General features: G+C 46.9%; 3 protein-coding genes across 4 annotated transcripts; 1 reads left to right on the plus strand and 2 right to left on the minus strand.

Moving 5' to 3' along the window:
• Window positions 1–1235: 1235 nt before the first annotated feature.
• On the minus strand, window positions 1236–10982 carry LOC129331430 (cocaine- and amphetamine-regulated transcript protein-like). The gene is made up of 3 exons (XM_054981980.1): window positions 10851–10982; window positions 3184–3267; window positions 1236–1343 (listed from the first exon to the last, which is right to left on the minus strand). The coding sequence occupies exons 1-3, from the start codon at window positions 10980–10982 to the stop codon at window positions 1236–1238; spliced, it is 324 nt and encodes a 107-aa protein (XP_054837955.1).
• A 4820-nt stretch (window positions 10983–15802) lies between these two features.
• LOC129330830 (survival motor neuron protein 1-like) lies at window positions 15803–27050 on the minus strand. Of its 2 annotated transcripts, none has more exons than XM_054981042.1 (9): window positions 26913–27050; window positions 25723–25794; window positions 24009–24146; window positions 23158–23349; window positions 22062–22232; window positions 20623–20724; window positions 19656–19754; window positions 19411–19479; window positions 15803–16053 (listed from the first exon to the last, which is right to left on the minus strand). In XM_054981042.1, the coding sequence occupies exons 1-9, from the start codon at window positions 26958–26960 to the stop codon at window positions 15934–15936; spliced, it is 1011 nt and encodes a 336-aa protein (XP_054837017.1). In that variant the 5' UTR covers window positions 26961–27050; the 3' UTR covers window positions 15803–15933. The 2 variants fall into 2 exon arrangements, with proteins under 2 accessions (XP_054837017.1, XP_054837018.1); XM_054981043.1 differs by having other exon boundaries at window positions 15912–16053; window positions 19385–19479.
• Window positions 27051–40416: 13366 nt separating this feature from the next.
• GADD45B (growth arrest and DNA damage inducible beta) lies at window positions 40417–42856 on the plus strand. Its single transcript, XM_054980567.1, has 4 exons — window positions 40417–40696; window positions 40843–40944; window positions 41219–41435; window positions 42010–42856. Exons 1-4 carry the CDS (start codon window positions 40653–40655, stop codon window positions 42121–42123), a joined length of 477 nt encoding a protein of 158 aa, XP_054836542.1. The 5' UTR covers window positions 40417–40652; the 3' UTR covers window positions 42124–42856.
• The last annotated feature ends 8097 nt before the right edge of the window (window positions 42857–50953 follow it).

Raw genomic sequence — 50953 nt, forward strand, 5'->3', positions numbered from 1 at the left:
CCACCTGGAGAAAATGGCTACTTTGGAAGGTGAACTCTATGGCGTTATACCCCACTGAGGCACCTTCTCGCCTCAAACTCCACCCTCTCCAGCTCCAAATTCTCCAGGAATTTCCCTACCCAGAGCTCGCAACCCTTAGTCACCCTCTCTTTCCCTACACTAAAGTTTTGGCTGCTTTGGGTTACCGCAGACTCTGCGTCCCTAGCAAATCAGGTGTTCATACTGTTGGCAAGAGTGCCTATGCAGCAATCAGGAGGACACTGGACTGATTAAGAGTAACTTTATTTATGGAACAAACTGGATATCCTAACCTGGCCAGCTAACCCCAGTCTCATCAGACCTTGGAAACTAAGGAGGATCAGCCTCGGTTAGTAATTTGATAGGAGATCTTCAAGGAAGTCAGGGGTTACTATGCAGTCAACTATGACTTGACCGCACTCTCTAACAGCAACAAGCTGGATAGGAAAGAGAAGAAATAAATCTAGCTGCCTTGCTAGTTGATAGCATTCTAGAGAGTTCTGAGGAAAAAAGGAGATTATCCTGAAAGTAGCATTGTGAAGACAGACAAGAAGAAAAAGCTCTTATTAGAAAGTGCTTCCCCCTCTATTCCTGTCTTACTAGAGCTTGCTGCCCTCTGCAGGATTGTCTCTGTACACAGTTTAGTGTCATGGTTAAGAACGGCAGGACTCTAATCTGGAGAGCCAGGTTTGAGTCCCACTCCTCCACTTGAGGCCAGCTGGGTGACCTTGGATCAGTAACAGATCTCTCAGAGCTCTCTCATCCCCACCCACCTCCCAGGGTGATTGTCATGAGGATCATAATAACACACTTTGTAAACCATTCTTGAGTGGGCGTTAAGTTGTCCTGAAGGGTGTATATAAGTTGAATTTTATTAAAATTATATATTACCCATACGGGGCTCTTGGAACTTTCCATTTGGCGGCAGGACATTCTCTAAGGCCTTGAGGCTGAACCAGCTACAGATTAGAAGTTCTGGTTTTTTAACAACCAGGTTTTTTGGGGGGGAGGGGTTCCATGTGCATGAGAATGATCTTAAAAAGCTGCGCGCTTTAGCCATAGAACTCCCAGCATGTAGCTAGTCTGGAGCAGAGGAACTGGTCTGGGGCTGTGTGGATTGGAGGCAGTTTCAGCCTGAAGTTTCTTCTTACCTGGGGCTGAGCAGAGAGGTTCTGTCCAGGATCTGTCCCCTCCTCACCCACCCCTTGCTGGCATCCTCACAAGCACTTCAAGATGTACATGTTGCAGGAAGTTCGGCGGGGACAGTTGCAAAGTCTACCGATGCGAGACCCTTTTCGTACCGCACATCGTTCACCTGCATCACACTGTAAAGGAAAGGAACCCAAATGAGAGGCTCATACAGGGGCAAGGCTTTCTTTTTTCTCACAGGCGCCTTGGATAGGCGATCCGTCCCCAGAGGAGAGGTTTCTTCCTCGATTCTCATGATTTATGTCTAGTAGAAGCAGCAGGGCTCATTTTGAGGGGGAACATGCAGGAATGCAGTTCCAGCAGTTTCCCAATGAGGTCACATGTCAGGTGGCCCCGCCCACCTGACTTTCGGCCATTTTGGGCCCGTTTCAGCCTGGATTGGAGCCAAAACAGCCTGGATCGGGCCTTTGATGGGTGGCAGATCACTCTCCCACTCAGCAGTGGCCCAATCCTGACCATTTTGGGCCCCTTTTCGGCCATTTTCAGCCCTTTGGGGCCCAATTTCAGCCCTGAATGTCCAGGATTGGGTCCAAAACAGCCAGGATAGGTGATGTCAGGGGGTGTGGCATATGCAAATCAGTTATGCTAATGACACACTTCTGGTGATGTCAAGGGGTGTGGCATATGCTAATGAGTTATGCTAATGAGTTCCTCCAGCTCTTTTTCTGTGAAATGACCCCTGAGAAGCAGGCTTGTGAATGGATTGTGAGCATCTCAAAGCAGGCTCCAAAAGGGCCGTGCACTTCTCTGGCCTGGTGGTAACTCTAGTAAACTTGTAATCTTTAAGGTGAGGTTCTAGTCCAAGGGACCCGAACATGGCACCATGACACCCACTGACACCTGTCCTGGCACCTGCCAAGTGTTTGAAAACAGGCAAGGTTGGGGTGGGACTCTCGCCTAGCCAGGCTCCTCATTGCAGCATCAAAAAAAATGATATTGCCTTGTCAGCAGCTGCCACTACAGCCCCCCGTGACCGAAGGTAAGCTGTGTGTAAGCAAGAAAATGTTTTTAAACAATGTGTTCGTTTTATAAGGCGTCTTTGTTAAGCAGAGCTGCTTGGCTGAACTGTAGAAGAGTTAGTATTAGAGTGATGCCAGGCTTCACTCCCTGATATTTTGTCATTGGCTCCGCCTCTCCTGGCAGCTGTGGTCGCCCCCACCATGCCGTGTCACAATTCCAAAGATGCTCACAGGCTCAAAAAGCGTGGCGTCGTCTGTTCTTGCCTATCTAGGAAATCCTTGGTAGTGGCTGGTAAAAGATGAACTGAACTCTGGCAGGGACACAGGTGCATTGACTGCTTGTTCCCCCTCATTTTACAAAGGTATGAAGGGAAATAGAGTGAGTGACTTTGTGTAAGGGAGACAGATCTAACCGCTCCATGCCAGAGGCGTTCCCACCACCATCGCCTTTCCCCTGGAAATTCTAGGAGGGGACACGGATTACCTGTTCTGGCTGTCTGATACCTTTGCCTTAGGAATTGCTGTCCCTTTTGGAGCTGACTTGCTAAATATATTTCCTCCCACCCCATCATTGCCTGTCCAGATAGTGTGGCTCAGTGTATTTTAAATTACAACCCTGTGTTTGCATGGGGTGGTGAAGAGTGCCCTCAAGCCACAGCTGACTTATGGTGACCCCTAGCGGGGTTTTAATGGCAAGAGACTTACAGGTGGTTTGACATTGCCTGCCTCTGCAACCCTGGTCTTCCTTGGAGGTCCTTAGAGGGGGGAAAAAACCTAAACTAGGTGAGAATTCTGAGTAAACATGCATTGGGTTTTGCTGTTTATTTAATAAAATCAATAATTCTATTGATTTTTTTTTTTTTTAAATGACTCCTCTGGATTTAATAGGTTGTGAGGTGCGGTCGTCAAGACTCCAAGGCCTGGAGTGGTCAGAGAGTAGATACAAATGCTTCACTGAAAGTTAAAGTGGGTCCCTGTCCCTCCACAAGCTGCTTACCGAAGGCACCCACCCTAACTTCTTCTCGATGGGTGGCAGCTGGCCGCTCCTCAGCTTCTCCAAGATCTCTTGCAACTCTTCGATCTGCAACTCAAATGGGAGCACACTTAGAGACAGCAAACTATTGGTGTCTGTCAAGCACACAGAGAATAGGCTGGAAGGCAGACACAAGACGATGGGATGTGCCCCGATGTGGTGACCACAGGTATGGCAAGAACAGCAGCAGGGACCCGCTCTTATTTTAGGTAATTATGAATTTGGGCCGTTAAGTATAGAAACGGGCCCTGCTCCTAACAGTTGCCTGCATTATGAATCGAGCATCATTTCCCCTGCAAAGTTCTTCTCGGACTCAGAATGACCAACAAGATACTGCCCATGCTCAGTTAGGCATTCCGTCTGCTCTGCATGTGCATGCCCGAATCGCCTTCATGTTTCTTCATGTCAGTTTCCTAATCTCAATTATTGCTATCAAATTGTGACCGAACCCTTCTGCCTAAGCAGCCTTCCGTTTGGCAATGTGTCTTTTCTGTGCAATCAATCATCTTAGTCAGGGCTTTTTTTCTGGGAAAAGAGGTGGTGGAACTCAGTGGTGGAACTCAGGACCGCACAATGACGTCACTTTGGGTCAGCTGGAACAAGGGGGGAGCTTTTTATAGTTTAAATCACCCTCGGCGAAAATGGTCACATGGCCAGTGGCCCCGCTCCCTGATCGCCAGACAGAGGGGAGTTTAGATTGCCCTCCACGCCACTCAGCAGCGCAGAGGGCAATCTAAACTCCCCTCTGTCTGAAGACCAGGGGGTGGGGCCACTGGCCATGTGACCATTTTTAAGAGGTTCTGGAACTCTGTTCCACCACGTCCCATCTGAAAAAAAGCCCTGATCTTAGTGTTTATTGCAAAAGTTTCATAGGGTTATCCTCTATCACAGGCCTTTTCCATACACTGCTTTTAATTCCAAGGTGGGTGCCATCTTTTTTTGTCTGCACTGATATGATATAAAGATTATGTGGCAAGAGGCAGACGTCATTGTTGGTGTCACTGCTGGTGTCACCAGTGCCATTGTATCACCTCCACCTTTTTGTTTTATTTTCACGTATGCCCAGTTGCATCATGACAACCAGAGGCATACAGCACTAAGGCGTTAACAGTGGGGGCAAAAACAAAAGATAAGTGAATGCAAAAGGAAAACCCAACATGGCATGTGTGTTGTGTTGGTACAGAGTAATGCCAAACACAGAACTTCTGACCCAAAAAGCAGAGAGAGAAAAGAGATCCATGTAACCACAACACAAAGTAACCCTGCCGTTATATGATTATGACATCACTAAGCTTGGCTTTAAACAAATGTCCCCGATACACAACAGCCATCTTTGTTTGTAGACATCTTTGTTTATGATTTAGAGTCCGGTACCTGTGGGGCAAACTAACACAATGCAGTAACAACCAGGTCTTTTTTTCCGCTGGAACGTGGTGGAATGGAGTTCCGGAACCTCTTGAAAATGGTCACATGGCTGGTGGCCCCGCCCCCTGATCTCCAGACAGAGGGGAGTATAGATTGCCTTCCGCACTGCCAGCAGCACAGAGGGCAATCTAAACTCCCCTCTGTCTGGAGATTATGGGGCGGGGCCACCAGCCATGTGACCATTTTCTCTGAGGGCAGCCCACTGAGTTCCACTGCCTCTTTTCCCTGAAAAAAAGCCCTGGTAACAACAACATTACAATATTATCATTCAGTTTTCTTCAAAAAAAGAGTATGTCTTGGGAAGGAAGGGGGATAAGGGGAAGGGAGTGAGGAGCTGAAAGAAGAATGGAGAGACCCATTGGGGAGAAGCTTCCTTGGGAGGGAGGCAGGAGGGCAAAACAGAGAGTGGAGGGGAAAACCCAAATGAAAAATTCTGCATAGTTGAAAAAGCTGACCCAAAACTGCACTGAGAAAAACATTGGGGAATAAGTCCAGACAGCAAATTCAGAGAGAACCCTTGAAAACATGGCATTGAAATCTGAAGGGGGAGTTAAGTGTGTGGAGTTCGGAAGAAAACCCGAAGTGGTATGGGGCCAGAGCTGGCAAAAATTGCCCATGTTGGAAAGGCTGGGCTCTAAAAGGCCCCCGTGAACGGTTCATAAAACGTTCAAAAGCCTGACGTTTTTGCAGGGTGGTGGTAGTGAGAATCTAATCAAAGTCCAATAAATAACAGCTTTGTCATCTCTAAACGAGCAAAGTAATCTTTTTTAAAGACAGATATTATGCACAATTGAGAAGGATCAAACATTTTACAGAAGAAAAACCTAGGTACTATAAAGGAAATTAGATTCTCCAATTAGAAATTGGCTTTTGTATGAGAACACGTTGGTGAATTGTGCCCTCAAGTCTTAGTGACAAAAGAACAATATAGCCGAGGTTTCTGCACACTGATTTATTTCTTCAGTTTTTCCACTGAATGTACCTAGTTCAGTGTTGAAGAATTGTAATTTAAAATTGTCTACTGTGCAGCAGTTTGTTTGCAGCACACAACAGTGTTCGGCTGCATTTAACTCAACAGTTGCGTACACTTGGTAAATGTACAGGAGTTGTGATTATAGCTCAACTGTCTGACCCTTTGGTGCTGAAATATGGTCTTATAGTAGCAAGGCAGGGAACAGCACCTACTATTACAAATTTATTTAGAATATTTTGATGCCACCTCTTCAGAGTCCTGCTTGAGGCAGCTTATAATTAAAACCACGATATAAAACACAAGCCACTAAAAAAACTACAAGCGGCATAAAGCTACAGAGCAGAACAAAGATGAAGTGAGAACTGGTGCAGAAGAAAAAGAATCTAATAATTGTACAACTCCTACATGTTTCGCATGCAGCTTTGTCAGGGGGAATCTTCCAAATTCTTTTTTAGTTTTTAGGAACTAAAAAGAATTTGATGGGTAGCCATATTAGTCTGTAGCAATAGAAAAGAGCAAGAGTCCAGCAGCACCTGTAAGACTAACAAAATTTGTGGTAGGGTAGGATCTTTTGTGAGACACAGCTCACTTCTTTGATCTGAAGCAGTGAGCTGTGACTCACGAAAGCTCATACCCTACCTTAACTTTTGTTAGTCTTATAGATGTTGCTGGACTCTTGCTTTTTTCTACTGTAGAAAGAATTTGAAAGATGCCCCCTGACAAAGCTGCACATGAAGTGCGTAGGGGTGGTACAATTATTAAAGATTCTTTTTCTTCTGCACCAATTCTCTCTTCATCTTCATTTTGCCTTGGTGTGGCCCCCCTTTCTTCTACATAAAACAGAGCAGACCATTAAAAAGCTGGTAAGATAAACTTCTAATTAAAAGCCTGGATAAAAACAAGTTTGAGCCTGGCACCTAAAAGAAAGTAAAGTAGGTGGCAGGCGAGGCTCAAAGCATAGGGTGTTCCAAAGACAAGGTGCCACCACAGAAAATACCCTGTCTCCAGTCACCACCTGCATCACCGCTGAAGGCCGTGTCACAGAGAGTAGGGCTTGAAAGGGCAAATCTTAACTGGTGGACTGGATAGTATGGGAGGAGACAGTCCTTCGGGTACCTGGCCCCAAGCCATTTAGGGGGCCTAAAGGTAAGAACCAGCACTTTGAACTGTGCCTGGAAACAGATGAGTAACCAGTGCAGATTGTTCAGCAGAAAAGGGGAAGGCAGAAGAGCCTCAAGCCACAGTCAAGTAATAAATTATTGGCCAAGAACTTAAACTGGCCTGGCTGTGATGTAGCCAAAGAAAACCCCTGTTTACGTAGAAATGAAAATGAGCCACAGGTTAATATTTCTTCCATTGAAACAGACGTGATTTAAAGTAGCTAGACTGTGGTGGTGGAGAGTTCTGTCAAGTCATAGCTGACTTATGGCAACCCCTGGTGAAGTTTTCATGGCAAAAGACTAACAGAGGTGGCTTGCCGTTGCCTGACTCTGCGACCCTAGTCTTTGTTGGAGGTCTCCCATCCAATTCTTAACCAAGGTTGACCCTGCTTAGCTTCCAAGATCTGATAAGATCTGGCTTTTCTGGGCTATTCCAGTCAGAGTAGCTAAATAGTACACGGAGCATTTTGTCAAGCAATTTTTTCCAAGGCAATTACTGTTTTTAAGCTTTCAAAGTTTAAAAACAGCCAAAAAAATCAGGCAAAAATTAGAGAAAACTGCCAAGCTACAAATCAACTGATAACATTTACCATTTAAATAGTATTCCAGTGTTTAGCATGTTACCATTACATTATCTTGTTATAATAATTTACATCAGCCCTGCATAACAGGCTGGTGCTATTATCCCCATTTCGAAGATGGGGGAAAGGGCTGAGAGAAAGTAGCTTACCCAAGCTCTTCTACCTAGTTTGGGGGGCAGCAGCCTGGCTTGTTCTGAGGCCTTCTTGAATTCTCCTATTTGCGCTTATATTCTCCCTGTTTTCCTAAATAATCTGCACTGGGAGAATAAGATGGCTTGAACAGGATGCTGAAATGAAAGCCACATAAAGCCTTATGGCCCATCTTCCCCAAGAATGCCTATGATGCAGTGCCATGGTCGGATCACTTTGTTCTGAAGGCTCGTCTGAGCATGCCACTCCTTTCCCGGGTGGGCGGTGAGCGGATTTACGCTCGCCCGCGGAGACTTATGGATCCAATTGGTTTCCAGGCGGCTCTGCGGGATCCGATGCCCCCTGGCAATACGTTAGATGAGGTGGTGGATGATTGGCATGGCCGACTTTCCGAAGCCATCGACGTTATTGCCCCCTGCCGTCCTCTCCAAGCCTGCAAACGGGTAGCTCCTTGGTTCACCGAGGAGTTTCGCCAGATGAAGCAGTCTCTGAGACGACTAGAGCGAGTGTGGAGGCGGGGGCACGATGAAGAGGCAAGAACATCTTATAGGACGTTTATGAAAGCCTATGAGGTGGCAGTGAGAGCAGCAAAGAGGGATTTCTTTGCTACTTCCATTGCGTCCGCTAGCTCACGCCCAGCTCAATTATTTCGAACAGTTCGGTCCTTGGTCTCCCTCTCTCAGGGAGACCACCAAATTCTTAATTCAACTATTGGCTGCGAGGCTTTTGCGAGCTATTTTGCGGGCAAAATCCTGTCCCTTCGCCATGGCCTGCCGCCCACTGTTGATACAGTAAGGAAACTGGAGACCCCTTGGCCATCTTCTGGGTCCGTATTAGATCATTTCAGGCTGCTCTCCCGGGACGATGTTGACAGGATCCTGCAGGGGATGAGGCCAACCACCTGTCCTCTGGACCTCTGCCCATCCTGGCTGGTGAAGGCCAGCTCGGAGGGGCTACGGGACCATTTGGAGGCCATTGTTAACATCTCACTGAGCTCTGGGGTTTTTCCAGGAGCGTTAAAGGAGGCGGTAGTGCGGCCCCTCCTGAAAAAACCATCTTTGGATCCCACCGACCCATCCAGTTACCGCCCAGTGTCGAACCTCCCATTCCTGGGCAAGGTGATTGAGCGGGCGGTGGCAGTACAACTGCAGGAATTCCTGAATGATGCTCTAGTCCTGGATCCATTCCAGTCTGGCTCCCGTCCTGGCCATGGGATGGAGACGGCCTTGGTTGCCCTAACAGATGACCTTCACAGGCATCTGGATCGAGGCGGGTCAGCGCTGCTTGTGTCGATCTCACAGCAGTGTTTGACACGGTTGACTATGATTTGTTGGCCAGCCACCTTGCCGATGTGGGGATTAGGGGGACAGCCTTACAGTGGCTGGTCTCCTTTCTCCAGGGTCGGGGACAGACGGTGGCGCTCGGGGGAGATCTATCGCCCCGTCACCCTTTGGTGTGTGGGGTTCTCCAAGGGGCGATACTCTCCCCAATGTTATTTAACATCTACATGCACCCCCTCACCCAGTTGGTGCGGAGGTTTGGGCTGGGCTGTCATCAATACGCAGATGACACCCAGCTTTTTCTGTTGATGGACGGCTAGCCAGACACGGCCCCAGACAATCTGGCCAGAGCTCTGGAGGCTGTGATGGCATGTTTGAAACAGAGCAGGCTGAAATTTAACCCAGTGAAGACGGAGGTCCTGCAGCTGGGACGGGGGCTGCCAGATGTTGGGATCCAGCTCCCTGCCCTGGATGGGACACCACTGGCAACTTTGCCAGTGGTGAAGAGTCTGGGTGTGCTCCTGGATGCCTCCCTATCAACGGAGGCCCAGGTCACAGCAGTTGCCAAGTCTGCATTTTTCCATCTTTGTCAGATCAGGCAACTTGCCCCCTACCTGACGCCCCAGGACCTGGCTACAGTGACCCATGCAAGGGTCACCTCCAGGCTAGAGTACTGTAACTCACTCTACTCTGGGCTACCCTTGGGCCTGATCTGGAAACTACAATTGGTCCAGAATGCGGCAGTGCGGGTCCTGACTGGTATATCTTACCAGTCACATATCACACCTGTCCTGCGCCAGCTGCACTGGCTTCTGGTTTAATTCCAAATCAGGTTCAAGGTGTTGGTTCTTACCTTTAAAGCCCTGAGCGGGTTGGGACTGGCATATCTTCAGGACCGCCTCTCCCTGTACGTTCCCTGGAGACCGCTTCGATCAGCGGATAAATGTTTACTGGTGGTCCCCGGCCCTAAGGAAGCCCGCCTCGCTTCAACCAGGGCCAGGGCCTTTTCAGTCCTGACCCCAGCCTGGTGGAACGCTCTGTCAATGGAGACCCAGGCCCAGCAGGACATATTATCGTTCTGCTGGGCCTGTAAGACAGAACTGTTCCGCCAGGTGTTCAGTGGTTGAAGGGAGCAGTGCCATGTCGGCCTCCCACCTTTGGGGTGGGGGAGGGTTCTCCCCACCATTGCACTTGGTTAATTTATTTTATTATTGTTTAGTATATTGATTTTAGTATTGTTGTTTTTTGTTTTTATCGATTTTAAACTGTTCACCGCCCAGAGCCCCTGGGATGGGCGGTATATAAATTGAAATATAAATAAGAAGCTAAAAGTACCAGATAGGAGTTCTCTATCTTTTTCCTCACAACAACATTTTCAAGTCATTTAAACTGAGGGGAACCCTGCCCTGAATAGCCCAGGTGAGCCTGATCTTGTCAAATCTCAGAAGCTAAGCAGGGTCGGCCTTGGTTAGTAATTGGATGGGAGGCCTCCAACGAAGACCAGGGTTGCAGAGGCAGGCAATGGCAAACCACCTCTGTTAGTCTCTTGCCATGGAAACCCTGCCAGGGGTCACCATAAGTCAGCTATGATTTGAGGGCACCCTCTATCACCAAGCTGAGAGGAAACGACCTGACGTGACCATTGCTTATGAGATCTGATCCAGAGTCTCCACAACGTCTAGTTCACCATGATTCTACACAGTCTCCTATTTCCCCTCAGCAAAAAAAATGGCATTGCACAGTCCCGCATCTCAGTTGAGAGGTTGGTCCTCCAGCACAGGACGCCTTAGAGATGGTGGCTAACATTCCAGAATAGAGTAGAACCAAAATGTTCTGCATTCAGCTTTATTATAGATATATTATTAGATATTTATTGTAGGTATTAGGAAAGAAAATCACTATGCACTGCAAAAAAAACCCCAAACCAGGCCTTGTATACAGGTTTCTAAACAAAAATTTAAAACAGATACACTCAAAGATATCTTGCAAAACAAGCATCGAATGGCAACACAGGAATTTTGGCACAAGAAGCTTCCCTTCTGTTCCTCCCCTCCCCGTTTACCATTTCTTTTTCCTCCTGGCTTTCATCAGCTGCATCGCCCACACCTCGGATCTCTGTGGATTCCTCGCAAGCCCCCAAGAGTAAGAGGATGGAGCACCCAATGCAGAGAATAGAAAGCCTGGAGCTAGCCATGGTGCTGAACTTCAAGTCAGAGAGGAGAGCAAACTTGGTCCCGCAGCTCAGGATTCCTGTGAAGGGCGAGGGTGTCAGGGACTTTATATCAGTTTGCCCTTAGTGCTTTGCACCTCTTTGGCAACCTGATTGGTGGAAAAAACTGTGCCCCTGTGTGTGCAGTCACAATTTTAGTTATGCCAGTTGGCGTGAAGGGTGGGCGATTGGGAGAAAGGGGAGGGGGTCCTCGTTGTAGTCCCAGAAGATCATCCGGTCATTATTTATGTCACCTTGCTTCTGCCTCGTGGGATAACCCTCCCCTTAGATTTGTAATGAATTTTTCAAAGTCTGTATTGACAAGGAGCAAAACAGGCAAATATCTATTTCCCACAGTGAGAATTTATGATTCTTGGCTCCCACTTTCCTCCTCCCCAAGGACATTTTGAAAATAGCCTTAATTGGATTGCATCTGTTTCTGGCGTCACTGCTGGAGAAGTCGGGTGACCCAATATTCTAAAGCAAATATCCTTCGGCAGAAATTAAAGCTAAAAGTCCACAGACAAATAGGATGGGGGGTATTGAGGTTAATCTACCACCCACCACCCTGATCTCCAATTTGTATCTCATTACAGAGGGGGTAGCCCGGTTATGTCTGCTACCAGAAAAAAAATCAAGGAAGGATCTCATGGTACTGTAAAAAAAAAAAAACTAACAGTTTTTTTGTGGCAAAAACTTTTGTACAATGGAGCCCACTGTATCCGGTGCGTAAAGCATGTCCTTGATGGGCAGACATATAGGAGCAGAGTGGAAAGTAAGCTGTCCAGCCCACAAAATCACACCACAGTTATTAAGCGTGCACAAAATAAATGCAGTCACCACTACAGCACAGACTGACTGACATTCTTTACAAAACTTCGACGGGAGATTTCAGTATAAAACTTCTCAATTCGATGTCCTCAGGAAAGCTTGAGTCCAGTAGCACTTTAAAGACCAAGATTTCTATTATGTAAGCTTTTGTAAGCCAAAGCTCTCTTCGTCAGATACCATATCTGCCAAAGGGAGTTTTGATTATCAAAAGTTCATATCCTGGAAATCTCCTTGGTCTTTAAGATGTGACCGGACTCAAATCTTGCTCTTCAACTGCTGACCAGCACAGCTACCTACTTGAAAGGTCTTCAAGGAAATGTGACTGTATCTCATTAGGCTTCAACAGTGGATTTCAGTTGCATTAGAGGGATTAAATTAGCATAGCATAGTGTCATTCCCCTATTACTGATGGTTATTGTATAGGATCCCATTTATCTGCTCCACTAGCAATGGTACTTCTCTGTATTATTTATTTATTTATTTCAATTTCTATTCTGCCCTCCCTACACTGGCAGGCTCAGGGCAGATTACATTTATGCACATTTAAATTTGCAGTTAAAACTCAATAAGTACAATATACATATTTAAAATACAAAGCAGCACAAAAATAATTCTTCGTAGAGCAAAGATGGGCTTCTTAAGCTCTTGTATTTCAGTGGAACAACTAGGGGTTGGTCTAGAGCCTTCCGTATACAAAGCAGAGTTTCTAGTCAACAGGATGATGAGAAAGAAGCATTTCTCACCTCGGCTCACAAATATAAGTATTTGTAATATTTATAATTTTACAAATATTATAAATATTTCCATTTATACCCTGCCTTTTCCTTGTGGATCAAAGCAACTTACAATTTCAATAACAACTAAAACAAGGCAACCAGAAAACTGTAACTAGTGTGTGTTATGTGCTGTTAAGTCATCTCTGACCTATGGCGACCCTATGAATGAAAGGCCTCCAAAACATCCTATCTTTAACAGACTTGCTCAGATCCTGCAAACTGGAAGACATGGCTTCTTTTATTGAGTCAAGCCATCTCGTTTTAGGTCTTAAGTAACTAGTGCACAGGGACATATGAAGGTTCCTCAGTTATGTGGATCCTTGACTATGAAGGGCTTTAAGGTATGGGTATGGTACCGATCAACATTCCATGGCTGTCAAGGCATATCCAGACTTAGAAAGTACAGAGGAAAGTTTCTGTCTTTTATTCCTCACTAGGAAAAAAAAGTATGCTGAGTGGTTCTTGGATCGTTACAGGAAGAAAAAGAAAAGCCATCCATTTGTTTTGAATCAAAGGAGATATGACACGATGGATTAATACTAGAAAAATAGTGATCTGGCCAGCCACAATATCTCAGAGCCCTACGGAGAAAAGCACCAGCTCTTAGCACAGTAAAGCTCAACGGGGTAGCCGAGCAGGTGACGAGTGGGTCTGAGTCATAAAAAGGCTACAGGACAAGGGTCGATATGCTTTAGGGATTCTCCAGGCTGAACGAAGGCAGCTCCCTGAGTCCCCAGGGGCCCCTGGGGAACTTAGTTTCCCGAGCTGCAACACACAACCAAGCACACCCAGATAAGCATAGATCAGGAACCTTGTTTCAGAGGATTTCTCCCACTCTGAAGGCTTCATCCTGGCCAAGACAGATGGGGACAGCACCAAAAGTTACGGCCGCCCAATCTTAGAAGTACTGCTTCCGTATTCAAAGGGCAACACATGGCAGAGGGACAGCAGTCAGTGATGAGATGGAAATTCTCTGGCACAGTTACCCTGCGCAAAGGAAGCTCAAAATTCACCCAAATGCAGTGTGCAAATTAGCACCGCCCAGCTTTTCGGGACCAATTTTTCCACTTTCAATAAATTTGGTTTTTCAAAGAATTCAGAGTGGTTTGGGCAAGGAGATGAGGAAAGATCCATTCACTTACCTCCTGATCTCAGATCCATTCTAGCTATTTAACCTTGCAAATATTTATGCATACTTCCCCTTCCTACCTAAAAAATTCACAGCAGCAACTCAGCAAGTCCTGTTTGTTGGTCCTCCCAGGCAACCAGCTGGACTCTGTGCAAAACAGGGTGCTAGACTAGATGGCCCACTGGTCTGATCCAGCAGGGCTCTTCTTAGAGCCAAGCTACAAGTGATGCCTTACACAGGTTGGACACTTGTCAGCTTCCCTCAAGTTTTGATGGGAAATGTAGGCGTCCTGGTTTTACAGCTTGGCTCTCCATTACAGCTGCAAGGCCAGGATGCCTACATTTCCCATCAAAACTTGAGGGAAGCTGACAAGTGTCCAACCTGTGTCAGGCGTCACTTGTAGCTTGGCTCTCAGGTTCACTGAGAGGATACAACAGCGGCAATGCAGTAAACCAACCTTTGCCATTCATTATTCCCTCCCAAATACTTGACCAGATAAAATTATTTTGACTTCCTAAAGGGACAAGGGTTTTGGGCAATTAGCCCTGAAGGTGGGGATTCCACAGCTGGGGTGCCAAGGAGGCCTTGTCCATGGACAGCCTGCCTCTTAGCATCCAGTGGAGGGGGCACCCAGAACAGGCCTCTGATTTGGATCTTGGCGCACAGGAAAATTTTGTGTTGGAGAAGGTGGTTCTTTTTATTAAAAAAATTAGTGTAATTCCAGTCTGCCATTCTCTTAGAAATCTATTTGCATAAAATTAAAGCTTGCAATTGCTAGCACAGGCTGGAAATCCACACCTGACTGTTTTCTCTAATGGAATGTGGAAAGGAGGCCATCTGTGAGAGAGGGAAGTTTAAAGCAATGAAGAAGCCAAGGGTCTCCAATCACATATTAATAGCATCCAAACTGAATTTATGAAAAATGAAAGGGGGAAGGTACCGGTCAGCTAAAGCACTTTGGTGTAGTGGTTAAGAGCAGCAGGACTCCAATCTGGAGAGCCAGGTTTGATTCCCCCGCTTGAAGCCATCTGGGTGACCTTGGGTCAGTCACAGCTTCTTGGAGCTTTCTCAGCCCCACCCACCTCACAGAGTGCTTGTTGTGAGGATAATAATAACGTATGTTGTTACCCACTGCTCTGAGTGGGTATTAAGTTGTCCTGAAGGGACGATGTTGTTGAATGTTATTTCCCCTGCACCCTTTGAGTATTGCCAGCTAAATCATTATTTTGGTGTTCACCGCAAAACTATAGTTGGTACTTTGTTGCATGCAGCAGGATTCTAGACAGCAGTTTAATTCCTCCCCGGTTGCAGATGACGACTTTAAAGAGAACCCAGGAACATGAATGAAAAACTGCAAGTTGACAGGAAACGTGAGACCCAGTGTGGATTAGTGGTAAGAATATCAAATTTGGATCTGGGAAAACCAAGTCTGAATTCCCGCTCTGCCAGAGTAGCTTGCTGGGTAAGCTTGGGCCAGCCACACTCTCTCAGGGTTGTTGTGAGAATAAACTGGAGGAAGGGGGAACAAGGTTAGCTGCTTTGGGTCCCCCATTGAAGAGAAAGGTGGAGTATAAATGAAGCAAATAAATAAGGAAGCAGAGCAGCCGCATCCCCCAAGCCAAGAACGCTGCTGGCATGTCCATGACAAGAAGCTTGTCTTTTTCAGAAACATAATCGGATCTTCTCAGGAAGACTGCTTTCCCTCAAGGATCTCACTCCCCAATCGCAGCCCTCTGATGGCCCACAAAGCTTTGCTTCTGCAGGTGCTTATAACCAGCCATCACCTTGCAAGGCATCTCTAATTTTGGAATTGTCATTGCTGGGTTTGAAAGAAAACGGGAAACTAGCAGGATGCGGCTTCTTCAGAAGCAACCAGATGCTTTCCTTTCTCTGTTCAGGGGCTGCGGCAAGCCAAGCCGCAGCTGTCTCTAGAGGGTCTGACTCACTGCAGATACTTTGTGGATTCAGGAGATTAAAAAGAAATAGGATCATGGACGGAGGGGAAGGGAAGAGACCCGAGCCGCTCCCCAGCGGAGACACCACACAGACAAGACCACAGAAGCAGCAAAATCAGACAAGAGTTTTTATTTGGGGGGTAAAAGTAAGAGTTACAAAAAAATCCACCTCTGGATGGAGAAAAAAGTGACAAGCATCCGGTACAGACGGGGACCGCAACGGGGATCCTTCACTGGTCTCACGTTCAAGTTTCAAGGCTAACTTTCACCATGTCCCAAGTGCAGATGCTCCAAACAGAGGCTAGGTTTCTGTCATGGCTGGAATTCACACCAGGAGAGGAGATTGAAACAGAAAGGAGAAAGGTCTGGAGAGGAAAAAGAGACGGTGAAGGCTGTTATCGCGGCGCATGCGCCCCAAAGGGATAGTATTATAAAGGATAATACCTTATACTTGTGGGACCACCTCTCGCCATATGTTCCCCCAAGAGGGCTTACATCAGCTGATCAACAACTACTGGTGGTCCCTGGCCCCAGGGAGGCTTGACTGGTCTCAATCAGAGCCACAGGGCCTTCTTGGTCCTGGCTCCAACCTGGTGGAACTCTCTGTCTTGTAGATACTTTTATCCTTTTGGTGGGCTGGTAAGACAAAGATGTTCCGCCAGGCATATGACTGAGGCCGGTCTTGTGTCCATCTGGTGAGCCTCCCTACCAGTCTCCTGTTGCGGGGAGGCTGTATAGTCATCTTGGCCCTCCCCCACAAGTCAACCTGACCAGAATGGTTGTTCCCGCCTTCCCTCCTCATCCCCCACCCCCCTGTGCACAATTGGCAGGAGTGGATGATATGGACCGCCATATTGGAAACTATTTTATTGTTTTTTATGATTGTTATGATTTCATTCTGTATGGCTAAATGTGGTGCCTTCCATGGATATAGATCAAGATGGGTAGCCGTGTGAGTCTGTCTGCAGCAGCAGAAAAAAGCAAGAGTCCAGGAGCACCAATAAGACTAACAAAATCTTAATCTTATAGGTGCTTCTGGACTCTGGCTCTTTTCTACTGCTACAGACAGACAAACACGGCTACCCAGCATGATTTTATTATACTTTTAAATGTATTTATACTTGGTTGTAACCCACCCTGAGCCCATTTGCAGGGAGGGCGGGCTAGAAATCAAATTGATGATGATGATGATGAAGTCTATGCTTACTGTACACATATCTGCTCCCTTCTTAGTACAATGCCCTCTGCTGCAGCCAGTCCCTCTTTTCTTCATTATGGTACGTCATGCCTCAGTGGCCTTAGATAGTTTATTTGTTTTTGCTGTTCTAATGAATCCTCGTCCTACTGCACTGTTTATTGGAGGGTCTTTGCTGTCTGAATTGCTCTCCGTGTTTTGTAATCTGCCTGGAGTCTCAGTGAGAAAGGCAGGCTATAATGAAATTGTTCACATTATTATTATTTAAGATAATAATAACATGGGAAGAGGCAAAGATAACCCTGGGCAAGAACAACACGAGGCCAGAGGGCCCCCATAGAGGCATCCTTGACAAATGATGACTTCTTTGGAGGGACCAAAAGACCAGTACAGCAACACTGATCACCTGGCCAGTTGCAGGCCTGAGGAAGCAGAGTGTAGCTTTCAGGGGTGTGATAATCTGTGATCCTCCAAGTGTTGTGTTCATCTGCAATTTTTCAGGGCACCTCCTTTTATCAAAGCACAACTGACCTCTCTGAATGCTCACAAAAAGGGAGAATACATCATTCCTCCCTCATTTTTTTTAATAGGTGAGCAAGTGGCCAACTCTAGATAAGCCAAAGTTGCAAGATTTGTTGTGTATTATCTGAACATGACTGGCGTTTCATTTGTTTTTAGACAGGTATGGGGGTTTGCATTTTTAAGCAATCATTGTCTTGACATCTTCATGGGAGAAAGGCCAACTACATCTTAAATTAAGACAAAATCAATCCAGCACCCCTCTGGGCCTTCCCGTCACTAGCTCGCTGTTCAAAACATAAGAGCTCGCCAGCTGGACCAAGCTCAAGGGCCCAATCCATGCAACAGCCCATTCCCCACTGTGGCCAGCCATTTGTCATGATGGGAAGCCCACAAACTGCCGTCCCTCCCCTCTTCTTGGCCTCCCTCCAGCCGCTTCTATTCAGAGGTAGCTGCGCCTTGGAGCTTCCATTTGGCCATTACCACTCCTGCTTTTAAAGGCTTCTAACTTTCAACTGCCTAAAGAAAAGTTTTTCTTCAACCCCAAACATTATACTATACCTCCCCACCCCACCCCCCAAAAAATATTGGGAGTAGAGATGGGCACAAAACAAAAAAAACGAACCCCGAGTTTCATGGTTCGCACATTCCACGAACCACAAACTTTCACGAACTTGTCCCGTTTCACGAAATGATTCGTTAGGTTCGTGATTCGTCAGATCCCAGGGCCCTACAATGGCCCCGTTCATACCCAGAGATGCCAAACTTGCAGGGAGACTTCAAAGGCACTCTCACCCAACAACCTTCCCAGCAAGGACAAGAGCAGAAAATAAGAAAAAAGTCTTTCCACTTTCTTTTGAAGCAGCAGCAAATCCAGCCAAAAGCTCCCAAATCTACTCTCTCTCTCTCCAAATCCCAGCAACAGCTCCTCCCTCTCCCTCTGTCTACTAGAACTGAAAGCAGGAGGCACAGAGCTGTGCCTTATATAAGAAACACTCACATAGAGCAGAACAGGAACTCTCTGGTTGGCAGACAGATGGAGGGATGAGGTGTTCCCATGGCTACAGAAGGCCCATCTCCCCCCTGCTCGTTGCTCTCATAGAACAGAAAAGGATATCGGAATTCCATGCAGGCAAGATTGGTATGGACAGGAGAGAAGAGGTGGTTGCCTATATTGCTTTGCACACAGAATTCCCAGCATTGCCCATTAAAAAACCCAAAGTGTTAGAAAAGTCATTTTTCTGGCTGAGATCCTGAAAAGCTTTTGTCCATCAGAGCAGGCAATCCTGGCTAGCTGGACTAGTCCAGGATTGGCTAGTCCAGGTAGTCCAGTATAAGGCAACTTTACACATCCATGAGCAGCAAACCCCAAAACTCTGGTCTTCTGCTTTTCCTACAGAGGCCCACAGCTCTGTGGTACAACACTTGGTCCGTAGCTTGAGAACCTGGGTTCAGATCCTGGTCACCTCCAGAGAAATGACTTCGGATTGCAGGGAAAGGCCTTAGAAAGCCACTGCTAATCAGAGCAGAGTTCCAACCTGAAATTATTTATTTTATTTACTTCATTTATACCCTCACCTTTCTAACCGGTGGGGACCCCCAAAGCTGCTTCCATCGTTCTCCTCCATTGTATCCTACAAAAGGCCACTTCAGAAATCCATCTCACATTCATTAAATATTTGCAAAATAGTAAAGAGTCCAGTAGCACCTTGAAGACTAACCAACTTATTTATACCATAAACTTGCGAAAACCACAGCTCTTTGTCAGATGCATCTGATGAAGAGAGTTGTGGTTCTCGAAAGCTTATGCTATATATAAGTTGGTTAGTCTTCAAGGTGCTACTGGACTCTTTACTATTTTGCAACTACAGACTAACATGGCTAACTCCTCTGATTAAATATTTGCACTCATTTCTTATGTTCTCGGAGCTAGCCTTTGCCTGCAACGAAAAAACAGACTCTTCTGCCCCTCAAAGACCCACCTGTGTTCCTACCGGTGCTCAGATACCTGTGGGTGCTGAGGAGGTCTCTTCTTCGGAGCAGAAATGGCCACCTCCTTCCGCCCTTGTCTAAGGCCCTGAATGGCCGGACAGGAAAAAAAAACCCACACGTCAGAACAAATTGGCAGAGAAAATCCCCCCCTTCCTCCCTGTGAAACAGAAGAGAGCCAATCAGCTCACAAAACAGTCAGGGATGTGCCAGCCTGTCTTCAAGGAAAGGACCCCCACACACTCTACAAGAGCCAGGCCTCACCATGTAGTAGCCGGTATGGTAGCCACTCAAATGCCAAGCCAGGAGCATACAGATAAGAGAGTCTTTGTCATCATGGCCGTGCGGAGGAGGCACCAAGGGCTGGACAAGGCAGAAGAGAGAGGACCTGGATCAGTCCTGACACCCCCCCAAGGGTTACCCTTTTCCCAATTCCTGCGCATTTTCTCCAAAATGATAGCTTGTGGAACTCACTGCCACTAGATGCCAAGATGGCTTCAATGGAGGGTGAGACATTTAAGATACAGCAGTCTTTATTAAAGGTTATTGGCCGCAATTACTAATATCATTCTGCAGAAGTAAAATAGAACTGTTCGAGAAGGCATTTTTTTTAAGGGAATGGAAGTGCATTTTCCTAAAGAGTTGTAGTTTATGGCTCTGTTTATTGCATATATGAACTCATTTGTACAGCACAAATTTTTCTAATCCAGTTGCTAACTTCTTTATATCTTACACTGTTTCCTTTATTCCATTCTCTTTCTAACTTTGCCATCCGCTTTGAGTCTCAGTGAAGCAGGCAGTCTAGAAGGACACTAAAGAAACGGAGCCATCAGAGAGAGGGCAGGGAGCAGCCAGGCAGGAACACAAACCCCGATGCTGCCTGGATCCGGCTCGGACGACAAGCAGCATCTTCGTTTGCTCTTCCATGCAATGGCAAAAGACCCCCAAAGTCTGGGAAGAAGATATCGAAACAACATCGGCCCACTAGTGGAGAGTGAGACAACCTGCTGCTAATTTATTGTGTTCTTAGAAACAGATCTCGTAAGCTGCCTTGAAAGCTATATAAGGTGGAGGGGAAAGAACAAAACGCACCTCCAAGTTCAGAGGCATTTTACCTCTCAATACAATTTGCTGGAGACAAACAACCAAGGCAGGGCATGCCTTGCTCGTGGGCTTCTGGCTGCCCATTAAGGGGAGTCAAGGAGATCTCTAGCAAGGCAAAGAAACTCACGGGTTTTTCATCTTTTGGTGGCTGGGGGGTGCTAGAGTTTGCCCGGCCGTTTTCCTCACTGCTTCTCCTCTCTTGAAATCGCAACGTGGCAGTCGATTCCTCCTGCACAGAAAACCAGAGGATAAAGCTTGCCCAAGCAGCCTGGGAGAGCAAAGTGAGGGAGAGGGCAAGGAATGATGATCAAACTGGGAGCAATCTTCCCCCAGACTGGAGAAAATTTTCTGTATGACTTGTATGCACCTTGGCTCAATCACCTGGAGTTACCTACTACAGCAGAACAAAATTCACTTTTCCATTTGCAGCATACCCAATGCAGGCTGAATGGCCAGAGAAGGGCAAGCAGGAGCCAGGAGACCCTGGGAACCTTCTGATCCCAAACAGCCTGGGCCTCTTGGCCAGCCATTTTCATTCTGTGCTTGCTCTATTTTTTCCAGTTGGTTTCAGGACCTTTCACAGTTTAAAATTTAAGATGGGAAACACGTGCTAAAGAGCTGCTGAAAACCAAGGGATACCTTTTGCAAATGAACAAAATAAAAATCTCATGGTCCTACGTGCGTACATATACACAAAGGAGGAGCAGTTTGCTCATATATAAAACCAAAGGGGCCATGTGCATGCATAGGCACCCATAATATTTTATTTAAAAGATTTGCATTTTGCCTTGCGGCAGTTGTTTCCGAGACAACTGAAACAACACAATTAAAACAGTACATGCATTAAACCTGAGGCCGACAGAATAAGCATCAAACCAAAGTGAATCAGCAGCAGAGACGGGAAGGGAACTCCCCCTTCTGACCCCCCTCAAGATTATTATAATAAAAATAGGAATCAAAATTATTTAATACTATTATAAAGTAACACGTACACATGCACGCACATCCCTACATTGTATGCCTCCTGGAACCGAATGCACATTTTTGGAGCTCAGCCACGGCTGAGCTCTTTTTGCAAGTTCAGGACTTGGCCACACCCTGGCATCTATGGGAGCCCATGTGGGCCCCCTTTAGCTCCTCAGCTGCCCACATGTCTTCCCACAAGCAGGATTCTCAGCCATGCCAGATGTCGCCCGTGGGCTGCCTCCAGCATCTGCTTCTGCGGTCTTTTGGCCTTCTTTGTCCCTGTTTTGAGTCTTGCAACCATAGATCAGCACTGTGGCCAAGCTGGGGCTCCAGATATGATGTCTCAACCAGGCAGAAGGGTGCCAGGGCACGCCTGGCCTGGTCAACCCATCTGGGTGGGCTGTGAAAGTCATTGACATGGCTTTGAACTCGGAAATGCAACCCATTGGCCTGATCAGCCCAGGCATTCCCACCTCTCTATCGGGTTGGCATCTCTGCTCAGTCTCTTGCAGGCACCTTCCTTTCCTCCATCCCGCTCAGCCTGCACTCCGGGGCCTGACAGGCACCCTCCACAAACACAGACTTACACAGGTTGCTCACCCTGCATTCCTCTGGGAGCAGAAGGTCGGCCAACTCCTGCTGCTCCTGGTTGCCATAGTGATCAAACTCCACACAGCAAGTGCCAGCCTCAGCGTCCACCTCCCGAATGGTGGCCGGATATAGCAGGCCGTCTCCTGACCAGACAGCTCGGCAGGCATCCCCAACAGCCCACTAGGAAAAAAAGGAGGAGCGTTTAAGGGGGGTTAGGATGGATATTCCCCACTCGCGAGATACTTATACCGCACTTTTCTCCACAGTGGCGACTCAAAATGGCTTATATCGTCCTCTTCTCCATTTAATCATCTCAACAACAGCTATGGGAGGTAAATTAGGCAAAAAGAGTGATTTTCTCTACAACCCAGCAAATGGGGATTTGAACCTCTGCCTCCCAGGTCTAATTCCTTCACCACGCTATACAACATGGGCTGGTGAGCAGGGGACAAAATTCATGGAGGAGGAGAAAGGCCACAATAGCTAAACAGAACCTCCCAGTTCAGGGACGGTCTTCCTCAGAAAACCAGTCGCTGGAGGTCAGCCGCAAGGGAGGGCTACTGTCTTCGTGCCCTGGGAACAGCTCTCTTTAGTCCTCTGGCTGACCACCATTGGGAACAGGATGCTGGGCCCACTTTGGCCTGATGTAACAGGGCTCCTTCTTTGTAAAAGGCTAGATAAATGTTTCACAATTAACAGCTGGTAAATGATTCTGGCAGGCCTTCTGACCCTCAGCAGGTGCTGCCACTTTTTATGTGTGAGGAATCAGTATTTTTTTTCCTCCTTACAAACACCACTCCTAGAAGGCTAGCATGTCAAGGGGGAAAAAAATCAGACCTCCCCAACTCCTAACATACAACTTTTCTGTGTTCACGGAATGTGATGGCTCCTCTGTACAAATAAAATTTTCCCCCATGCAGAAATCTAGGGTGTCAAGGAGAAGGTTAGGACCAGTTCCATTGATATACTGGATTTCTATGTGCAGGGAACTTGGATGCTCCTTCATACGAGGAAAAGAAAACCCAGTGAAGGCTCTGGAAACTGAAGATCTCAGCCCAAGCCCTACAGGGGGGTGGGTTGGAGCCTTCTGCCTACCAGTTCTCACCTCCTTTGTTGCCTCCTCGGCTTTGGGGGGTCTCCAGCCAGGGGGCAGCAGTGCAGCCAGTGGTTGCTCCTCCTCATTTCCATAGCCATCAAAATGTACCATACAGCACCCATGGTCCACGCTGGTGATGCGAGCTGGGTACAGAAGCCCATCCCCTGACCACACCGCAAGGCAGGCGTCTCCAATCTGCCACTGGATGCAGGGAAGAGATAAGAAAAACAATTCAGAGATAGAGGAAAATAGCAGACAGAACGTGCACAGCCATTCCTTTGATCCCAAAACTCAAAGCAAAAACGATACCAAATAGGTCTCATCTCAAAACACGTCTGATGTGACGGGAAGGGGGCCAACCTCACATTCACTCAAGACAGAGGCCTATTTCTGATCAAGGTGGTCAACTTATGTCCACGATGTAGACTGCAAATCACATGACTGAATATACCCCCAAACAATTTTTTAAATTCTTCTTGCACATAGAAACTTAGCTTGTCAAGGAAGCTAGCAGGGAATGCCTTTCTGTAGCAGGCTAGTTGAGTATAAGAGGGGAATTTTCACTCAGTTGAGCCCTTCAATCCAAGATCTAAACTGGGAAATCCCAACTCAAGCTGAGCCACTCAAGGCCCAAGTATTGATTCTGATGCACAAAAACATACCTAGAGAACTGCTCGACCTGTGTTTGTTTGATACAAGAGCCACATACTAGGGAATGAAAGTCATGCCAACCTAGTTGCAAATTACCTGTTAAGGATGGTAAACTTGGATCCAGGGCCACAAGCCAGAAAAAGAAACAAGAAAATGTCCCTCATACCCACAACAGCTACTTCCAAACAGGTGTGCCTCTGTTTACCTACCTGCCTGCCTTCCTCCTCCTCATTCTCTTCTTCTTCTTCTTCTTCTTCTTCTTCTTCTTCTTCTTCTTCTTCCACATCTGATTCACTTTCATTGCTTGATCTGCATTCTGCAAGGCTCTTGCTCCTTCCAAGGGTCTCCTGCAAACAGAAAGACTAAATCACTTGGGATTTTTATGGGGGGGGGGGGCGGGGGCGGTTTAAAGCTGTCAAGATCAAGATCTGTTAAATTCTAGACGACGTACAGAAAGCAAACAGAGAGAAACTTTCCTCCCTCTCCTGTAATACCAGAACTCAGGAGCACCCTATGAAACTGGCAAAAAGATTCAAGACAAAGAAAAGCACTTCTTCACACTGTGGCTTGTGGAACTCACTGACACATAGTACGGTGAGGGCTATTGGCTTAATATGGATTTTAGAAGGAGGTGGACAGATTTATGGAGGATAGGGCTATCATTCACTATCAGGCCTAGCTGAGAGGGGCCTCTGGGTTCCAAAGCAATATTCCTATGCTTGCCTGCTTTGGGGAATTGCTCAGCAGATGAAGCGCCAGCCCTGCTAGTGAATTCCCTGTGGCATCTGACAGGACCAGTGTGAAACAGGATACTGGATTTGATGGATCTAGCTTAACTACTCTCCTGTTCTTATGAAAGACTGGACAAACTTAGTGCAGCTTGGAACACTGATTCCCTTCCAATTCAGTAGTTAAAACACAAGAGCAGGAAGGCAGGATAGCCGAGGGAACACCAGAGAAAACAAAAAAGTCTCCACTCACTGGCAGAAGACAGCGACAGGAGGGGACAGATGTCTGCCCTGGGGAGAGAGTTTCATAACTTGGGGGCCACAACCAAGAAGGCCCTCTTGGTTGCCACCCACCTAATCTCCATTTAGATATTATCATTGATGGGTCTTCTCCTCCTCCATGAATTTGGCTTATCCTCTTTTAATAATAATAACAATAACAACAACAACAGCATTTGATTTGTATACCGCCCTTCAGGACAACTTAATGCCCACTCATAGCAGTTTACAAAGTATGTTATTATTATCCCCACAACAAAACACCCTGTGAGGTGGGTGGGGCTGAGAGAGCTCCTAGAAGCTGTGACTAGCCCAAGGTCACTCAGCTGGCTTCAAGTGGAGGAGTGGGGAATCAAACCCGGCTCTCCAGATTAGAGTCCCACACTCTTAACCACTACACCCAACTGTTTTTCTGTTTTAAAAACATCCTAGCTAAGAGCCATCACTTTCTCTTGCAATAATAGCAGGCAAAGGTCTTTATGATGTGGTTTTGTGATGGGCTGTCATGGGGAAGACTGTTCCACAATCACTACAAAACTAACCCTGGGCTATGCTTTGCAATCATGAGACCGGGACAAAGGTTCGATCATCAAATCTTAAACAAAGAGGGAAATGTCCTTCTAGAGCTGGTACTTCTCCAGGTGGTCCAGAGTTTACATGAAAAAAATTCAATTTTAGGCAACAGGTGATCCATTAAGAGTCTGCCAACCACCACCACCACCTCCACTTCACCCAGATCCGGTTCATTAGCCCCTTGTCCAGGCACAGCTTCATATTCTTGCAACGACAAGTTAACAAGATAGAAGCTGTAGAACTCCCTACTGCATAAAAAGGGTTGTATTTTTTGCAAACATTTCTGGCTCATTTGTCAGTGTTAGAGCGGGTTAGGATGCAGGCAGGCACAGAGGTCATTTACCTTAAAGGAGAGGACAGCCTGGTCGTAGGAATGGATCAGGGCCTGGTCATCGAAGGCCGCACAGTCTGTGATCTAGAACAGGGAAGACAGAACAGTTTTTGAGATCAGCTCAAACGCTGGGAACCCATCAGTTCAGAAAATCAGAAACAAGTGTTTATATAGCGCTTTTGTAGATCCAAAGCACCTCACAGATATCTGCTTCCTTTAATCTTTGCAACAGATGATAGTAGAAGGTAAGGCCTACCAATGCTCCTGCTGTGGAGGTGCAAGCTTTCAAGTTACACAGAACGCTTGGAGTATCAGCTTCTGAAGCAGTCCCATCTGCAGCCATAATCAGGCAATTTGCCTTTTCAAAAATTTCACCAGCCAATTTCTGTAGAGCAAGCCTATGCTGATGTATCGATCCTGGTGGAAGCCGGGTTCAAATAGCCGGCTCAAGGTTGACTCAGCCTTCCGACCTTCCAAGGTTGGTAAAAAGGGTACCCAGTTTCCTGGGGGTAAAGTGTAGACGACTGGGGAAGGTAATGGCAAACCACCCCGTAAAAAAAGTCTGCCACGAAAACGTGATGCGACATCCCCCCATGGGCCAGTAATGACTCAGTGCTTGCACCTTTACGTTTACATAGGAGCAGTATGGGCAGAGGTTTGGATAGGGGGTCAATTGACAACTAAAAACTCTAAATACCCTAAAAACTCTTCCTGAGCTTCAAATATCTGCAGATACAAGTTGTATTAAGGCTGTCTTGTTTGGTTGTAACCAAACCTGAGCAGCACACAAGTAGAGAACACCAGGTAACAAAACAAAGACACATTTTTAACAGCACTGGACCGTGCTCTGCAAGGTTCATCTCTATCGTTTTTGCAAATGCAACTGGATAAATATAAATCAACCTTTTTTTCTTAGATGTGCCAAGAGAAGGCTATTTTAGAATTTTGCTGTAACCTTCTTTTTGCTGTAAAAAAAATTCTATCCGGACTGAAGTGTTTGTGCAAAAGTTCTCTCCGTGAATCTGGAGGCAATTTACAAGGCAATCCTAAAAAGAGTTACTCCAGACTAAATCCATTGATTTCAAAGGGCTTAGACTGGAGTAACTCTTTTTAGGACTGCACTGTTAAACCACAAGGGAAGAAACAGAATATTGACTTTCAAACTGTTTATCCCCCGGGAAGAGGGAGTCCGGCTCACTCACCCTGGCTCCCTGGTTCTGATACACAACCTCCCCTCTGCATTCAGCCATGGCAATAACCGGTTCTTGCTGCCAAAGAGGGGGGGAACTGTGGCTCTCGAACTAACGACTTTTCTCCATCTTCGCATGCTCTCTGCAGGAAATGTAGTTCCCCTTCCCCTCCCACTCTGCGTAAGGAAATCACATTTTAAAAACATCTAGACTACAAGTCCCAGAAGACATTGCTTCCACACCCGTAGAGTTGCAGAGCGGAAGGGCTTTTGGGGAATAGTTGCACACCGCCACCTAGAGCCAAGTGACGGCAACTGCAGCTTTAAAAAATGATCCTGGTTAATACCTGTTGCTTTCACACGTTAGGAAGCCACGTGGCTCTTCTAGCAAAGGCACACGCGACAGTGAAGTCACAGCTCAGTGGGGTTGCCAACCTGCAGGTGGGGCCTGGAGATCCCCATAGAATCATCAGAGACTGGCTCCCCTATAGAAAATGGTGCTTCGGAGGGTGGGTTCTATGGCATTATGCCCTGCTAAGGTCCCTCTCTTGTCTAAACTCCACCGTTCTAGGCATGCCAACCTCCAGGTGGGGCCTGGAGATCTCCCAATGTTACAGCTGATCTTCAGATGACAGAGATTAGTTCCCCTGGAGAAAATGGCTCTTTGGGGAGATAAACGCTATGGCATTATACCGGCTGAGGTCCTTTCCCAAACTCTGCCCTCCATTGAGAGGGTGAAGTCCCTGGCGCTTACCTTGTGCCAGGCATGAGGTCTTCTTTTGCGCCCCCGGAGCTGGCACAATGATGTCACTTCCGGTAGTGATGTCACCACGCCAGTCATGCAAGCACTCCTGCTCTCCGTACGGGGCTGATTCAGCCCGTTTGGGGCCCAAATCAGCCCCAAACACAGCGCAGGAACGCTTCCCTGGGTGGCGCAATGACATCACTACCGGAAGTGATGTCACCGCACCAGTTGAGTGATTGCTGGGGGAGAGGGCAAATCGCTGGGTGATCGCTGGGCAATCGGTGGACAAGGAGGCAAATCTCTGGGAGTTTGCCCGCCACCGGCGGGCAGCTGGAAACCCTACCTCTCCAGGCTCCACTCTCAAATTTCTAGGAATTTCCCAGTTCAGAGCAGGCAATTGTAGCTCACCAATGTGCATGCCTACAAGTTGCATGAGTTTGCAGGCGCCTGCTCGTCGCTCATGTGCCAGAGTCCTGTGGCACCTTAAAGGCAAATTGATTCATTGTGGCATCAGTTGTTGTGGCTTGGTGCCCACTTTGCTAGGTTCACAAAGTGTTACACTCGGGGAAGGGGGCACTGTGAGTGTGAGCAGCTGAAGCTGTCGTTCTTAGAATCTTGCACCCTCCCTAAGGCCTCTGCAAGATAAAATTTCAGTGTGGGGATATAAATGCCCCTATCGTACATCTATGTGCAATGCTCGCGCATCAACATTGTGATGAGATTTCACTCCCTGTGGATTTAGAGACATGTTTGGAACTGTTACAAAGATATTGTAGGACCATTAAGTTGTAGGGTTTTTTTCCCCAGGCTCATCCTTAACCAATAAAACAAGCCCTGTACTGGTTTTTCACTCATGCTATGGCAGAGTAAAGGGCTCACTGAAGCACAGGCAGAGAACAACCTGGAATAATGTGCTAGGAGGGGGCTTGGGCTATAATCTGTGGAATGAGGTTCACATGCATGACTTTTATTTTCCTCTGCATGTGGTGAACTTTAAGCAATATCTCAATAGGTTTGAAAAGAGGGGCATCATAAAAGTGTATACTAAATATATTTTCTGTCACATGGTGTCACATGGTTCGAGTGATTAGTATCTGGGAGAATTGGGTTCAAATCCCCACACTGCCATGAAGCACTCTGGGTGACCTTGGACCATTCTCTCTCTCTCCCTCTCTCTCTCTCTCTCTCTCTCTCTCTCTCTCATCTTGATCTACCTTACAGGGTTGTTGTGCAGGAAAAACAGGAAAGTATCCTACTATATAAAAGGCTAAGCGTATTCAAGACAACTCACTTGCTACCCTGGTGCACCTCCAGAGGGCTCTGCAGTGGAGGGAAGCCCAGATGAGACAACCAGACCTCCAGCCACGATGGGAAGCCCAGGACAGGATCAGGCAAGGAGCAGGCGGCAATGCCTGCCCCCCGCCTTCACCCAGCTGGGATCAGGAGAGGAGCAGGTGGCAATGTCCCCTTCACCCAGCTGGGATCAGGAGTGGAGCAGTTGGCAATGCCCACCCTCCACCTTCACCCAGCCGGGATCAGGAGCAAAGCAGGTGGCAATGCCCACCCTCTGCATTCACCCAGCTGGGATCAGGAGCAGAGCAGGTGGCAATGCCCATCCTCCAACTTCACCCAGCTGGGATCAGGAGCAGAGCAGATGGCAATGCCCTCCCTCTGCCTTCACCCAGGTGGGATCAGGCAAGGAGCAGGTGACAATGCCCACTCCTTCACCTGGCTGGGTTCAGAAACAGCACATGAGGCAATGCCCGCACCCCTTCACCTGGCCTGGATCAAGCGCAAAGCAGGAGGTAATGCCTGCCTCCCCTTCACCCGGCCGGGATGAGGCACAAAGCATGTGGCAATGCCTGCCCTTCAACTTCACCTGGCAGGGATCAAGAGCGGAGAAGGTGGCAATTCCTACCCTCTGCCTTTACCCGGCCAGGATCAGGCATGGAGCAGGAGGCAATGCCCACCCACCCCCGTTCAACCTGCCAGAATCAGGCACAGAGCAGGCAGCAATGCCCCCCCCCCACTTCACCCAGCTGGGCTCAGTCATGGAGCAGGTGGCAATGCCCTTCTCCCTTCACTCAGCCAGGATCAGGCACAGAGGAAGTGGCCATGCCCACCCACACCCTGCCTTCATCCGGATGTTATCAGTCACCGAGGATGAGGGAATGCCCACCTGCCCACCCTTCCCTTTCTAGAGCCCCTTGTATTTTTCCCACAACAGGCTTTATTGCTAGTGTACTCATGATGTACAAATGTATCCATTCAACAGTTCAGTCCTCATACACCACTGTTTGTAAATCAAGACCCCTCTGAATTTTGTAAAAACAGCAGCTGAAGGGAGAATGTGTCCAAATGTATTTATTTGCTTTACTTATAGTCTGCCTTTCTCGCCAAGATTCAAAGCGGGCCTGTCTCATCAGAGAGATGCCAGCGGTGGGAAAAACCAAAGCTGGTGAAAAGTTCTGTCTCATATAACTCTTCACAGGAGAGGCAGGCCTTTCAAAGTTTCAGGACCAGCCCCCTTACAAAAGAGATTAACAGCGCCAGTCCGAAACAGAGTTATGTTCTTCTAAGTCAATGGGCTTAGAAAGATGTAACATCGATAAGGTTGAACAATAAGGTTGTATAGGTAATAGGGAGTATATACGATATTTTAGTGATGTAATAGAAGTAATAGATTTATAATATAGATAATAGGTATGTAAGGAATAGTATATATAGTATATATATATATAATTTTTTCTTTTAGTTAGTATATGTACCTATTATATACTTATATAATTTTTATACTCTTAATTTAGATAAATGTTATATTAAGATAGTTAATACACTTAAATAGACTAGATTAGTATGTATTGTATAGATATATATTATATATATTATTATAGATTTTAAGAATTTATATTATATATTCTTTAGGTTAAGTTGGGTATGGAAAACTGTTGGGAGTCATTAGAAAAGGGAGGGGGGATAGGATGTGGAAAATGCAATGGGGTGGAAAATGATAATGATTATTATGTTTATGTTTGTAAACCCATCCAATAAAAATTCTTTTAAAAAAAGAAAAAAGAAAGATGTAACGTCGCTTAGGATTCACTGTAAATGTCACGCTTTCTCTCCACCTGAGGATTTTAGGGTTCTTGGATGGGTGAGCTCTAGCCTCAGATTCTCTGCGGTGAGATATTGGTGTGTGTGTGGTGTGTGTGTGTAATTGTATAGACAGAAAAACTCATTTAGCAAGGAAAGGCAACTGAGGGTACATTTCGCTATGTGGAAAAGGGGAAAAATCCACAGGCCCCATTTGGCTTCTTGAAGTCGTGGCTTTTGCCATGAGTCTCAACAGCTATGGAAAATCCCCAAAACTCTATTTTTATTTTGTTTCTTTTTTCTTTTACCGCTGCAAAACAGAGGTAGAGAACAAAACACGGCACAGGTGCGCAGCTGCTGCCATCGTTGCTACCACAACGGCCTCATGTCCCTATTTCTGGTTGTCGTGGCAACCTCGGGATTTGACCATCAACAAGTCCACCTGTTTTGCAGAGGCCACAAACAGCCCCCCCTCCCTCTTTCTCATGCACGAACAGCCGTTTCCCTGGCAATTTTCCTTCCCTGAGCGGGGAAGGAAATCAGGTGGGAAAACAATCTTGTGGGGGGGGAGATTTTCCAAAGCAGGGAAGAGTTTTGGGAGGCAGAAAATGCATTAATTTTATCCAAGGTTTTTACATAACCAAGGGCTATTCTGTTAATCGCCAGTTGGCAGGGTGGTATCCTGCCTGGTACTGAAAGCTTAGGGTGGGGAAACTGTGTCCAGGTTCCTCTTCTCTGTTTCCAGTCTTAACCTGCCTCTGGAAGATGCACAGGCTCGGGCTTTGGCGAACCTCCAGGGGGAAAGAGTTCCAAAGTTCCACAGGGTGCAGAAATTCTAACAGGAACAGGAAGATCATTGGAAGAGCCCCGCAGGATCTGACCAGGTGGGTGCATCTCATCCTACATCCTGTTTCCAGCAGCGGCCCAGCCCGATATCCCAATGGGAAGCGCAGAAGTAGGGATGAAGGAGTCCCGCTTCCCCTGTTTGATCCTTTCACAAAGCAATTGGTATTAGGAGATATACTGCTTCTGGACATGGAAGTTCCATTTTGCTGTCATGACTACTGGCCACCAATAGACCTCTCCTTCTACCATGAGTTGCTAATCCCCTTTTCTAAAGCCATCTAAACGCTACTGAACATCTTGGGGCAGTGACTTATACAATGAGAGATCATGTGCACAATGCTTAGAGCATCTCGGAGTGGAAAGACCCATGTTTAGATCCCTATGCCATGAGCCAGTGACCTGAACTATTTATTCTCTCCCTGACTAATCCTCCCCGCTTGCTGGGAGGAAAAGATGGAGAAGGGCACAACAACATATATCCCCCCCCCCCATCAGTTACTTGCAGAGATAGCGGGACAAGAATGCTATGAATAAATAAATGCTTTGCATGAACTACTGTTTTAATGTGCTTAAAAGCTCATTTCAGCCAGAAACTCATCAGGTGGAACTGAGGTGGGCCTACTGTCTCTCTGCTCCCCCACATATTTGCAACATGGGTTCCAGCCTGCCTTACAAGATTGTTGTAAGCATTGTAAAAAGATAATGGCATGAAGAGTTTCGCACACTATCCAATTGCCTAGTATTATAATTCTGCATATTATGTTCCCTCTCCTCAATCTATTGCTCATCGATTTTATTGGGTGACCCCCCCCCCCATCACCATGACTCAACTTCTTGCAGATTTCCTACCTGTTAGCTTCCCCTATTATTCTGCTTGTTTGTTTGTAACTTATTCAGATGCTGACAGGCTTGTTCAAAGGAGCTGGATTGCCCTTGGAACATCTCACCACTTGAAGAGATGGAATGCCCAAAACAGGAAGGCAACCCTTACAGCACACATGCATAACACACGCCCCTATCTTCATTTCTCCCTTGCTTCTGCCATTCCGCCAACTAGGCAAAACAGAATTGTTCACGAGAGCCTTTTTATAAAGGAAACAGGGCCATATGATAGCAAAAGGATCAGGACGGTGCTTTTATAAAGCGAATAGGGCTGTGTGAACGATACCATGTGTACAGTATGTTTTAGCTGTTTGCAATATTATCCTACTCCGATGCCGTTTGTTTTTGTACTTATATAATACCATTTTTACGCCGTTTAATGTATCACGCCTAATATTCTTTGCTTTGCTTTAGATTTCTGTAATCCCAGCGCTATCACACTGCTTGTCTACAGTGATTTACCCTGCATAATCCACCTTGAGTCGCAGTGAGAAAGGTGGACTATAAATAAAGTAAATAAAATAAATACCCTCTACAATTTATTGATTTATTTGTCCTGAAAGCATTTATACCCCACCTTTCTGCAAAGTACAAGTACGTTTGATACTGCGGTGCTCACCCCTCTTTCCGGCACTTCATACAAGCACTCTCTTTCACACACACACACGCACATGGCCCACTCCACCGCTTCGGCTTCTGCGGTACTGAGTCACAGCACTGAGAGCGGCATGGCCATGTGCTTCCCCACGGCCTCGGAGTGAGGGAGGTGGTCACCGTGCCCGTTCGGATCTCTGACATGAGAGCCAGGACCCTCTGCAGATGTGTCCAGCCGGTCTGGCGCATGATGAATTCAGACACATGGCGCAAGCAGTCTGTGCACAGAGGCTGCAGACGGCTGCTTGGCACAATGTCTGTTTTACTCAAAAGCCGGGGCACCCTCGAAGGCACAGCCAAGCCAAGCCGGGCTAAGAGCATCATGTGCCAAAAGCAACTCTTGGCCCACCCCTGGAAGGAATTTGAGCATTGGGCCCCAAAATGGGAGACACTGCATTTGGCTGACAAGAGGATCCAGACGTGCGCGGTGTGAATCTTGTCTGGTTTAAAACAACCCTCCACCTTCTCAGGGTCAGCCCCTTCCTCTCCAACATAGGGACGATCAGTCTACCTTACAAGGTTGTTGTAAGGATTAAAACAAGATATTGCATACAATGTGTTTGAAGTCTCAAAAGTGCCTGTCGACTGAGTGTAATTAAAAGTACATGCACGCACACATATGCACACACAAACCTGAAGTAATTCTGTCAAACTTCTGGAATAACTTACCTATACCAGCTCCCAGGAAAGAACTAACAGCATTTCTATTGATGGCAGCAAAATTGTCAATAGCACAATCATGGAAATCGAATAAAGTACCAACTATATCACAATGGAAAAACAAAATCTGAGACATGATAGTAATGGATAAAATATCAGACCAAATAGCGATAAATGACAATCCAAACTTTCAAACCAAGAAAAATGGTTTCCTTATTCTGACTGCATCTCCAACGACACATCATCAGAGATCTCCATGCCAGAAAAGTGCATGGACTTTGTGTTCTGTTAACATCTGTAATACATCTATCCCCGGATACAGGAGTATTTTTAACAATTAGTAAATAATTAGTTGAAAATTTGAATGTTTAATTATGTTCTTTTGTATAAACTGTTACGTTTTTTTAAAAAAAAATTAAAATAAAAGGATTTTTTTTAAAAGTACACACACAACTTAAGCCCTAGTCTATCAAGGTCAGTCTTGTCTACTCAGATTGACGGTGGCTCTCCAAGGTCTCAGGCAGAGGTCTTTCACATCACCTACTGCCAGTCTTTAAATGGGGACTCCTGGGATTGAACATCAGGCAAAACAGAGACTCTTCTGTTGAGCCACAGCCCCACCCCAATGCATTATTCATTTGTTTGTCTAATTATATTGGAGAGGTATAAGCTGTTTTGGGTCCCCGGAGGGGAGAAAAGCAGGCTACAAGTGTTTAAATAAATAGGCAGAAAGTGTTAATATCACTTAGTAAGACCATAAGCATGATTAAAAGAGAGAGACCGCGGTCTTTCCTAAACACCAAAACCCAGAATCCTAGACGGATCAATTGAGAGGAAGCTTGCCGTGGTTATTTCACAGTGAGGGAAATGCGCTCTGCGTACGTTCACAGGCGTCTCAGAGCACGCACAATACAAAATGTGCAATGCTAGGCCAGGCTTGGGCTTCCGAATCCTCCCCCCAAACAGAAAAATCCAAGCAAGTCAGGGATGGAGAGGAGTAGGAACAAGCCCCCCGGGCGCACATCTCCCCCCACGCCGTTAAACATTCCTGGGGGCTTGGTCTGTTTTCTTAACTCACAAGCTAGTGTCAGATGAGGATGTAGGAGACCCAGATTTGAATCCCGCTCTGCCACGGAAGCCTGCTGGGTGACCTCAGGCCACTTGCACTCTCTCAGCCTAACCTCCCTTACAGGGTCGTTGTGAGGATAAAATGGAGGAGAGGACAACATTAAAAGCCACTTGGGGTGTCCCTTGGGGAGAAAGGCAGGATATAAATGAAGTAAACAAAGTAAGGCAAGATGGGAGGCAGGCAGGCAGGTAAATTTAAGGCTGTCAGTCGACAGATTTAGAACGTCCATCAGATCCATTTAGGATCTCGATAGATAGATCAAGAAATAAATTCAAGACATTGATTGATTTAGAATGCTGACAAGCAGACGACGCAGACAGATCGATGCCTGCATCTTACCAGTGCGAATAACACTCCCGGCATCTGACAAAGTATGGCTTGCACCATGGAAGCTTTAATGCCATAATAAAATTGGTAGTTTTCCAGGGGGCACAAGATTCTTTGGAGGCAACAGGCTAACACAGCTACATGCGCACAACCCAGAACCATCACAGAATAGTGGCTCTGGGACCTTGCAAGACCAAAGGCGGGCAGCAGGTGGCGGTTGACCGCTACACTGGGAAATAAACGAATAGAAATAAATCGGCCGAGACCTGAAATAGTGTCTCCCAAGGGACATCAGAGAACTCAGTGGCTCTCCCACTATGAGCCTAAGCCGTCCTGTCCTTTTCCTGATGCCGCCTCTCCCCCTCCATCCTGTGCCTTGATGAAGGCACCCCCGCATTTCCTGCGCCCACCCGCTCAGGCCAAACGCAGTGCTAAGACCGGCCGAATCAAAGCTTGCTTCGGAACAGTGCAAAATTCCCTGGCAGGGAAATAGGGACCCAGCTCCCAAAGTTGCCAGCTGACCCAGGAAAAACAGCTTGTGCGCTCCTTTGCAGTCAATTGTGGCTTGAATTGCAGAAAGCAGGAGGTGATGTTTATGGCATAGGAATGTGTTGCTATTATTATATTGTTATTTATAACATGCCATTTTTCTGTCCTCATGGAAAGCATGTCCTTGGAGGGAAGGGCTTCTCAAAGGTGTCACATCCTGGCACGGAGAAGACTCCAGATGTGCCCACACAACGTCCTGAGCCATTAACATTGTCTCAAACCAAGCAGCCAGCACAGGAGCAAGCCACACTGGAAAAGCAGTTGGCAAGCGCCCCGTCAGTAACAACCCACTGCTGAAATCACTGGGTGGAATCCGGAGGCTTTGTTCAAAAAATATGATCTACAAATCCCATTCTAGGTGAAGAACACACACAAACATGATTGCCATGTTTCTTTTTCTGGTGGGCCAGACAAAAATCCCAAAGGTGCATTTCCCCCATTGCGAAGAGGCAACATTCTGATCTGTTGGCGCTTCACCTGTTACTGAGGTTGCCAACTGACCAGGAAGAAAACCTGCCTAAACTGCTCCTGAGATTTTAACAATCACTTGACCTCCCCCCACCCCAAATCAGTAAATGATTATTTTCATGGGGAGGGGGAGACGAGCTTGCTAATATTCTGTAGTGAAAACTATTGTTCAGGAGTTGTAGGGGAGGCCTTGCTTATTTTTTATTCCCTTACTGCATTTATTGCCAGCCTGTCTCATTGAGACTGAAAACGGATTACAGAATTATAAGAACAATAGGGGGAGGGAAGAGAAAAAATACTAGTTTAGCACATGCAATGAGGAATGCAATAAAACTAAATTAACACAATCAAAGAACAGTGGAATAAAAACAGCGTAAGACATAAAAGAGCTTGACTGTTTTAAATTGCAGGATCCACTGAACTGGATTTCATAATTAAAGGGAAACGAGATAAAGATTCTAGAAACAATGCAGAACGAAGGCAGAGGAGAAGGGAGCTGCTTGAAATTTTCACAGGCAATTAAAATTCCAACACCCTTCCCTTTATAGAAAGCGCCTCCCGAACAATTCCATTTTGGACATGCTGTGAAACGGATAAAGTGTGGGAGCCTTCCTGACCTCCTCGAATAGGCCATTCCAAAAGTGAGAGCCATGACAGGGAATGCTCGGCTATGGTTTGTATCCCCTTTCAGGGGCACCATAAGAAAGCTTTGTTCAGAGCAAAGGTGTTGCAGTAGAACTTATCAAGAGAGACGGTCTTGTAGATATGAGAGTCTGAAACCACGAAGGGCTTTGTAGGTATCATCAGAACCCTTCCCTGAACCCAGAAACTCATCAGGAACTAGCAGAATGACTGCAGAATACACACCCACATAACGCTCTACCTACCTCCCAGTAGTAAAGGAGCTGCAGAGTTCTGCACCAGCTGGACTTTCCGAACTGTCTTCAAGGGCAAACCCATGCACAGTGCATTACAGCAGTCTAGCTTTGAGATTACCATGGCACAGATTCACATATGTATATCTTTATTTACTCCATTTATACTCTTTCTTTCTCTCCGGTGGGGACTCAAAGAAGTTGCATTGTTCTCTCCTCCATTATATCCCCACAACAGCCCTCTGAAGCGGGCTAGCCTGAGAGTGTGCGGCCTGGCCCAAAGTCACCCAGCAAGGTTCCATGGGAAATGGGAGTTTAAACCTGGACCTCTTATATCCTTGTCCAATACTAACCACTGCATTGCACGTAGCCAGACAGGTTGTTGGGTCAAGAGAGGGAGCTAAGTGAACATGGAAGAAAGCATTTCCCCCCAGCTGCATTGACTTGCTTCTCTAGCTCTAGTGCTGGGGCCAGCATGAACCCCAGAATCTTAACAGAACCAACAAAAGGCAGCAGCTGAACTCCATCAAATGTCGGAAGCCCACTGCTCCCCCCCCCAGGACTTCAACCTTCCCCACCAGCACCACCTCTGTTTTATCAGGATGCGATTTTCACTTGTTGTCCTTAAGCCATTTAACCTGACCTGTAAAGGGACCTACCTAACAGAAGGTGATATTCATGAGTCTAAGTTAGTGCAGCAAAGTGGTTAAAGTGCCAGACTAGGATCTGGAAGATCCGTGTTCGAATCCTCTTCTGCAATGGAAGCTTGGTGAGTGACCTAGGGCCAGTCGCCTACTCTCAACCTAACCTACCTCACAAGAGCGTTGTGAGGATAAAATGGAGGCGAGGACAACAGAGGTAAGCCACTTTGAGTCACCAATGGGAAGGCAGAATAACAATGAAATAAATTGTCCCCATGACAATTTGCATCTGACGAAGAGAACTGTGATTCTCGAATGCTTATGCTACAATAAAGTTGGTTAGTCTTAAAGGTGTTACTGGACTCTTTTTTTGTCCCCATGAATTAATTTTTTTTCCAATCCAGACAGCTGTCAGTGTTGCTTCCACCTTTCGCCAGCAGAGGGCAGGCTCGCTCTTCAGGAGTTAACTAGGAAGACTTCTGCGTTGCTCCCACCCGCAGCTGGAGCCGTTTTTACAACCAAGCCTGTATTGGGCATGCAAGGGAAGCATTTCTGTGCACATTGTTTCTCTTGCTAAAGGTATAATATTCGGATACAGCACGGCTTGTGTTGCAAATCTGCACCCCTACATTTGTCCAGGCATATTTATTTGCAACGCCCCTAAAGAATTTTTTTCTTTTATTTTTAAAGTTGCATTTTACGGGGTTAAATGAGGTGATCAATAACTTTTATTATAAACTTATCTCACCGTGGGACAGAGAAAGTGGACTGCAGGGATTGGGGGGGGGGGTTACTAAATACTAAAATGTGGGTCCTCCAGTAAAATGGTTGCCGCAGACGATTCAGAACCTTCACAGAAAGCCGAGTGAGCCTGTGGAACTGCCTGCCACTTAACAATGCAGCGAGGGGCTCTCACTTTTACGGTGGATCAGGCAAATTCATGGTCATAAAGGGCCCATCGGCAGCAAAATGAATCTTCCATTGTGTACCTTGTCTATCTCTGAACGCCAAGTGAGGAGGGGCACGGGGGACAACTACCTCTACCATGCATTTCCTGGAAGGATCTGGCTGGCCCCTGCTGGAAGGCAGATGCTGGACTGGGCTAGCCTAACAAATCGGTGAAGTCTACCAAGAAAGAGAACCTCCACATACAAGTGCAGTCTACCCCCACTGCTTTCCTCAGGCAGCCTTTCTTTCTTCCCTCTCCACCTTGGAAAAAAAAATCACGCTGTTTTGGGGTCGCTACTCTTTGTCCCCGGTCTGCAAGACGACTTTATTGCTTTCCTGTGAACTGGAGCTTCTCTGCCAAGAGATTGCGCAAGCGTCACGCTAGCAGCATGACCCAACCGATGTGCAAGGCGGGTCACCAGGCGAGCAAGACACCCGCCTGACTTCTCACCCACTTGGGCTGCGGTTCTGGCTCGGGGAACTGAGGGGAGGGAGGGAGAAAAGTTTCTCCTGAAACTGGACAGAATGTTTCTAAACGTCTACTCTCTGAGGCCCCGATCCCCACACACAGTTACTCGGGAGCCAGCCCCACTGAACGGAGGCTCCACTGTTAGGCGCACGTTTCCTGACCCATTCCTGCTGATGCATGCGTGACCCATTGCAGCCAGAGCCCCTGCACATTTACACACGAGCAAGACTCGCCGAGGTCATTCGAGGGGGCCGGATCGCAGCCTTTCCTCGGAAAGGTCTCTGGACCTTTTTGCAGTTTTTCTGCAGAAATTCAAAGGAGAAGAGCTGTCGCAAAGGGACCTTTTGCAAATTGGAGGGGCAGAAATACGGGGGTGGGTGGATCTTCTTAGCAAGCTGCCCAGAGAATCCCTCCCTCCAACCCATGACTGCCTGGCGCCGGCCTCGGAACCTCCCGATTCACCTCCACGTGCCCGCGCACGGGGACAGCCCACGCCGCGCGCGCCGCTTGCAATTTCGTTTCCCCGCAGCCCAGAAAGGGGGGAGGAAGCCCTCCCACTCCGCCCAGGCATTTTTGCAGCCCTCCCGTCCTCTCCACCCCTCCGCTTCGACGGCGCAATTTTTTTTCTTTGCTATTGCTGTTGCAAAAAAAAGAAAAGTTTTTTTTAAAAAAAACAACATCTACTGCCAGGAAAGCATTTTTAAAGGTTATTTTGCAGAATGCAAAAAAAAGGGGGGGGGGTGTCATATTTGCATGCATGCATTTTAAACTCTCGCCCCAGCCCCCTGTCGCTTCTTCTCCAAATAACATTTCCCCCCTTCTCTCCCCGCCCCTCGAATATCCTGGACCCCGGCTTTATTGTAAAGAATTTTCCCAAAGCAACTCGAACTGACTTTTGCAAAACCAAAAAAGCAAACTCGAAGACAAAAACCCAGCCCTCTTTCTGTGGAAATCCCAGGCCAGCTACAGAAACTTCCACTGCTGGGAAAATCAACCGAAACTCTCTCTTTTTTTTTCCTCTTTAAAAAAAAACTCCACCGTTCGGGCTTGCAACACTTCCCCGCCCCCACGTGGCTGCTTCTGCAAAGGCGTCCAATCGGGTGTCTCCCTCAGACATCCTTTGTGGCTTAGGAACCAATAGGAAAGGGAAAAGACCCCGCGAGGCCACGCCCCCTCCTAGGAGGTCATAAAAGGAGCTGTCAGCGGCTTTCCGCACATTAGAAACCGCTGACTGTTGGGAAGAGGCGGAATCGGATCTCGAGAGATATTTTGTATTTTTCCCCCTCTCCGTTCTTCGCCGTGTTGGATTAATTGCAGCGTTTTCTCGTTTGGACTTCTGGGTGGCTTTTTCTCCTCCTGGCTCTGCAGTTTGGAGGTGCTTATTTGGAATCGTTGCTGCGTTTTTTCCGGCTTATTTTAAAACCCGTCTCTCGAATTTGGGGTGCCGCTGTGGATTATAATTGCAACATGACTCTAGAAGAATTGGTTTCTTGTGCCAACACCGAGGAGAAGTAAGTTTCTCTCTGGGGTCTTTCTTTTTTTGGAAAGGGCAAAATCGTAGAAACCCATTAAACAGTTTTTTAAAAAATCTCTCCTTATTTTGGGTTTTGCTTGATGCTTTGGTCTGATGGTGTTTTTCCCCCTTTCCTTTGCAAAGGATGAAATCGGTCAGCGAAGCCGTGGAGGATCTCTTGGTGGCTGCCCAGAGACAGGGCTGCCTGACCGTTGGGGTTTACGAGTCTGCCAAACTCATGAATGTGTAAGTATAGATCCGTTTTAACAACTGGTTTTTGAATGAGCAGGGGGGAAAGGGGGGCTAGGTTTGCACAAAGGGCTTTGCTTTGAAAGAAAGCTTTCAAACGAAGAAAGAGGTGTGTGAGAGAGAGAGACTGAGGGTGAGAGAGCGAGAAGAATGCTGGTGAAATGATAGCAGCCTGGGATCAAATGGGTGGATCCGTTCCATGCAGGCAGACTCTTGCTTCTCATTGGCGTTCCCGATCCTGACCGGTTGGTTGCTTTTCTTCCTCCTGCAGCGACCCTGACAGCGTGGTCTTGTGCCTGCTGGCCATCGACGAGGAAGATGAGGACGATATTGCGCTCCAGATCCACTTCACGCTCATCCAGGCATTCTGTTGTGACAACGACATCAACATCTTGCGTGTCTCCGGCATGGACCGCCTGGCGGCCGTCCTGGGTGAAAGCCCTCAAGACAACACGGAGCCACGCGACCTGCATTGCATCCTGGTGACGGTGAGTTGGCACGCGGCTCAGGAATGCCTCCGCCGGGCTGTGGACTTGTTGTGTAGCCAAGGGCACCTCCGCTGTTGCTTACTTCACCCTGGTGAGCCAGTGTGATGCCGCAAGCTTGCCGGCTAGGGTGGAGGGCTTGGCCTCATGACCAGCCGAGGAGTGCCTCCCAAGGCATTTTGGAGACCTTCTCAGAACTGAGAAATGAGGGGAATGATGTCTTGTGCTGCAGGGTGGGCAGTTTTGAGAGTCACAGAACTCTTCATCAGATAGGTGAGGGATTTTGTGGGATGTTTAAGTCAGCTGCACCTGCTTAAATTGGGCTGATTAACCAGGACGTTACCTGAACTATATCTTGAGTGTTAAGTTGTTTGGGGGGGGGGGGGGAGGTTGCAGGATCCAGTTCAGAGCATGGGGGCTATTTGGGGGGAGCATGCATATGAAAACTTCTTAATGCAACAGTCTTGTAAAACACATGTCTCCTGTCATTCAACTTCTGAGTAAAGTTGCATCAGATCCGGTAGTCCAAGTCAGAATGTGTTCTAATAGTGTGCCTATTTTTTTCCTTCCTCCCCAGAATCCACACACGGGTTCGTGGAAGAGCCAAGGTTTGGCCGAGGTGGCCAGCTATTGCGAAGAGAGCCGTTGCAATAACCAGTGGGTGCCCTACATATCTCTCCAGGCACGCTGAACTCTTCCCTTGCCTGGTGTTTTGTGCAGAATTCCATGTTTTAAAAGGCCAAAAAAAAAAGAATATTGGAAGGGAGAATGTTCTTTTTTTAAAAAAAAGTAATACACAAGCCACCACTGCCTGCCCCCCTTGTCGGAATGGAGAGTGAGTCAGTCACTGCCTTGAAAGATGACGGAAGAGGTTGGAGGCGGGCAGAGGCGGGCGGTTGGCCGGGTGGCGGCTGCGTCAGCTGACTGCTGGGAAAGGAAGAGGAACAAGAGAGTGCCATGAAAGGCAGGCGGCTTCCCGGCTGGCATTGGTGGGCATGTGGGGATTGGCAGAGCCGAAGGCGAATGACTTCTGGGCTGCGTGGATTTGGCTGAGCGTTGTGCTGAGAGCCACAGCTGTGTGCTAGAGAAAATGAGCTGGCGCCACTACGGTTCCTTGTGTGCTGCGACCGGAGGAGTGCGGAGGTGGCAGTCTCTCGGCCACGAAGCTGTTTGCAAAGGACTCTTATTTGTGAAAGGGAGCGAGAAAGGAAAAAAAGAACTGTTTGTATCTGCTGGCTTATGCAAAAAAAAAAATTATAATGGACTCTATTTTTTAAAATAACTAGACGAAGAGAAGCTCTTATTTATCTAAAAACATGCACATTCTTTTTCTTTGCACTCAAAAGCCGATCATAGAGAATCAAAAGCAAATATATTCTTGTACCTTATTTTTTAAAAGTTGCAATAACACTAATAAAAATGCATTCTGAAAAGTAAGAACCTGTCATGATTTCTTCCTTTGCTTTTGGAAGGTTGGCTGCAATCCTAGGCTCACTTCCCCAGGGAGTAAAATCCCATTTAACTCAATGCTGCTTACTTTTGAGTAAATATTAAGAGGGTCAAACTGTCTCTCAGCTTGCAGCGGGTGGATGGGGGAGGGGGTGCCTTTGTTTCCTTGCAGCTAGAAGCCTGAATTTCTTTATGGGGCATTGTTTGGTGAATTTAAAACACCGCAATTCTGATCTTCGCCTGAGTGAAGTCTTCCAGCATCTTCTGCCTCTCTTGGAAGGGACACCTCCTTTCCCCGGTTTTAAGAAGTTCCTGCCGTTCAGGGTGATCATCGTTTGCAAAACATGCCTCCTTTGGGTGTTTGCAATGGGGTTAATGTCACAAACCACAGAAGAAAACAGGAATGTTTTTGAAACATCATTTGTTGGCTTCCAAACAAGCTTCAGGAATCTGGAGCAGCAGGGCCAAAAAACAACAACAGTCCTTCGATGGGGTCACCTTTTTTTAGGACAAGTGGGTTGTCTTAAACTGCTCCTAAAAAAATGTTGTGGTTGGGTTTCGGGGTGGAGAAGTTAAGAGGCGAAACACACGTCGAGGAGTCGGAACGTGGATGCTAATAGGCTACAAGCCACTTGTTTAATGGAACGCCTATGCAAACCAGGTTTATATTTAGCTCTACAAATCAGCAAGCCAGGGTGGCTACAAGCTTTGAGCTTGGCATGCATTGGGGAGGCTGGACTTAAGAGTTTTTTCAAGAGCCTGCTCTGACCTTTCTCTGGCGGATGTTTGCCCCTTGTTCCCATTACCTAGATGAGCAAACTGTCTGCAAGAGGGGAGGGGCTGGGTCACAAGCTTTGCAGAGACCTAGCCAACCATGGTCTTGCAACCTTTTCTAGCTCACCTGCAGTGCTGAATCCAGAGAACAGCAAGAAAACCAGATCTCTCTGAGCCAAGCTACAAGTGACGCCTGACGCAGGTTGGACACTTATCAAAACTTGAGGGAAGCTGACAAGTGTCCAACCTGTGTCAGGCATCACTTGTAGCTTGGCTCTCTATTTCACAAACGTTAAGCAGCTTTTGCGTTGAGACCTGCTGCTGCTGCAGTCCGCCCCATCGTCTTGGGCTTCCTATTGGCTTGTATTTTGCAGCATGACTGCTTATCCAGTAGCAAGGCAGAAATGCACTCTGCATATGGTCAGAGGCCGTTCCTGGAAACCTTTGAAAGACGGGGATGCAGTTTCTGATTCCATGAGCTCAGGGCTATGACTGTTGGGCAGGAGGAGGAAGAGCGGAGGTGTGCTTATTTGTGTGGGAAAATGCACAGCTGTGCTGTAGCTGGTTGAACACATTAATAGCCCCACAGTTGCCCTGTACATTCTGATTTTTCCTTGGAAAACCCTCTTACATTGCACAAAAGGATCCCAGTTGCTGAGGCACAGAAAACTCTTCTCTTACTGAGGTCCTGGAAAGCTGTTGTCAAAGTACATAACACCAGGGAATCTGGCAAATAGCTTCATATCTTCAACCTGATTTTCCTGCATGGATTTGAACGCATATCTTCTACAAATAATGTTGCAAAAAGTATGGAATGGAGTTTGGGAGCAGCGCACAACCGCTGGGGTTTTAAAAAGTGAAATTTCAGCTTTCTTAAGTTTCTAGTTCTCAGGGTTGCGTGCCACGGGTTGCGTGTGGGCAATGCTCGGGGAGGGCCAAAGGGCTGTGCAAGATTTCTAATGTTCCAGAGTGGAGCGTTGATGTTGCACATCAGTTTCTGCTCTGTCCCCAATGTGAAACAAATGATGCAACGTTTTGCAAAATGTGTCGGGTTTCATAACTGCTGCAGGTAGCAAGAGAGAGCTTTTCCAGGCAGAGAGTTTGGCCAGCCTTGCTATAGAGCAGTCAAGCTGCAATTGGTTCTTAGCACACAAAGTCAGGGGCACCAAATCACCGCAGGGGAATATCATTTACTCTTCGCAGTCCCCCCTCGGGTGTTCTCCGAAGTGTAATGGGAAAGGGGAACTTGACAGGCTGTTGATACTGCAGTTGCACTTTCAGCAGCTGACATTTCATCCCCCGAATGCGTCACGTTAGGGGCTTTTTTTCCAGACTCGGGACGGGAGGGAAACCACTTTCTTCCCCTTCACCTCGCTTCTAAACAGTTATGGCTGCCACCCCCACCAAACCACAGGCCCCAGGCCTTACGAAGGACGCCTCTCTCCTCAAGGCGAGAAGGTCAGCCCCCAAACACGGTGGCCCAAGTGGGCCGGGGGACTGTCACTATGTCGCAAGAGGAGGGTGCTTTCTCCCAGACCGCCTGCAGTGTGCGGTGGGGGGAACACCCTGAAGTGAGCCAGCTTTGCAGGGCTACTGGCTGCAGCAAACAAAAAGCAAGATCGAAAAATCTCATCCCTCCCTTCTAGAAAGCAAGTTAGTTCGGCCTGGGGGCGGGGGGGGGGCAGAAGCTTGAGAGAAGGAGAGAATAGCAAACACGCTTGACTTTTCAAGAGTCAGAAGACTAGCCCAAAGGAATGTCCTCCCAGGTCTAACCCCTGACCTGGTTACCAAGGGATGAAGGTAGTGGTTAGAAAATGTCAGAAGAGGTACCTTTGCTTCAAGACCACTGAGCGAGACACTACCGGGAAGAAGAGGATTTGAGCCCAGTGGCCTTTTGCGTGCAAAGCAGGGGCTCCACTGGTGAGCTTGCCCAGGGAGCTGCGAGCTGTGGGTTTTTGCTGAGTCAGACTTCCAGTCACCTGAGCCCCATATTGCCTGCTCTAGCTGGTGGCAGCTAGTCTCAGACAGGGATAACTTGTGTTGCTTACAGCTGGGGATTGAACCCTCGTGCATGCAAGGCACATGCTCTGCCACTGAACTGCGGCCCAAAACTGTAGATTTTGGCTCACGGACATGTGAAGCTGCCGTCCTTTGGCTGTCCAGCCCTATGCTGCCATCTCTGACTGGCAGCCGCTCTTCAGGGTCTTGGGGAAAGAGAGAAATTATCTCCACACCTGGTACCTTTCATCTTTTCACTAGAAACCAAATCAGGGGTGAAAGTAACTGAAATTTCTTCCTGGTACTTTTAGTTGGGTAGCCATGTTAGACTGCAATAGTACAGCAGGATTTGAGTCCGGTGGCACCTGCAAACCAACAAGATTTTAAGAGTCAGAGCTCCTTGCTTCAGATACAGGGAGGAGTGGATATTCCTGAGCCTTTTGCCCAGTATAAAGCAATATATAACTGGGATATAAAGGTTCAAGGATCTCCCCTCCTCCTTGTATCTGAAGAAGGGAGCTCTGACTCTCAAAAGTTTAACACCCTGAAAATCTTGTTGGTCTCCAAGGTGCCCCTGGACTCAAATCTTGCTCTTCCTGGTACTCTCTTGTTCAGTGGTCTTGAAGCAAAGGTACCTCTTCTGACCTATTTCTACCAATACTTTCAACAGTTTATTTTCCCCTCTTGACGGAACCTGGGACTTTGTGGAGAGAAGTGAATTCAACCCCACCCACTTTTTGCACCGAGTGATGCCGATCTATTGACGGGGTGATTTTTCTGCTTCTTTCCAGCACCAAGGAGAAATAACTCCTCATAGGACTTGAGGTAATTGATTTCACTAGAACCGTATGCTCAGATATCCATTTATCCGTATGCTCAGATACCCATTTATCCAGATATCCATTTATCCGTATGCTCAGATATCCATTTATCCATATGCTCAGATTCCCATTTATCCATATGCTCAGATACCCATTTATCCAGATACCCATTTATCCGTATGCTCAGATATCCATTTATCCGTATGCTCAGATTCCCATTTATCCGTATGCTCAGATATCCATTTATCCAGATATCCATTTATCTGTATGCTCAGATATCCATTTATCTAGATATCCATTTATCCGTATGCTCAGATTCCCATTTATCCGTATGCTCAGATATCCATTTATCCAGATATCCATTTATCTGTATGCTCAGATATCCATTTATCTAGATATCCATTTATCCGTATGCTCAGATTCCCATTTATCCGTATGCTCAGATATCCATTTATCCAGATATCCATTTATCTGTATGCTCAGATATCCATTTATCTAGATATCCATTTATCCGTATGCTCAGATTCCCATTTATCCGTATGCTCAGATATCCATTTATCCAGATATCCATTTATCCGTATGCTCAGATATCCATTTATCTAGATATCCATTTATCCGTATGCTCAGATTCCCATTTATCCGTATGCTCAGATACCCATTTATCCAGATATCCATTTATCCGTATGCTCAGATATCCATTTATCCGTATGCTCAGATTCCCATTTATCCGTATGCTCAGATATCCATTTATCCAGATATCCATTTATCTGTATGCTCAGATATCCATTTATCTAGATATCCATTTATCCGTATGCTCAGATTCCCATTTATCCATATGCTCAGATATCCATTTATCCAGATATCCATTTATTCGTATGCTCAGATATCCATTTATCTAGATATCCATTTATCCGTATGCTCAGATTCCCATTTATCCGTATGCTCAGATTCCCATTTATCCGTATGCTCAGATATCCATTTATCCAGATATCCATTTATCCGTATGCTCAGATATCCATTCGTAGGGACAGGGCAAAGTCTCCAAATCGCCAGCAACCCCTTCATTTCACACATTTTGAAAACAGAGCCGGAAGCATCCAGGATAAGAAGAGCTGGATCACCCTTTCCACCTCGCAGATGCTCTTCAAAGGATGTAAGGTTCCATGAGAACAGCCGGGCTGGTTTATGGTCTCAGCTGCAGCAAAATGGATCCTGTGATGGGGAACAGTGGTTTACGGGGGCAGAGGGTACAGGGGTCAGAATGCAGGGTTAGGATCTGGGAGATGCAGGTTCGAATTCCTGCTCTGCTTACTGGGTAAATTTAGGCCTGTCATTCTGGCTCATCCTAGCCTACCTCACAGGCCTGTTTTTGATAATAAAACAGAGGGGGCGGGGGGAGACTGATGTTATGATGTGCTTTGGGTCCCTTTTGGGAGAGTAAAGTGGGGAATAAATAAAAGAGAACTTTTAGTGGGTTTGGGATAGGCCAGGAGGTTCCTGTCTTCATCTCCTGATGGCCCAAACCTCGGCAGGTTGCAGGAAGTAAATTCCCTCTTGAGTTTTATGAGCTTTACTTCCAAATAAGCCTGCATGATTCTCTGCAGACTGGAGCCAGGAGGGGATGGGGAAGCCCCTCCCCTCCACACAAGTGGAACAGAAGCAGTGATATTTGCAAGGGGCTGATAGGTGCCCCCCCTCCACACACACACCCGTAATAGTCTGTAGACCCTGTAGGATCAGAGCTGTCATCCAGTCTAGCTTCCTGTTTCCAACAGTGGGTGGCCAGGTGCGCTCAGGAAGCTGACAGCAGAGCAAGAACAACAGTCCTCTTGCTTTTCATCAACAACTGGCGTTCAGAGGTATATTGCCTCTGAACATGGAGGCTCCATTTAGCTGTTAGGGTTCATCGTTTTTGAAACCAATGTGTCTGACTGCCTTTTAAAGCCTTCTGACCCCGTGGCCATCGCCACCTCTTGGGGCTATGAGTTCCACAAGTTAATCATGGATGTTGTATGAAGTTCATTCTTTTGTCTACCCATTTAATTTCAGGGCGCTCCGATTACAGGAGGGGGGAATCGCCCTGCATTCTCCACTCACCCCCTGCCATGCCCTCTTCTTTTCCAGGTTATTTCAGTTGGATTGCCACGATGGCCTTAAGAACAAGATTTGAGTCCAGTGACACCTTAGAGGCCAACAGGATTTTCTGGGTACAAGTTTCAAGAGTCGAGCTCCCTTCTTCAGGGCTGTGACTCACAAAAGCTCAAACCCTGAAAATCTTGTTGGTCTCTGAGGTGTTGCTGGACTCAAATACGGCTGTTCAACTGCAGGTCAACACAGCTACCCTCCGAAAACAGCCGGGAAATCTTGTTGGTGCTACTGGACAAAAATCTTGCTCTTTCCAGATTCTGTTCTGCGTCTGCAGGCTGGCTTGCCTTGGGCGGCTCTGCTCAGGAAGGGGGAAAGGCAAGGGGTTTTCCCTTAAATACGCATTCTTAAAGGAAGATAAAACAGGGTAATGTTTGGACAGGAAGGTCGTGCCAGTCAGGTACAGAAAGCAAAGTAAACACAGCCAGCTGGCCGAGATGAGACATCCTGCAGAACTAGCTCATGCTATTGAGGGGTGGGGGTTGCCCCCAAATCCCCCTGGATCAGTCTGTGGGATACACATACTCAGGACAGGGCTGAGTTAAGATGATGCTATATTATACTTGGCCCCTGCCTTGCTCCAAACGTCTTAGTTTTTGAGTGGTTGTGATATCCCATGGCTATTCTCTTAGCCAGAGCCACCTTTTTGAGTGAAGTAACTGTGTTCTTCTTAGGTAAATGAAGGAAGTTATAATGTTCTTCAGCACACTTCAGTGTTGTTCAGTTACCTCTAGCACATTTTCCCTGTCCAGATGTGAGCTGGTGACCCCTTAGTGGTTTGCAGGCCTCAGGGAGTGCTGCACTGCTTGGAGTACCATAGAGGCCTCCCTGCATTATTTCTCCTGCACCGTGTAGCAACCTTATCCTACCCCATCCAGAATTAAGGGTGAATCATTCTTTGACCAGTTTGGTTCAGATTCAAGGAGTTCTATTTGGGCTCCACTTTATTGTTGGAAATATCAAAGTGCTTTTTCCGCCCCCATCTAGCATGTATGTTATCTCCCCTATTAGCCCCAGCTGCTCTACCCATGCTGAGCTGTGCCATGGAAACGTCAAGGCTAGACTACTGCAACACTGATGGGGGACTGCCCTTGAAGACAGGCTCCCAGTTCAGTTGGTCCAGAATGTAACAGCTTGATTATTATTTGGAGGCAGCCACTTTGCACATATCAACCCTGTTTTGAAATCTTTGCACAGGTTGCCTATATGTTTCCAAGTTCAATTCAGGGTGCTGGTTCTCTTTTAAGTCCTTTATGTCTAGGGACTTGAAGGACTCTTTGCTCAGACAAAGTGATGTAGAATTTCCAGTCTTCTCAGAAATTCCTCTTTGCAGTTCCCTCTTGTGCATGAATTAGAATGGATGCTGTGCAATCTCAGGTCTTCTCTGCTGTTACTCTGGTTTTGAGCAATGGTTTCCTTGAAAAGTTCTCTTTCTGGTCTGCAGGAGACTCTACAGGGCTCACCCACTGGGGCACAGGGCTTTAAGCATAGTTAGTGGTGATACATTTTATTTTCCTCCAGTCTGTGTTTTGCTGTCATGGTGTTGTATTTTATCATGGCTGTTTTTAAATTCTGTTGTCAGTCAGTTTGGGTCTAATTTGGAGGAGAAAAGAGAGTGTTTGTAAATGTTTGAAATAAATAAATACAATGTAGAGGCTGCAGGCCACCCTCCAAATATTTCTAGAAGTTCGTGATTCATGCCTTGCTTGTGGATAAATGAATCTGGGCCCAGTTAGAATCTATTGGTGTTTGTTTAAACAAGCACTGTGTGCATTTAGAACAGCAATGAATTAGCCAGCGATCAGACAGAAGTCAGAAAACTTTCCCTATGTGTAACTCTCCTCCTATATTAAACCCGAATGGGAGATAGAACATGTGTGTGTAAATCTTAATCTGTGCCCAGTGGAGTCTTTGTGCTGCTTTTCAGCTGCTAAATTAATATACTATGCAGCTGAGCTCTTGCAGAGTGGTCCAGTTTGATCATGCAGCTCAGCTCTTGCAAAGCTCAGCTTTGGCTTGGTAAGGCAGCTGCTCCTTACAGAATTAGCCTCCCTTCATTCCTTGGCTTTGTGGATGCTCTGATTTGCTCCCTCCACCCTGACCTACATACCTGCCCTGCCCCAAGAGCCTAAATTCCAAAGGAAAAGCTTTCCTCTTGACCTGCGAGTTATTCCTGTCCTCCTGACCAACAATCGCTTGCATGGCAGCTGGTTCCCAATTGCCTGAATCCGGATTGCCAAGGAGAAGGGCTGGTGCAATCACCTAGAAAGGGCTCAGATGAAAGTCCCTTCTGGACCACACCCCTGTAATAGTCATCAAGAACTACTGCAGGCA

The sequence above is a fragment of the Eublepharis macularius genome, chromosome 5 (genome assembly GCF_028583425.1).
Source record: "Eublepharis macularius isolate TG4126 chromosome 5, MPM_Emac_v1.0, whole genome shotgun sequence".
Classification (NCBI taxonomy): domain Eukaryota; kingdom Metazoa; phylum Chordata; class Lepidosauria; order Squamata; family Eublepharidae; genus Eublepharis; species Eublepharis macularius.

Excerpts from the sequence above, each read along its gene's own strand:
- GADD45B (XM_054980567.1), top strand. The coding sequence starts at position 40,653 with ATGACTCTAGAAGAATTGGTTTCTTGTGCCAACACCGAGGAGAA. Across the intron at positions 40,697-40,842 it reads TGTGCCAACACCGAGGAGAA|GATGAAATCGGTCAGCGAAG; the intron begins GTAAGTTTCTCT and ends TCCTTTGCAAAG. Across the intron at positions 40,945-41,218 it reads TCTGCCAAACTCATGAATGT|CGACCCTGACAGCGTGGTCT; the intron begins GTAAGTATAGAT and ends TTCCTCCTGCAG.
- LOC129331430 (XM_054981980.1), bottom strand. The coding sequence starts at position 10,982 with ATGGCTAGCTCCAGGCTTTCTATTCTCTGCATTGGGTGCTCCATCCTC. Across the intron at positions 3,268-10,850 it reads GCCAGGAGGAAAAAGAAATG|ATCGAAGAGTTGCAAGAGAT; the intron begins GTAAACGGGGAG and ends TTTGAGTTGCAG. Across the intron at positions 1,344-3,183 it reads AGTTAGGGTGGGTGCCTTCG|TGTGATGCAGGTGAACGATG; the intron begins GTAAGCAGCTTG and ends TTTCCTTTACAG.
- LOC129330830 (XM_054981042.1), bottom strand. The coding sequence starts at position 26,960 with ATGGCTGAATGCAGAGGGGAGGTTGTGTATCAGAACCAGGGAGCCAGG. Across the intron at positions 20,725-22,061 it reads TGCTCCCAGAGGAATGCAGG|GAGGAATCGACTGCCACGTT; the intron begins GTGAGCAACCTG and ends TTTTCTGTGCAG. Across the intron at positions 19,480-19,655 it reads ACCATACCGGCTACTACATG|GGCCTTAGACAAGGGCGGAA; the intron begins GTGAGGCCTGGC and ends CCGGCCATTCAG.